This window comes from Gossypium hirsutum, chromosome A05 (assembly GCF_007990345.1).
Source record: "Gossypium hirsutum isolate 1008001.06 chromosome A05, Gossypium_hirsutum_v2.1, whole genome shotgun sequence".
NCBI classification, from domain to species: Eukaryota; Viridiplantae; Streptophyta; class Magnoliopsida; order Malvales; family Malvaceae; genus Gossypium; species Gossypium hirsutum.
Window position 1 is genome coordinate 72,652,581 of NC_053428.1, and position 72,089 is coordinate 72,724,669.

A 72,089-nucleotide genomic window follows, 5' to 3' on the forward strand; every position below is an offset into this window, starting at 1 on the left:
TCACTGTTTGACTATTCTGACCACTCTTCACTACGAATCCAATTTCTCACTTTACAGAATTCCAAATGTGTTGTATTTAATCTCATTTGAAACTAGACTCATTAAGGAGTCTAAGCATATAAATTTTATCTTATAATCATTTTTGTACAATTTATAATGATTTTCTAAAAACAGAACAGGGAATCCAGCAGTCATTTTGACTCAGCCCCACAATACTTCAAATATCTCAAGATCGGTAACTCTTTTGTTTTTATAGTTTCTTTTGTAAGAAAATAGACTCTTCAAGATTTAATGACATAATTCACTCAGCTTCTAACTCAACTCCCACAATTTATAGTGATTTTTCCAAAATCACTTTACTGCTGCTGTCCTAAAGAGATTATTGGCAATTCACTCTTTCACACATTCTTTGTATACATATTATTTAATTATTTATCACCCTAGATATTATTAGCTAAATAGATCAATTGTACATATATACCGCCAAGACCGTACGTAATAATCTTACTTATACATAACACTACTCAAATTCTTCGAAAGCATACTAACAAAAATATCATGTACTATGCCGAACCTTTAGGAAATCAAGCACCTAATTTATCCATTTCAAAACACCCAATCGGCATTTGCTCAAGACATTAAGCAAAGTCTAGGTTCGGCTATTACACATATGAGTATTAGAAATTATAGTTTTTAACAAGATCAACTTCTTTCATCAACAATTTCTTCATCAAAACTTAAAGATAAAAATCAAATTCCTTCCTTATCTACCATAACCGAATGTTCAATTCAACCATCCAAATTCAAAGTTTTGGCATGGGCTGAGTAAGTAGCATGATGAGTAACCTAAAACAAACTAGAATTTAAAAAAAAATCTAACTTGATTTACTAACCTCCCTTAGGTTTCAATGGCCGAATGTTTGCTCCCCTTTCTCTCCCTTTTGGTTCGGCTAAGAAGAACAAAGTTAAGACTTTGTTTTCTTCCCATTCTTCCTATTATTCATTATGTCTCCAATAACCCAATTTCCTATTATAATATCTAATTCAACAAATAAATTGCCCATCATCAATCCATCTTGGCCGGCCACTATAAGGGAATTGGGCAAATTTGACATGCAAGTCCACCTTTGTGTTGACATGCACTAATAAGCCCTTTAAAATTAGCCTATCACATTTCACCATGTCTCATGTTGATCCCTATTTAATAATTCCTCATACAATTGGCAAAATTAGGGAATGAAATTTCCACATATGCATGTACACACATAATAAGCATAGAATATAACAATTAATTATTTTCATAACTCGGTTTTGTGGTCCCGAAACCACTTCCCGACTAGGGTCAATTTAGGGCTGTCACAATAATATTTCACTGAACTGATATTGTATGAACTGTTACTATGAGATAGCATGACATAATTGTATGTTGCATTGCATCGGGTTAGGGTTTGATATTGTTCGGAGGAAGTGTACTGAAAGGCTTCGAGCCTAACTTACTGGCAGCTCAGCTGCAAATCACTTACCAGTGCCGCATTCGGTACTATTTGGAGTGTAGGGATAGCTGGGTTGATTATATCCCCATATAGAGTGTAGGGTTAGACGGAGATGAAGTGTAGAGGCTGGTTGGGTAGGATTTTGTAATTGCATATCTGTTACTGTGATGGGCTAAGGCCAAACTGATACTGATACTGATATTGAAAAGGGCTTACGCCTAGACTATGATTATCTATTTACTGTCTGTTTACTTAATTGGGTTATTATTTATTTTTATGGATTTATAACTGCTAAGACGTTTAAAAACTCGGTTTTTAAAAAGGCAAGTTTTCTCTAAACACGCGATTTACTAAAAATGACTTTTAAAAGCTTCCGCAACGAAATATGTAAAAACGATTGACTAGATTAGTTACGAATTTAGGGTCAACAAGAGTTAACCAATGGAAATTAATTTATCGTAGCAACTTAGTTTCAAATGCTATCATGTGACATCACCAGATTCGACCATAATGTCTGGGCTGGGTTTGGGGTGTTACAAAAATAATATTTTAACCTTGAATTTGTGGTCCCGAAACCACTGTTCCGATTTACTCAAAAACGGGCTATTACATTAGATCTTAGTAATTTCATATTATTCTTACATACACTTGTGAGCTTTAACTATATTCTTTTTCTCAAGTGTATTTTAGTATATTTGAGCTTCATTTTGCAAAGAACTTAATCTTGTAAGGATTATTTCTTTGTTTGCTTATTTGTATCTCTTTAAGACGGATTGTAACTTAAGACTTGGGGTAGAAATCTTAAGGAGTTGTAAGGTTAAACCTTGTCCTCAAAGGTTAAACAAATTCTTGAATTTGGTAAAATCCTTAGTGGTGAAAAGCTAAGGTAGGAGAGTAGGCAATTGGGGCCGAACCACTCTAAATTCTTTTTGTTCATTGTTTCATTTTTGTCTTTATTTTCACCAAAAATTTTAAAAGCTAATTCGCCCCCTCTAAGCATTTTTTGTTTGTCCCATCGAGCTAACAATTAGTATCAGAGCTAGAACTCTATAGACGATTTTACTACCAGGAAAAAAGATCCTCAAGATATTCAAGATGGAAGTCACAAATCAAGAAATTTGTTTCATGGCATTGGAGCAAAATTCCACCATATTGGGCGAAGGGCACTCCGCCATGAGGCCTCCTTTATTCAATGGCACCAACTACTCATATTGGAGAACAAGAATAAAGCTATTCATCCAAGCTAACGACTATGAAGTTTGGAGGATAATTACTAATGGGTCATCCATTCCAATAAAAAGGGACTTTAAAGGAGGTGGTTGATTATGGTGGAGGGTGTCCCTGGAGTTCTGATTCGACCAGATCTGATATATACCTGGCAATCTTTGTTGTGGCTTCACCAGGGATCGATGATCGTTGACAGTTTCTGACGATGTTTTGGCCTTACCGGACATGCGTGCGCAGCTGGGGTTGTTGAATGTTTCAGCTGCTTGGCTTCTACTTTTCTTTTTCTTTTCTTTTTCTTTAGTTTTTGGCTTTTGTTTTATTTTTCTATCTGTTGGTTTATTCGCTTTGTGGGATGTGTAACCGCATTTATGAGTGGAGAACACTATGTTTGTTTACTTTAAAGTCATTTCAATAAATGCATGATCGGTTATTATTCAAAAAAAGTTATTTTAATATTACACATTTTTAATATATTTTTGTCAATTATGTTATTTTAAGTTAATATGAATTAATTTAATGTGTTTTAATTATTCAATACAATAAATTTGAGCATCTCACTGGAATGAATCTAGTTTGAATATATAAAAAAATTAAAATATAAAAATATCATAAAACTAAAAAATATATATTTTTAACAATATCCAAATTAGGCCTTGTTGATAGTTATATTGAAAATTAATATTTTCAATGATTTAATTTTTTATACATGTTCGATAATTTAAAATAAAAATAATTTGATAGATTTTTTTTTATAAAAAAATGTGAAAAATAATAAATAAGATTGCTTATCACTTAATGGAAAATATTTTCAATTAATTCTATTTTATTTTATTTATTTTAATAACATATTATCCTATAAAAATTTTATGTGTAAAATTTGATTTTTGTTTAGAATAAGGTGAAATGTTTAAAAAATAAGGTTAAAATATTGAAAATGTTATAAAATAAAAAGATAGAAAGTAAAGAACAAAGAAAATAGGAGAGTAAAAGAGAGCGTATTTTATTGATCAATAGGATAATTACAATACTTCTTTAGAGTTTTTATTTATAGGCAAAAGAAGTAGAAATAAAGTAAAAATCTAATTCTAATGATTATTAGGATTTAAAATAAATCAAAACTTATCTTGATCTTGATGGACATCCACTTAATAAGATATTCATAATACTCCCCATTGGATGTCCATTGGTAGATAATGTGCCTCGTTAAAACCTTACTAAGATAAAAACCCTGTGAGAAAAAAAAATTCCAATTGAAGGAAAAAGAGTATACATATCTTTAATACGCATAATATGCTGCCTCATTAAAAACCTTATAAGGAAAACCCAATGGGACAAAACCTCAGTTAAGGGAAAATGAGTACATCGCGTATTTACTCCCCTATGAAAATATCACATGCTTTCTCATACTCTACGTATTTAATCTTGAATACTAGTCTTTCAAATGACTATTTGAATGTATTGCTAAGTAGGGGTGTGCAAAATTCGGGTAAAACCAAAAAAATTCGGTTAGCCGACCAAATTCGGTTAATCGGTCAGTTAACCAAATTAATTCGGTTGGGAGTCGGTTAATATTCTTTTGAGTTTTCGGTTAACGATTAATTCGGTTCGAAACCAGTCAATTAACCGAATTTTTTTGGTTTAACTGAAAAAATAATAAATAAAATTATAATATATAAATAGCCCACTATTCACTCAAACCCAGTCTAACATAAACCCAAATACCTAATCTAATATATATTAACCCAAGTACCCAACTCAATCATAAAAATTACAAATAATTTAATAAATAAAAATAAAAATCTAAAAATAAAAATAAAAATAAAAAGCATATAATTTTATACAAATAATTCGGTTAATTCGGGTAATTCGTTTAATTCGATTAATTCGGTTAATTTTGTACTTATTTTAACCAAAAATAAAAATATATATAATTTTCGGTTAATTCAGTTAACCGGCCAAATTAATTGAAAAATTTTTGGTTCGGTTAATTTTTTTTTGAAGAAAATTCGGTTCGGTTAACTGTTAAAAACTTTGAAGGGTCGATTAATTCGGTTAATGTTATTTCGGGTCAGTTAACCGACTGAACACCCTTATTGCTAAGCATTTATATCACCATTCTTTTGAAAGTCATGAGTGAGGGAAAATTTTAGGAAAAATATATTTTGATCTTTTCAAGAATTTCAATTACAATCATAGCAAACTTTAATCATGATTCTTCTATAAAGATATAAATAGGTATTTTGGATCATCTTATAATCCTTCTTCAACTACTATTCACTCTGTCAAATTTACCACATATGTTCAAATTATTTCAATTCATATAAATGAACAATTTCTCAAGAAATTCAATATGCTTCTAGCATCCTAAATCCTTTAGGATATTAATATGAACATTACTATATTGTGGTTCATAAAAGGTTGTAACAATAACCATTAGACACAAGTTAAATCTTTTATGAATCATCAAAATAACATATATAAAAGTTATTGCATCCACCACAAAAGATATTTAGACTACTGGTCCAAAAACTCCACAAATTTAATTGTACTTGAGTTGTGTCTTCCTATTTTGATCAATTTATTTCATATCTATATTTCTCAATAGATTTATTCAAGATCCTCCTTTTATTTCATTATTTCAATAATAATATTGCATGCAAAATAATTGTCGACCACTTTTATTATTCGATCCCACATTTTTTCAAATTGATATAACTTATCGAGATATCTTATTTTCATTATTTTAATCTTCAATTTTAGGTGCTTGAATCTCTTCTAGAGTTTTACTTATTAGTTATGTCTTAGGTCTCTTTTGAAGCACGCACTTCCACTATATGACTATCTTGAAAAAAAATCATTTTTGGAACCGATCAATATATTATTTATTCTAACTAATTGTTCTACTGGAACTTTAATTCAAATTAAAATATTAGATGGTATATAACACTTGGTTATTTACATTAAGTTTGTAAATACATTTGATAGTTAATTTGTAATGAGTTATCCTTGTTGAAATTTTGGTTCAAATTATTCTCCCCCTAACTCATTACAAGTTATTATTTCTCTCCCCCTAATGTTAGGAAAACTATCGAATCAAAATTGTAATAGCAAATCATGTCATAATTGAATCTCCAATACATTCAAAACATCTAATGGTACAAAGAAACTTGTAACTAATATATATTCTCAACTTTCTTTGAGGATTCACTCATCTTTGTGCGTTGTGGTGGAGCAATTGGAACATATATGCACATACAAAAATTCAAAGATGAGAAATATTTAGCTCTTGATCAAAAATCAATTGTATTAGGGAGTATTTAAAACTTATTGGCTTGATGCATACAACACGTAAATCAACATAATCTCACATTGAAATAGGAAGTTTAGTTATTATAAGTAATGGTTTAAACATTAATCAGAGGCATTCAATCAATAATTTCTCTAAACCATTATGCGCATAAATAACAAACTTTTACAAAAGTTTTTCAAACTCAATCAATAAAAGGCTGAGATATAAACTTATCAGTATTAGCAAGATGAATTGTCTTTATTGCATGATCTGAAATTAATTATTTAAACAAGTAGTCTTACAAGCGACAGGTTGCAAGTTAATAACACATAAGTGATTATTTTGTAGATGCATCTACCAAAATCATATAATATCAAAACCATCCACATGGTAGATGAATGGACCCATATTCATTTCAAAAATGCAAAATATTAAATCAACTTTAGCTAGTGAGTTTCTAATAAGCAAATTTCATTGATAACAAGCAACAAATGAGAATTCTTTAAATTAAAGAATTTTCTGGTTCTTTAATGAATGTCCATATGAATTGTCAATTAATTTTCACATTATATATGATCCAAAATGGTTTAACTGGTCACGAAAAGTAGTAAATGTATTTGCACTAGCAAACTTCTAGTTTACTTAACATGCATTTCAATTGTACTAATAATATCAATATAAGTTGTGGCACATTGATACTTCTACTATCATTCATTTTACTTTGTATCCACATATAAGTACTACTGTGACATTTACTAATGGAAATGTCTAAATCAATGTGAAGTTTATAATACCACTAAGTGAGCAAAATATAATTTCCAAACAATTAAATGCAATATTTGCTTCACGGATTATGCTAAAATATTCAAATATCCAAAAAATTATTAATAGCAAACTTTGAGAGTGCATCTTATTTTTCAGGTGTACAATAGGTACATAACCAATGACTTTTCATATATAAATTTTATCTCTTGCAAGTTCTCATCAGCAATATTTTTCCATGTAATTGTAATTGAGAACTTATTTTGAATACTGTAGAGTTGTACTCACAACTTATAAAAAAAAACTTGCAACTTCATGTGCATCCAACCATAACGAGCTTTAGATAGAATTACCATATTCTATCATAAGTAGATCTTTCACAGTCAAATATTTTGCTTTCAACACCTTAATGGGGATGGTGACAAAATATCACAAAGATAGTCACAATCAATTCAATTTAATAACAATAGTAATCAATAACTTAATCCTCCCTTTTTTTCATCCTTTCAAAATAGATATTTATAACAATGGTGATTCATACGAAATATAATCTTTTACTCATTCACAATTTCAATATGATATACATTATAATGACTATATTTTAAAACTAATGCATTAACAATCACAAATTTTGTGCTTTTTAGATATTGACATATTAGTTCTTCTAGAGCTTTCAACTAATTTTGTACTATCAAATATTGGAAAAATATTTGTTTGTTTCAGTACCAAATAAAATAAATATTTTCTATCTATAATGGTAGAATTCATTACTACATTCTCATATCCTTCCTCAAAGAATATTAATAGAAACAAAATATTTGGGAATATGCCACATCTGTGGCCAATTATCTTTCATATCACATTGATAACATAATTTTTTACCCTTTGCAGACTTATCTTGAGAATTCTCATTGTTCTCTTATTTATTACTATGTTCCAATTTTTAGTGGTCTATGATTTTATCTTCTATTTTCTTTATGTTTGCGTTCACTTTGGGGAATGCAATAAATCTGTTAGGATAAACTTCTAAACGCTTCAATTGATTTTTTGTTTCATAATCACCATCGCAAACATACGTGGATTTCAAATCAGAATCTATCTACTCATGTTGTCATTATTAGTCTCCAATTATAATAAACATGATATAATAAATAAATTATAGTAAAATATACCTGAAGATCTTTAACCTTATCATCATCACCTTGGTTATTATCAAGAGCATTGAGTGGTTAAAGGCTTTAATGATTACCCATAGTGCACAGGTCTCAATTGAAATAGTAGTAGCTCTAGAAGGTAATCGACAACAATAAATTTTGGGATATTTTTGTGACTTATGGAGAAAAACAATTAAAAGAGAATCATGCTGATAACATGTTATAAAATAAAAAGATAGAAAGTAAAGAACAAAGAAATTAGAAAAGTAAAAAAGAGAGTATATTTTATTGATCAACGGGATAATTACAATGCTTCTTCGAAATCTCTATTTATAAAGTCTCTATTTATAAGCATAAGAAGTATAAATGAAGTACAGATCTAATTCTAATGACTATTAGAATTTAAAATAAATCAAAATTTTATCTTGACCTTGATGGACATCCACTTAATAAGATATTCATAACATAAAATATTTTTTTATAATATAAAATATATATTTACCAAACAAGTTACTTATATTCTGTAATTAATTTTAAGTAATATATCAAAAAAATTATAATTTAAATTCAATACTTAAATTTTCAATACTTAATTTTTCAACATTTCTTTTTTCAGCATTTAATTTTTCAGTTTATCAAACAACACTTAATATAAAAATAATTAATTTAAAGGGATAAATACCAAACTAAACATGAACTTTTATCCAATGTGTAATGCCATACATGATCTTTGATTTTGTACAATTTTATATATGAAATTTTGATTTGATTCATAAATTATAATTTTCAATAAATTATCAAACATCCTAACTATGGTTTTTGAAACCGAACCAAACTAACTGATACACTAATTCAAAGTAAGGTGTAAAGCTAGTTAACTCATGAATCAGAACAGCTGCAACTTGCCAACTGGTTCAACTGGCTTTTCTTTAGGCCAAATTTTTAGTTTTTACTTTTTCATATTGTTTGTTTCCTTTCTTTGTTGTTGCCACCATGTGCTTCCAATTCAGCTCTTTTACTTTGACTGTTTAACTAATTGTTGCTTTCCAATTTCCTTTGCTTCTTCCTATTACTGGTAAGATTGACATTGTGGAAGTGTCGGTTTCTAATTTTGTTGTTTCATTATCATTATTCTTTTGATGAGGAAATATTGAAGAAAAAGGGAGAGAATTTGTGACATTTTGGTTAAAGAAGCTGTAAATAATAATGACAATGTAACACCCCATACCCAGCCTAGACGTTATGGCCAGATCTGGAGATGTTACTGCAATTTCTTTCGAAAACCCAGAATTCGTTTATTTTAAAAATACGTCGTAAGCTTCTATTACAAAAAAAAAATCAGATTTATTTGAAAGCATATATTACATAACTAATTTATTGAAAACGTTGTTAGTTTACACTTTCCAAAATATATAGGTTTGCAACAGAAATTTTTGAAACATACAATTTTGAAAACACAGTTGTTGTTTGAAAATCCTTTTGTTTTGCAGGAAAACAACGTCGTTACAAAAAAAACATTTAACCAATTTCATGTGGAAAAATAAAAATAAAAATCCAAAAACCAAAATAACCTTAATGTCCAAACAATCCAAAATTTACAAAACATGTAAAACCCAAATTAAAATAAGTCAAATGAACTAGAGTATTATAACCAAGCTTTCATAGCACCGGCTCACTTAAGTCTGAAGATTATTTGAAAGTGACAGTCAAACAGAGAGTGAGTTTTTGAAACTCGGTGTATAACATATCGTATTAAAAATCAATCAAATATATATAAATATCAAAAACAGAGCTTATTAGAACATAACAAACGCAGATATACAATCTTACCCTTATCCGCTACACACCATCTCCGACCATCCCAACACACCATATCGGGTATTATATACCCATCCAACCCTACACACCTCTTAGTGTTGACACTTCTCAGAATATTTGCAGTTGAGCTACCAACTTATTCTGCAATTTATCACCATTTACATAAATATAAGTGCCTGAGCCACCAAATACAGCAGGTTATTAAATTGCCCACACTTCTTCCATATAACAAATCCTAGCCTAAATGCAAATGTAGAACTAAAAAATATCATATATGTTAACAATATATGTTATAATGATAGATAAAGAACATAGATTACACATAGCATATTTCAAATTTTACTTATCTTATATCATTTCAAACATGCGTATTTAAATAAAATTTTACGGTAACAAATGGTTAGAATTCATTTTTTTATAGCTTAATTAATAACATACCGACCCTAAAGAAGGCCTACAATTGATCCAAACGATGTTTACAGCCCTAGGGAAAAACTTAGAATTTTGGATCCACAAGCCCGTATGGCCCACACGATCTAAATGGCCAGCTCGAGTAGCCCACACGGCCCAAATAGCCCAGACTGTGTGTCTCACATGGTCCAACACACAGTAATGTGTCACGCATGGCCTACCACACGACTTGGAACACAGCCGTGTGGCATCGATAGTGCAGTTTTTCAGTTGTTTACTATTTTTTGGGTTTCTTGTTACACACATTAACTGTTTCTGATGTGAATGCACCCACGAAGCATCCAGATCCTAAAAATGTCAGTTAACTCACCATATTAACAACGATTCATGAAACTTAAATTAAGAATTGATCATAAACGTCCTCACTTGACCTAAAAAAATTCAAACACATACTGATAAAACAAACAGCAATTAAGCGATGCTTAGGTCGCTGGAGAAACGCCAAACGTCGCTTGATCCTCTCCTAGAAACACATAATGCCAATTAACCAAACACCCAAAGAAGAAATCAACCCGTTACGATTTAAACTCAATATCCAAACAGAAACAAAAATACTATACTAGCGAAAACAAGAATTATACATTTACCCAACTGAATCAAAAATACCCAAAAGGATATCGAACAAAGGATTAACACCACACCTACATCAAGAATTGAATAAAGAAAGAAATACAAGCCCCACACAAAACAATCTTGACGAAAGATAGAAAAAAAGAAGAAAAAAACCAATTTGGGAAGAAAAAGGCAAAAATGGAACAAAGAAATAAACAAATTGAAAAACCCCACTTGACAGAAACTTGAAATGTGGAATAGGGATTTTAGAAGAAAAAGAAAATATTATTATTTCCAAAATAAAACAAAATCCTAATCACTAACTTCCTAATAACCCACCATTTCTTTTAAGAGTTTTAATCAAATTCCAACACCACCAACTTGGACAACACATACCGACAACACTACCAACACAGGGATCTAAATTCAAGACCTCAAACACACATGCCCTAAACCACTAAAATAGATACTTATTTACAACATAATTTAACAAATCAAGAATTTAAAATTTTGAGGCGTTAAAAACCATTCCAACATTCTTTTGCTTGTAACTTTTATGGAAAAAAATAGATCTTTTGGACGATCCTGAATGGGTATAGAAAGAAGAAAAGCCCAATGAAAATGAAACGGAAGACAGGATATTAATGTAATTGCACATTTTGATGCTTTCATAGGAGATTCTCTAGAAGAAATACGGGGTTCTGCTTTTGGCGGCAACATGCTATGGGGTGGTGGTCCCGCTTATGGGTCAAATCAATACATTCTAAGAAGAAATATTTGAATATCAATCTCTGACAATATTAATTATATTTAATAATGGTATCCAACCAGATTTAAAAATACTATTCCAAAATGTCAAAAGTAATTTTTTTGGTGAAAAAGAAATTACAAATTACATCAACTCAATTGTCTAAAAGCACCACTCGCTTGATCTTGTTGTAAGACTTCAAGGATCCCAATTGAGGCCATATTAAAGACTTGTAAGCTCAACTTCCTCATTTGGCCAAGTTTGGCTAGCCGGCCCATAACAATATTGTGTTCTCTAGGCACAGATCTAATTTGCTATTACCCTTCAGTTATCATGATTCGATGAAGCCTTCTGATTAGAGTAATACTCGAATCCTCTAACCCAATATCATTTAAGGTCTGGATCACATCAAGATTATTGGTCTGAATCGTCGCCCATCTATATCCCTTATTAAGCAGTACAAGGAGTCCATCCAAAATACCTTATACTTCATCCTCAAAAGGTGAACATTTTCTCAAGTATCAATTAAATACCAGGACCCAATTTCCAAATTGATCTCGTAATATCCTCTAGTAGAAACATTTCATGTATCTCTTGCAATTGTGCCATCCGTGAATAAATGAACCCACGAACTGTTGTCTCAAGTATTAAATTTTGGGTTCAGAGTATTGACTTTGTAATCACTTTGATGGAGTTCGAACTACCGAGCCCAACTAATGGAAACTTTAACAACTTTGATACCTGACCATGTGACATTCTGGAATATGAAGAGATTTTTATTCTTCCAGATACGCCATGCGATTAATCCAAAAAGGCACGACCAAGTGACACTATGATCTTGCAATCTCAAATGGTAATACAAGTTAGAAAATAACCAAACTTGAAAATTATAAGAAAAGAACATGTGATGTTGTTCTGTTGGGATCACATGTAGCCACACTTTCTTAGATGCCAAACAATCCTGAAGTACATGAATAATATCCTCAAATCCATGTCTATATATAGGATAACAACTGATGTATCCAATCCCTCGCCGTGTACGCTCTAAATTCGTAAATAACCTCTGCTTAGATGCCAACCAAAGAAAACTATTACTCTTTGTGGTTATTGATACTTCTATGTATGCTTCCAAAATTCCTCTCTAAGGTTTCAGGTTCCTTCTTTTAAAAATCAGTAAGCACTACGCAAAGAGAAGCTTGAGGCTGAATAAGGTCAAAATACTTTATCCGAACCTGAATCAAGATGAGGAGGAGGAATAATAACAATGTGATTAATCATTTCATGGGAAACCATATACGAAACAAATCTAAAATCCATATGCCATCAAACGTGACCAAATCATTTAGAGTGCAATCCATGTTAAGATTAGCATAGGTAGGAATATGCATGTTTAAAGGACTAATACCTGGGCTACTGATACTGTGATGGGCTAAGGCCCTACTGCATATTTGATACTGTACTGAGATGGGCTAGGCCCAAACTGTTACGGGTACCGAAAGGGCCTTAGGCCCACAAATGTATTTTACTGTGCACTGTGTTTACTATTGTTTGTTTTCTATGGGATTACATACTGAGTTTACATAAACTCACCCTTCCCTGTTTAATGTACATAGGTAATCCCCAGACTTGACGAATCGGTGCAGTAGAAGACTCGGTGGTGGCCACACGTATTATTAAATCGTTTTACTTTCAGTTTTGGTATTTATTTCTTAATTATTTTTTGGGTTATTTTTTATGTAAAATGGACTTTGGGGATTGTTTGCTTTTATTTCAGATTTTAGACTATTTTTGTAGATTTAATAACTGCACAAACTCAACAAACAAGCAGTTTTCTCTAAACCAAAGGGGTTTTTCTAAGATGGACAGATTTACTTAATTAATTCATATTTTTATAAATTAAATGATTTCTAAAGATTCTGCGATGAATTGTGTTTTAAACAATTGATTAAATAAGAAAGCAATTTTAGAATCAACAATAATAAACAAATGAAAATAGTTTTATCGTATCAACTTAGTTTCAACACGTTATCATATGGCATCATTAGATCCGGCCATAACATTTAGGCCGAGTTTGGGGTGTTACATTTACTGATATCAGAGCCAGGTTACAAAACTCGGCTATGGATTATGGGTTTTAAAATTTGGTTTTGAAAAATTGATTATAAAATGATTTCAAATGTTTTACTTAGTAAGTGGTATATCGAGTCTCCGGCACCGATCCTGAAAGTATTCTAAACTGTGAATTGTTTTAAAATCGAAACTGTTATTGATAGTATATTCTGAAACTACTATAGGTAGTATACTATACTGAAAACACTTTAGTTAGTGTATACTGAAAACTATAGTAAAATTGTGATATACGAAAACAAACTCTGAATTACCGATAATGTTTTACATAAAACATCTGTTAATAAATATTGAACTGTAAATGATTCATAAAATTTTTAAATACAGATAATTCAATTAGATATGAGCACACGAGGTATCCACGGATGGGGTCCTAAAGGCCGTGGTAGAGGCCGTAGAGGGGCTTGAGCTAGGTTCTTACCTTTTAGCAACCTGCCTAATTTGGATATGAGTGAGACACCAGTGTCACTTGCTATTGAGATTAAGTCTCAAGATCGCATGGCTGGGGATGACGCATTGTCCCAGGCTATGCTAAGGATATTGGAGATGATCGTTGGGCCTAATACTGGATCTGGGGGCCGAGGGTTGGTTACGAAACGACTTTGGTCCAACGGGGCTGAGTTATTTAGGGGGTCACTAGGGTTTCCCCTAATATGGTCGAGTACTGAATTGAGGCCACAGAGAGGATCATGGACGATCTAGATTGCACCCCAGAGTAGAAATTAAAGGGTGCAGTATTACTGCTGCGTGATGAGGCATATCAGTGGTGGCTTACTATTAAAGAGGGGACTCAACCCGAACGATTGACCTGGGAGTTCTTTAAGACTGCCTTCTGGGGAAAATATGTAGGAGCCAGTTACGTAGATGCTCGTAGGAGGAGTTTTTGAATTTAACTCAGGGAGATCGATCAGTGGTCAAGTATGAGGTCGAATTCCTGAGACTAAGCCGCTATGCGCGAGGTATGGTGGCGTCTGAGTACGAGCGATGTGTCTGCTTTGAGAATGGCCTCAGAGATAACTTGCGGGTTTTGATAGCTTCGCAAAAGGAATGGGATTTTTCTGCCTTGGTTGAGAAGGCCAAGATCGTCGAGGAGGTTAAGCGCGCTGAGCACCAAAATCAGGATAGAGAGAGAGGAAGGAATAAAAGGGATTCGGAGCCCTTAGGTATGGTGCAGAGGCCTAGGAAAAAGGCCAGAGTTGATGGGACAGTCAGAGTTGGGCCCTTAGTTGCTGCTACTAGACTGTACCCATGTACTGATTGTGGTAGGTGCCACCAGGGCAGGTGTTGGAAAAGGATTGGGGCATGCTTGAGATGTGGGTCGTTGGAACATCGCATTAGAGAATGTCCGCTGAGGGCTGATCAGAGGCAAGCTCCGGGTACGGGTATTGTACAGCCGCCAAGGGTAGTTCAGCAGCCACCAAGGGGCTATGCACAGGCCAGAGGTGGTAATAGTATGGGCCGTAGACAGAGAGCACCGGGCAAAGGTGCTGGACAGACTGAGGCGAGGCAGCCAGTTCTAGTTTATGCTACTCGTCACCGAGAGGATGGAGATGCTCCGGACATCATCACGGGTACGTTTCTTATTTTTGATGTACCTATATTGCATTGATAGATATAGGATCCACTCATTCCTATATAGCCTGTACTGTGTCTGGAAATTTAGGGATCTTGGTTTAGAGCTCTATGAGTGAGGTTACTGTACTGAGTCCGTTAGGGTCATCTATAAGGGTTAACAAGCTATTTAGATATGTTCCTTTAGAGGTTCAAGGAGAAATCTTTTTGGCTGATCTGATGGAACTTCCCTTTCAGGAGTTCAATTTAATTCTGGGATGGACTGGTTGGTCGAGCATCGTGTTAGGTCGGACTACTCGACTAAGAGGGTCGTATTGAGGACTGAAGAGGATAATGAGGTAGTCTTGGTTGGAGAACAATGAAATTATTTAACTAATGTGATTTCTGTACTGGTGGCAGAAAAGTTGATACGTAAGGGATGTGAGGCGTTCTAGGCTTACGTAAGTGTTTTGGGTTCTGAGGATTCTTTTGTTAAAGACATCAGAACGGTAGAGAATTTTCTGGACGTCTTTCCTGAGGAGCTACCTAGTTTACCTCCAGATCATGAAATAGAGTTTGGTATTGAGCTCCTACCTGGTACAGCTTCGGTGTCCATCACTCCTTATCAAATAGCACTGAAGGAGCTTGTGGAGCTAAAGGCTCAGATTCAGAAGTTATTGGATTGTGGGTTCATCCGCCCTAGTGTGTCTCCATGGAGAGCACTGGTACTGTTTGTGAAAAAGAAAGATAGATCCATGCTGATGTGTATCGACTATCGGCAACTGAACAAGTTAACCATTAAGAACAAGTATCCATTACCGAGGATAGATGACCTCTTTGACCAGTTCTGAATATTTGACTATCAACAACTGTTTGGACTAACTAATGCACTGGAAGCTTTCATAGATTTGATGAATCAAATATTTCAGCCTTATCTGGATCAGTTTGTGGTGGTGCTCATAGATGATATGCTGGTTTACTCGAGAACTGAGGATAAGCATGATGAGCACCTTAGGGTTGTTCTGCAAACTTTGAAGGAAAAACAACTCAATGCTAAGTTTAGCAAGTGCGAGTTTTGGCTACATGAGGTGACATTTCTAGGTCATGTGTTTTCTGCTGAGGGGATTCGAGTTGATCCTCGAAAGATTGAGGATGTGTTGGAGTGGAAGCAGCCAAGGAACGTATTTGAGATTTACAGTCTCCTGGGATTGGCGGGATAGTATCGATGATTAGTAGAGGGCTTCTCATTGATTGCAGTAGCCTTAACTAAGTTGCTTGTAAGGGTGTGCCGTTTAACTGGACTGAAGCGTAGCAAGAAAGCTTTGAGAAGCTTAAGATTGTACTGACTAAGGCCCCTGTTCTAATACAGCTGGAGTCTGGAAATAAGTTCAACGTTTATAGTAATGAGTCATACGTTGGTTTAGGATGTGCGTTGATGCAAGATGGTAAGGTGGTTACATATGCGTCTCGTCAGCTTAAGATTCATGAAGTGAATTATCCGACTCATGACTTGGAGTTGGCCGCGGTAGTTTTCACACTGAAAATCTAGAGGCATTATTTTTATGGTGAGAAGTATATCATCTACACTAATCACAAAAGCCTCAAGTATCTCCTTACTCAGAAGGAGCTGAATCTTAGGCAACATAAATGGATCGAGCTGCTTAAGGACTACGATTGCACCATTGAGTACCATCCTGGCAAGGCCAATGTGGTGGTCGATGCACTGAGTTGTGAGCTATGACCTATTTAAGGGTGATGTTTGCTCACCTCAGTTTATTTGATGATGGTAGCCTGTTGGCTGAGCTTCAGGTTAAACCAATTTGGATAGATCAGATTAAGGGTAAACAATTGCAGGACGAGTCTTTAGGTTACCGGTTCCGACAGATTGAGAGTAGTAGCACTACAAATTTTAGGTTGAACTCTGAGGGTGTGTTATGTTTCTGTGGACAGATTTGTGTACCAAATGACACCTGTTTAAGGCACTCCATATTGAGGGAGGCACATAGTAGCCCTATGCTATGCATCCTGATGGGACTAAGATGTACCGAGACCTTTACGAGTTGTACTAGTAGCCAAGACTGAAACGGGAAATTATCAATTTTGTCACTAAATGTTTGACGTGCCAGCAAGTTAAGGCTGAGCATTAGTTACCTTTGGGTTTGCTACAGCTGATTAAGATTCCTCTTTGGAAGTGGGAGCGTGTAACTATAGACTTCATAAATGGGTTACCCCTCACACCCATTAAGAGGGATTCAGTATGGGTCATCGTGGATCGATTGACCAAGTCCGCTCACTTCATACTGGTTTGTACTGATTATTCTCTGTAGAAGCTAGCGAAGCTTTATATTTCTGATATAGTGAAACTACATGGGGTACCGATTTTGATCATCTCTGATAGGGATCCTTGTTTTATGTCTCAGTTTTGGAAAAAAGTTGCATGAGGCTCTGGGTTCAAGGTTGGACTTTAGTACTGCATTCCATCCTCAAACCGATGGTTAGTCAGAGAGGGTGATTCAAATACTGGAAGACATGTTGAAGAGTTGTGTTATTGATTTTTGAGGCAGTTGGGAGGATTATCTACTACTAGCAGAGTTTACTTATAATAATAGATTTTAATCTAGCATTCAAATGGCACTTTACGAGGCTCTATATGGTCGTAAGTGTCACATTCCCTTTTGTTGGACTAAGTTGGGTGAACGATGTGTTCTAGGTCCTAAATTGGTTTCCGAGACAGAAGATAAGGTTAAATTGATTCGGGATCATTTAAAAATAGCTTCGATAGGCAGAAGTCTTATGCAGACCTGAAGAGATATGAGATTAGGTATTCTGTGGGGGACTTTATGTTTCTCAAGGTCTCGCCGTGGAAGAAAGTACTGAGGTTTGGTCGTAAGGGAAAATTAAGCCCTAGGTTTATTGGACCTTACCGTATTCTGAATCGAGTGAGACCAGTTGCTTATCAGTTAGAGCTACTTCCAGAGCTTGACCGTATTCACAATGTGCTCCATATCTCGATGTTAAGGTGCTATCGCTCTGATCCTTCGCATATTGTCCTTATTGAGGAGATTGAAGTTAGGCCAGACTTAACCTTCAAGGAGGAACCGGTTCAAGTTCTGGATCTTGACGTTAAGGTTCGAAGAAAGAAATCCATTGCACTGGTAAAGGTTCTGTGGCAAAATCATAGCTCTGAGGAGGCCACGTGGTAACCTGAGGATTTGATGCGTCAGCAGTATCCTCATCTATTCTGACCAGGTAAATTTTGAGGGCGAAATTTTCTTTTAGGGGGTAGAGTTGAAACGCCCCAATTTTTTTTAATTTTGGCATTGATGAATTTTGACAATTGTGTATCTGCTTCAATGGTTAAGTATTCTGGGTATGTGGGAGAGGCCCCAAGTTCAAGCCATGCTTTGGGCAATTTTTGGTATTTTTTTGAATTAAGCCTGACCCTTGGTGGGTAGGCTTATATTTAATTATTGGTAGCATGATAACAGAATGGGCCTACTGGTCTGGTGGTTAAGCTATGTGTTAGTATGTTGGAGATCTGGAGTTCGAATCCCTGTAGGAGCATGGGTTTTATTTTTGCTCGGTGATGGGCAAGAATTTTGGTAGAGTAGGGACTCTAGAGTGGCTGTAGTTTAGTGGATTTGTAGGACGAAAATAAAGGGTGGTTATCTCATGTTTTAATTTTCTTTTCCATTTTTACCTCTTCATTTCCCAAAAATTTTAGTTTTCTCCAAAAGTTTCTAACGTCCCCTCCGTTTCTGCTATTTTCTCTTCTCTACTGTTCTTTTTCTCTTCGCTTAGTACTCTCTTTACATCATTTCAAATTGCGATTTTTCTATCTGTCATTTCTGTGCGATTCGGTAAGTTTGATTAAGTGCGTTTTCATTTTGGTTAACGAATATTCTGTTAATGGGGCTTGTTTTGGTACTTAGGTGAGAGTTAAGAGGCTATGGTCAGCCAATCGATGCTTCAGTATGCAAAATCGCCACTCTTGCTCTAATGTAAGGGCTTCGTTAGACTTTAAGGAGTGTTCCTTCCAATTCTAGTTGATTGAGAAACAAAATAGGTGATTAATTGAGTGGGATTTTGGTCGATTTTTAGGTTCTGGAGGCTTAGGAGTGTTTACGCATCGAAAACAATACAGGTGCGTACTCGATTGCACAGAAAACAAGGTTTTAGCGAAAGGAAAAAACCTCACTGTCGACGCCACATGGGCGTGTGGTCACCGGTGTGGTAGGCTGTGTGGTGGGACACGAGCGTGTGATCGAGGAGGCCAGGCCGTGCGTAAAAGACACGGCCGTGTGATGGCCAGGCAGGCTGTGTGCGACACACAGGCTGGACTAATTTGGGTCGTGTGGGCCCACACAAGCAGGCCACATGGGTGTGTGAACCCATTTTTACGGAAGTGACTGTTAAGGTTGCACGGGTCGCCCAAGTCGGCTGTGAACCTTTCGTAGGGTCAGTAAGCACTACTTAGACCCTTATTTGTGTGAAAGTATCTATGTGAATTGTTAAGGTTGCACGGGTCGCCCAAGTCAACTGTGAACCTTCCGTAGGGTCGACAAGCACTACTTAGACCCTTATTTGTGCGAAAGTATCTATGTGAATTATGTACTGAGCATGTTATATATATAAGCATGTATACTGAACTGTATGTGTATCTGATAGATCTGTGATAGCATAACATTCTATTACATGTTACATTGTATAGGGTTGGGATAATATTATTTGGAGGAAGTGTACTGAAAGGCTCTTAAGCCTAATATACTGGCAACTCAACTGCAAACTACTGTTTGTGCCGCATTCGGTACTACCTTGAGTGCAGGGATGGGTGGGTTGATTTAATTCCCACATGGGGTGTAGGGTTGGACGAAGATGGTGTGTAGAGGCTAGTTAGGTAGGACCTTATTGCCGAATACTGCATGACTGCTACTGATACTATGATAGGCTAAGGCCTACTGCATATTTGATACTGTATTGAGATAGGCTAAGGCCCAAACTATTACTGGTACCGAAATGGGCTTAGGCCCACAACTGTATTTGACTGTGCATTGTGTTTACTGTTGTTTGTTTTCTGTGGGATTACACACTGAGTTTACATAAACTCACCCCTCCTTATTTAATGTGCACAAGTAATCCCCAGACTTGACGGATCAGTGCAGCGGAGGACTCGATGGTGGTTACATGTATTATTTAACGTTTTAATTTCAGTTTTGGTATTTATTTCTTAATTATTTTCTAGGTTATTTTTTATGTAAATTGGACTTTTTAGAATGTTTGCTTTTATTTCGGATTTTAGACTATTTTTGTGGATTTAATAACTGCACAAACTTAACAAACAAGCGATTTTCTCTAAACCAAAAGGGTTTTTCTAAGATGGACGGATTTACCTAATTAATTTGGGTTTTTATAAATTAAATGATTTCTAAAGCTTCTGTAACGAATTGTGTTTTAAACAATTGATTAAATAAGTAAGCGATTTTGGAATCAACAATGATAAACAAATGAAAATAATTTTATCGTATCAACTTAGTTTCAACACACTATCATGTGACATCGCCAGATTCGGCCATAACGTCTAGGTCGGCTTTGGGGTGTTACACTTATACAAGATAGAGCAAAGACTAATGGTTTAAAATTGGCTGAAGTTCTCACGACAATCTTTTTTTAGAATTAAAAAAAACAGAGTATTATTTAAATATGAATAACTGGATTTGCCTATAAAAATTCCTTATACCTACTCGCAAATTGCACTACCAACGATATCCCACTGGTTTTGGACACCCAATTAAAGGCTTATCGGACTTTGGAAATTCTGACCCAGCTCAAGAATTGGGTCAGCAAAAATGAACAACCTGCTAATGAGATATGAGCCCAAATCATCCACTAAGAAGGAGAAGGCCCAACCATCCATAGAGGTGCCGAAATTAGCTACCCAAGACTTGGTAAAACATTGAAAATCAGCCACAAAATTCCTACATGTGACTGTCCAACTCTCTTCCTCTTTTTAAGCTTTTCTCACATGAATCACGCAAGAATCAAGTAAAAATTTCAAAATCATCCACTTACTTTCCTTAAAAGCAAGGGCTGGCCACATGAGAAGAGATTTTCAAGGCTCTAATTTGCTAAAAATAGTCTACCTCTACAAGTATAAATAGGGGCTAGCTATTCATTCATTTCATTCATCCTTCATTCATCATTTCTTCTCCCATTCTTCATCCTTTCACTTCCCATTTGGGAGAGCAACACAAGAGTTTGAGAGGAGCATTTCAGAAGTTTTTCTGAGTAGTAAAATTCGGAATTCTTGAAAGCTATTGTGCAAAGGAGCAAAGCAGAAAAAAGTAGGAAAAGGAATACAAGTTGAGCTAACGAAAAACACCAATTTGTCTTCTATTTTCTTTCCCTTTTAACTTTTTATTTTTCTTTGAACTGATGAACATGATTGCTAAATATTTTTCTACTTTTAATTTAATTAAAATGACTTAATTTTGTTGCTGTTAGATTGATTACATTCTTTTAGCTTAAAATGTTTTTAATTATGTCAATGATTGTATGCGCTTTGTTTGTTTATGCATTCAAATAGAAACATGAACATGCTACTCGTGCATTATGAATGTAGGGAAGTAATTGAATTAATTATTTAATCTGAATAAGACCGTAATTAATTGACATAATATTTGAATTGTAACAGCCTGTTTTCAGTTAAATCGAAACAGTGGTTTCGGGACCACAAATCGGAGTCCGTAAGAAAAATTATTTTAAATTTATTTTATGGTCTACCATGATAGGAATATCGTATAAAAATTTTATTAAGAAAATTTTACCGATTACATGTTGAATTGATAAAATGACCAAATTGCATGAAATGCAAAAGTTGAGTTCTAGTAGCTATAAGTATCAAATAGCTATGGAATTCAAAATTTGAGGTCCTTATATGGAAAATAGACCATTAAGTGGAGTTATTAGATTAACATGATTAGTAATCATGGGAAAATTTAATAAAGAAAAGACTAAATTGGAAAGTGTAACAGCTCGATTTTGGGGGCTAGTTGGAATAGTGGTCTCGGGACCACAAATCCAAAGTTATAGAAATTATTTTATTATTAAAATAGAGTCATAGCATGTTTATAATAGTGCATGAAAAATTTGGTGAGCTAATTTTTAACATTTGAGCCCAATTGCGAAAAAGGACTAAATCGCATAAAGTGCAAAAGTCCTAATTTGATAGCTAAAGGTGTTATTTTATTAGCGAATCGAAATTGGGGGATTTTAAAGGGCAATTAGACCCTTAAAAGAAAGAATAACCGACCATAGAGTCAAAGAGGAGACAAAATTTTCAAATTTGGTGAGTTAGGTGGCTTATTTTTGACTAAAATAGAAATAAATAAAGGAAGGATGATATCATCCATTTTCCATCTTCTTTCTCTACCAAAAATCAGCCATTAAAGGGGGTTTGAAAGCTTAAAATTTTCAGCAACTTGAAGCACTCACAAGTAAGTGATTCCCATGTCCTTTGTTGATGATTTTTGTACTTTTCATACCCTTCAAGCAGGAGCTTTCAAATTAGGGGTCTATTTTTCAAAATGGTTAAAAGTCTAGGGTTTTTCCATGAGAGCATCTAGGATGTTTTGTAAAATTTTATGGAAGAATATGAGTCTTGGGTGTGACATAAATAACTTTTGTGAAATGTGCTAGCATGAAAACACCTAAAGGGACCATTTTGCATAAGTTGTAAAATAGATAAAAAAATGTATGAAATAGTGGGTATTTGGAGTTGCTATAAGAATCAAAGAGGTTTTCGGCTAGTCTTGAAAAATAAAGAAATCTATAAAAATTGATTTTCGGGTCGAGGGGTAAAATGGTCATTTAGCACAATTGTGAATTGTTGAGTGCTTAGGTTGATAAAGTGACTTAATAAGTACATTTTGTTATTATAGATCAAGAAATACCGAGTCCGAACCTAGACCGGGGGAAAGCCAAGCAAACCGACTAAATCTACTGGTCGCCACATTTTGTAATCCGAGGTAAGTTGTATGTAAATAATACAACTACATTGTTAATTATATGTGCTTGAATTATTACATCATAAATTGCTTGATTGTGAAATCGAGAATGTATAATGATAAATGAGATAGTAGAATTTCCATTGGAACCTTAGGAAGTAAATCGGATATTCATGTTATGACATTTGGGTCATTTGTGTGTGAGCTGGTGTAAGACATGTCTGGGACATGCATCAGCCACATTATGAGAGCCAGTGTAAGACCATGTCTGGGGCATGGCATCTGCATTGAGACGAGGGCTAGTGTAAGACATGTCTGGGACATGCATCGACCTCGAGACGTAAGCTAATGTAAGACATGTCTGAGACATGCATCGGCTACGATATGATAATCAGTGTAAGACCATATTTGGGACATGGCATCGACTTGAGATATGAGCCAATGTAAGACCGTGTCTAGGACATGGCATCGGCACCTTACCCTATTCTTGAGGCTTATGTAATATCCACTAGAATTATGAATGGTTCAACGGTAAAAGTTATGTTCTTAAGCTAATGAGAAAAGTATAACCGTGTTGCGAGTGGTACAGGTACCTAATTGGTACGTATGAGATATGAGCTCAATATATAATATGTGACTTGTATGGATGGTAATGAGTAAGTTATGCTTATGCCTACCTTGGTGTTATGAGCATGTTGATTATTGATAAATTGTTGTTGTATACTTACTTATATGCAACTTACTAAGCTGTTATGCTTACTCCCTTCCCTTTTCATTTTCTTACAGTGCCGCCTAATTAGCTCAAGGATCATCAGAAGTCAAAGATATCGATCACACTATCAGCCGAAGCATTCGGTATAATTGGATTTATATTTTTGAATATGGCATGTATATGAGTTAAACTTTATTATTTTGTGTCATTGAGGTTTGGCCATATGTATTGGCTTGGGTTGGAAACCCTTCAATTTGTATTAAGCCTTGAATGATGGCTAACATTCATTTTGAATTTATAAAAGATGCATTATCATGGTTGAATGAATGTCTATTATGGCTGATTTGGTTATAAGAATTATGCTTGTTTTGGTATTGGTTGGTATTTGTATAGAACTACATATGTAAGGGTGGCAATGAGGCATGGTAAATAGCCTTATATTGTCTACACGGGTAGGCACACGGACGTGTGTCTAGGCTGTGTGTGACACACGGTCTACCCCATGGGTGCGTGGCCCAACAATGTGTCCCCTGCACGTAAAAATTTTAAGTTAGTATGCATGATAATAAACACACGGACAGAGACACGACCATGTGTCTCAGCCGTGTGAAGGGCACGGCCTAGCATACGGGCGTGTGCCTTGGCCGTGTGACATTTTGGGGTTGCTGACGTCAGAAATAGAATGTCCATGTTTTTGTACATGGGCTAGTACATGGGCGTGTCATAGCCGTGTGAAGGACACGGGCCAGGTACACGAGCGTGTGCCAGGCCGTGTGAAAACCCCTGTAGGTGTGCATTTAAAATAAATTCCACACGAGTGGAAGACACGGGCATGTCCCTATATTGCTTAGGCCGTGTGAGCCACACGGGCCATCAACACGACCATGTTGAATTGGCCATTCTGGCGTGTGTCCCTATGTCAAGTGACATTTTTCTATAGTTGGCAAAAGTATCCGAGTTGGTTTCGAGTGATTTACGATGTGTGTTTTGGGTCTCGAAGGCCCATATTATGGATATGTTGATAAGTTTAGGAGAGTTTCAAATTTGTCCAAGTCTTGGAGACCTGAAAATGGATGTAAGCACGAGTTTAAGTGAGGTAACGCCTCGTATTCCATCACGGTGTAGGATATGGGTATGAAGTGTTACAAAAAGTGGAAATAATAGAAGATGATAAATGATTAAATAACAAAATATCATCTTTTCATCATCTTTCCCAAATTATTTTACATAGAAACCTAGTTAGAAGAGCTTGAAGGTAGCAAGCTTATTTGGCTAAATTAGGTGAGTATTCAAGTCCCATTTGTAGTAATTTTTATATTTTTAAGATCGTAATAGCTTATCTAGCTATGTCGGGGATAATTTGCAAAGTTATCAAAGTACTAGGGTTTTGACATGGATGAATATAGTTAAATTATGAACTTTTATGGTAGAAAATGAAAGTTTGTTGATAGATAAACAACTTTTGTTAAGGAAATTTTGATGAAATCATGATTTTGGGACTAAATAGAAAAGATGTAAAATTCATGAAAAAATTTTGATTTTTATGAAATACATGGGCTAAAAATGTTATATTTAAAAATCAGCTGGGCTTAGAATAAGGATTACATTGCATGAATTTCATTTTCCGAGCCTAAGGACGAAATTGTAATTAAATAAAAGTATAGGGAAAAAATGGTAATTTTGCCTAAGATGTGAATTGGATTGAATTGAACATGAATTATATTAAATTGAGCTAAATTTACTCGTATAGATCCAGATAGACCAAATATGGAGTTAGAACGTAGAAAAGAAAAAGTGTCAGATTAATAGATTTTGCGTACACGAACAATTATTGAGGTAAGTTCGTGTAACTAAATTGTATATTTATATGTTTTAAATTGAATGTTGTGTATGTGTATTATATAATTGACATGTATGAAAATCGGTCACATATCCGATAATGCTCGATAACCATTAAGTCCAAACTGAGTAAATGAAATTCGATGGATACAGGGTTCTCGAATTGGTTGTGGTCCTGCATATGAGCTTCCTGAATATGGCTCTTATGAGATTCCCGTTATACAACCCAGATAAGCTTCCCGTTACATGGCTCACAGAGCTTTCTGTTATATGGCTCAAGAGAGAGTTTCTCGTTAAACGGCTCAAGAGAGAGTTTCTCGTTATATGGCTCGAGAGAGAGCTTCCCGTTTATGTGCTCGTATGAGCATTCCCGAATATGAATTGATGGTTTATAGTTTTGTACACTACATGTGTACTACCCTAGTATCCATCGATATTTTAAATGATTCAACTGGTGAAGTTCTGATATGAGATGATATGAATTCAAGATGAATTACTATGAGAAATACTTGAAATACAAAGATATGATATGTACATGTTTATGGACAATTGAAGTGATAAATACATGTATGTGGAAATTGAATATTGATGAGCTCATTCATGTTTCTTGGTATTAATGTGAATTACATGACTAACATGCTTGATGAGGATATGTGTTTAGGCAAATGGCCAAATTGACTTGAGCATGTTTATTTTCTTACCTTAAATGTAAATTAAATGGTAAGTTAATTTCCTGTTATACGAAATTACTAAACATTAAAAGCTTACTCTGTTTTATTTCTTTTGTTTTACAGTACTTCGGAAGCTTGTTGAGCTGGAAGCTTGGCGGAGATATCATCACATCATCCATCGGCTCATCTTGGTATATTTAGTAATTCAACTTTGGTTATAATCGCATGTATAGGTTAACTTAGCCAATGTTGGCATATAAAGGTTTCGGTTGTAACTAGTCGTTGGAATGGCTTGTGATGGACATGTTTTGATGTGAATATAAAATGCTATATCATGTATAGGACTTGATTTTGAATGGATTAGAATGTCTTGTATTGGCTTAAGAATATGTTTAAGTGTTTATGCAGGTGGAAGGCAAATTTGGGTGAGAAATATGGCTTAGAAATGGCCTTATTTTGTCCATACAGGTAGAGACACGGGTGTGTGTGGCGCACGGCTTAGCATATGGGCATGTGACTTGGCCGTATGCCCCTACATCTTTAAAATTTCAAAATAGAATGCACAAAATTAATCACATGGCTTGGCATATGGGCGTGTGGCTTGGCCGTGTGACCCCTGCACCTATTTAATGCAAAATATTATGTTCACAAGGCCTAGCACACGAGCGTCTGACTTGGCCGTGTGACTCAAGTTAGAAAGTTACACGGGTACTAACACGGGCTGAGGCACGGCCGTGTGCCTTATTTCGAATGCCCACATGGCCTAAGACACGGGCGAGTCACTTGGCTGTGTGAGCCACATGGCTTGACAACACTGGCGTGTGTCCCTTGCACCTAGGAAAAATTTTGAAGTTTCATGAAAAATTCTTTGAGTACTCAGTTTAGTCCTGACTTGATTCTAATTCGTGTTTTGAGTCTCGAGGGCTCACATAAGGGACGATATGATTGATTATTACATATTTATGATATGAATGTGAAATGATATATATTTTTTTGTATTTGATCTATAAATCCCGGTAATGCTTCGTAACCCTGTTCCGGCGACGGATTAGAGTTAGGAGTGTTACATGAATGGTGCATATTTGATCTATTTATGATAAATTAGGTCAAAGTAGTAATAAGATTGAAAGAAATTTATTACCTTGCATAACCTTAGATTAATGTGATTAAATTGTTTTAGTTAGATATATCACTGTTACTTCATATAATATGATTTCTACTTATGAGATTCTCAAGTTGATTAAACGTAGAAATATGCTAGAAAAACTTAATAATTAAATAAGTAGGACTTCATAGGTTAATAAATAGCCGAATTGCCATGATTTATTTTCATAACATCATTAACATTATTTTAATAATTCTAAGTTAAAAAAGACAATTAATTTAATTCTTTCATGTCATCGTAATTAAAACATATGAATTTCTCCTTATTATTTTTTTTTACCTTTCATTTATTTTTAGCATACTTAGTTAAATTTAGTTAAATTAATTAGTTAATTCAATCTACTCCCAATTATGCCCATCACCAATTTGCTAAGTTTTCGTTTTCACAATATTTGCCTATATAGTCTCTCGCACTTAAAGTGTTATGTACGTCTTCATGATCCAATCTTTGATTTTGGTTATGTAAACATAAAAAAATTAGAAAATCAAAAAAGCGACAATTTAATAATTAAATTAATTAAAATTAAAAATTTTAATAATATTTTCTTATCATTTGCAATTCAACGTCGTAAATGTGTCTATCATCCAAATGAATATGTGACATTGACATTTTTAAAATTATAAAAAACAAATAAAATTAAATAATTTATGGAATATAAAATTAAAACAAAAAGAATTTCAAAGAAATTGAATGAAAAATTGGGAACTAAATAGTTAAGAGAATAAATAATTTAAGAGAATTGAGAGAATAAGATTTAAATGCAAAAGAAAAAAAATGAGCTGGGTTTAGTAAATAAACTAGCTGTTGAATTTTTTGACTGATGAAAAAATTTATTGTTGGACGAAAACATATCTAGTAAGATATGTTTTATGTTTTTCTTTAAAATCAACCTATTTTTCTTGAAAAAAATAACTTTACTAAATAATTTTGAAAATTGATATTTTCTCCTCATTTTCCCAATGAGGAAATGCTTTTTCACCTAAGCCCAAATCCATATTTACATTAACTAATTAAAAAGTATTTATAAATTTAGATTAATTTATATTTTTGTATTATTATATTAAATTATTTAAATATAATTTATTATCAAGTTAAATTATTTAAATGTTATTCACAAATATCATTTTATTAAAATTTTCAATATAATTTATCATTATATTTAAAATTTTAAAATATTTTATATATCATTAATTTTTCAAATAAATTATATTAATTATTTAAATGATATTTAAAATTTATATTTTATATATTATATTAAAATATTATATAAATTAATTAAATTTTACTTTCAAACATATGTCTGAAAACAACATTTTAATTTATCACTATAATTTTTTACAACAATAACAGGCATTTGAAATGATCAAATCACACTTTTTTCACAGTATTTTTTCCGCCAGTACTTTCTAAATGTATTTTTAAAACAACAATGGATAAATAAGTCATACTGGATTTAGAATTTAAAATTTTAAAAATTATGATTTTATAGAAATGACTACATTATGATTTAAGGTTGGGTAAGATTTAAAATTTAAGGTTTGAAGTTTATGATTATAATTGTTCATGGGTCGGGTCAAATTGGATAATAAAATTTTAAGCTTGATTAATAGTTTCAAGCTTGGATAGACTTGAAAAATGGGTCTAAATTTTTGCTAAAATTCGATTCAGATAAAAATATTAAAGCTTAGGTCCAACTTTACCCACCCATATTAAAATTTGCTTATTTTATTTTTATATAAAAATTTAAAAAATATTATACATCAAAAACACTACAAACATTAAAATAAATGTTTTCCAATAAATTAAAAATAAATTAATAACATAATAGTGAAATGAGAGCAAAACAGTGAGAAAACTGTAGCAAAACAATAGTTTTTTCTTTTTGAAAATTCGGGTCAAGCTGTGCCTGAGTCAAAAACCCTTATCTAAGGTCTGATCTATTTTTTAAACGGGCTTTATTTTTTTGTCCAATCTCATTATTCAAGCCTATATTTTTACTCAAATCATTCTACTTTTCGAACTAATTTTTAAAGCTCGACCCATGGACAAATTTATTTATAATATAAGATTTATTATTTAAGGTTTTAAAATATAAAATTTTAAGGTCTAGTTTTATAGTTTTTAATATATATTAATTTTATTAAAACTCAATCCCAAATTTAAGTTTGAAAAGAAAAATATCATAAACAAAGGAAATTTGGTATTTGTTAGCGTTGGAAAAGTAGTAATTACTGTTAATTTGGTGTCTTATGATGTATTTTATTATTATTATATTTTAAAAAAATTAATAATAATTTTAATTTGAGCGGAATAATAGTTAAAATTTTTATTAAATATTATAAAAATAAAAATTAATATTTTAGAATATAATATTATTAAATACTTAAAAATGACTTTTTAAGGTAAACTCTTAGTAAATAAAAAAATAAAAAAATCCGAAGTTAAACTGTTGATATTTCTATTTTATTTTCTCATCGTTTATCTATTTTATTATTATTTTGTTGTAACTATTACTATTACTTGAACCAGTGGTTTACCCAAAAAAGCCTACATCAAAATCATTCACTTTCCTTTTCTTTTCCAAAAATCTCTTATCCCGCCGCCCACTACCACTACCACCACCACCACCAGCGCCACCACCTCCCAGTGGTGCTCTTCCAAACAGCGATCAGCCACCACCACAGTCAACCGCAAAAACCCCTCAAATGGCGACCGCTGCAGCAACAACAACAGTTGCCTCCGACACAATAACCACCACTTCCTCCGACGGTCCAGTCCTTAGCCTCATCAACAAACGCATCCGTGCCTTACGCAAGAAATACAACCGCATCCTCCAGATGGAAGAATCCGTCTCCCAGGGCAAACCCTTAAACAAAGAACAAGAAGAAGTCCTACGTTCAAAACCCTCCGTCTCCGCCCTCATCGACGAACTCGAGAAGCTTCGCCACCCTCTCTCCTCCGCCGTCTCTGAAGAAATCTCACTCGCTTTACAGCGTCAAACCATTTCCGCGGAAGAAACTACCTCGGAAGCCCAACAACAGCAGCAGCCGCCCAATGAGCCCGATCATGCTGTTGAAGATCTCCTCAACCTGCTCTATTTCGGGTCGTTGTTCGATGTAAAGTCTCAGAATGATTTCACTTCGATGATGTTGACTCGGACGCACGAGAGGGGCTGTTGCCTGACTTACGATTATGTCACCGACGACGCTACCGATCTGCTTAGCGAGAAAGATTTGGATTCCATTTCGACGCTGAGTGCACTATTGACTTCACGCTCTGCTGATTCCAGTTTGTCTCACAAGAACGCTTTGCACCGTTGCCTCCACCATGCTAAGCTTTGGCTTTCCAACTCTGACCGGCCCATTGACCCCAATGCCGACGTCTCCTGTAATAAAGCACTCCATTTGTTTTTTTTTTGGGGGGGGGGGCTTTCTATTTTTAAGTTTCTAGGTTTTCTAACTTGGGCAGTTCTTTTTGTTTCAGATGCTGGGTTGAGAGAGAGGCTTAACAAGATTATGGCTTTGGATTACTTTACGACGACGCCGGAGATGAAGGCTCCAGTTGAAGTGGTTGCAGCTGCTGCTGCTGGGACTTATACCACTTTCCAGGTTCCAGTGCAGAGTGTGCCCATTTCTGTGCCTCTTCAGGTGGAAGATTCTGTCGGGCAGTATCAGCAAAAGGTATTAACTTTGTTCTAGCTTAAGAAGAGTAAAGAGTTTGGTTATTGGATTTAACTTTGCATTTTATTTCTGATAAATGTTGTAGTATAAAATTCTTGACTTCCCTTTTATTTCTATACTTTCAGCTTTGTTGAAATGACTGTTAATTTCTAATAGTAAGTGTCGACATGAGAGAACTTAAGGGCATTGCATTCAAACTATTGTCATAGCTATTTTTTGTATCTGTATGCTTAAAAGGTTGAAGTGGAATCGTACTGGCTATCTATATTTCAGTATGCATAAAAAATGTTAGAACTCCATATATTTTTTACCTGACTTAACCAGTATGTTAGGTTGCAAGATCCTTTGGACATCAACATTTCAAAATCTATGAAGTCTTCTTTATTTTCTTAACCATTATGTTAGGTTGCGAGATCCTTTGTACATCAACATTTTGAACTCTATCAAGTCTCTTTTATTTATCTATTGTTTTATATATGCATATCATCGGAATAGAAATGAGAATTTAAATCCACCTATGCATTGTTCTCCTTTTGCTAAGGTGGGAGGGGGTTGTTAAAGTAACATTTTTGGTATTGTTAGTGATAAAACTTGATGGAACACAGCTGAATAGGAAGGCTTTAGATCTGAGGTTAGGGTTAACTAGAATAAAAGAAACTAGGAAAGAAGCTGAGAAGGATTTTTAAAGGGTTGATAGTTTGTACCAATGACTGGAAGAATTATTTGAATTTCTTGTTAGTTGTTTCTACTTGGTGGCTAGTATATTGTATAAAACTTTTAGAACCAACGAATATGATGATCTGTAGTTTGGATTTTTTTGTCAAGTTGTTTGTACTCAACAAATATGGCGATAAGAATTGAGAAATTTTTACTCGTGGATTTTTTAAAACTGATTAATTCTCTGGGCTTTGGCTACATGCAAATGGCTTTGAGAACCAGTATCCTGCCTTTTTTCCTTTGACTTCTTTATACCACCTGTGTAGATGCCCTATTTGGATGTTGACAGAGGTTACTCTGAACTCCCTTTATTTGTTATTTATGCACCATGTATGTGTTGCATTCTGAACGTTGATTCTCTACCATAAAGCTTTAGGACTTTCTTGGCCACTATTAATTGTATTATACTTCGGGATTGGTAGTAGCAATTAAATATTGTTGGTGATGGGTTTACTAAGTTATTGGTGGCCGTGACTATGTCCAAGTCAGCTAAAAGTTGGGTTCTAAAAAATTTGTCCGATTTGAATAATGTTTCAAATTCTAAATCTTTGTCACAATAAGTATTCTTGCTCATTCATGTCATCTCATTATCTTTGCTAGTATCCCTCTACTAATATATAGCTTAAAGGGGGATGGAATGATCAGTAGTCTTTTCTATTTATTCATTTTAGCAGTGGATTGTTGTAACTATCAGCATGTTTGATTGAATTCATTCATATGATTTTCCCTGCAATTCAGATTCTTTCAATTTCTTTGCTTTGTGATCACCCCTAGAACAGTCTCAAGCGGCATGCTGTAGTTTTGTTAGTTTTAGGTGAAATTTGAGAAGGATTTGGAAAAAGACAAGGTTATTTAGATTTTATTTTAGAAAAGAATCTTGGTATTTAAGTTGCAAATTTAGAAGTTGGCTCAGAAATAATACATGGCCAATTTCTTTGGTGAAGCACTTTTAGCAGGAAGGAATAAAAACATGTTTTTCATTTGGAGAAACTGAAAGATCTTAATTAGAAGGTTGGTTTGTGTAGTATGGATTCATGTATTGGCTAATGGAACACAAAACTGAAACTTGAATGGCCTAAAGCAGTCAAGTTTTTGAGAGGGGATGCTGAAGAAACACAGAGGGTTGCCTTAAGTTTCTGCTTTCAGTTTGTCACGGAAAGCTTCGAGATACTAGGAATAGGGTGTAAACTGTTTTGGATTAATCTGTATGGGGGTATTTAAATGATTCTTAAGATTCAGACCCATATAGTATATTGGTCTTCAGAATAAAATATCTTTTGGTAGGTGGTTCTCTCTGTCATTGTATAACTAGGCGATGCTTGCAGATTTTTATGTGGCGGTGAGGTAGGAATGAGTCAATAGGCAGGATTAGCGTTACCCTGGATGTAATGCTTCTTAGTTTCATATTCCTTAGCCTGACGTTGGACTTGATGTTTATTTTTTGTGACTGTATTCCTTTTTCAGGCCTCATTTCTGATCAATACATGTTATTTGTTTTGCATTAACATGTTTAAATTTCATTCGGAGCTGTCTTCCCTCTGTTAGTTTTATGAATTCAAATGAGGTTATGTTTTTAAGTTATTTTCTTATTTGATGTAGGAAGAAGATGCATTTAATTATCAAGAACCTGAGATACTTGAGACAAGTGACAATCAATTTAGTGTTGCAGAAGAACATCAGAAGGTGACTTCAGTTAGCTGTACCATTAGATATGTTCTTTTATGATTTCATTTATTTGGTTTAATATAATAAGCTTGTTCTCTTCAGGATGATGTGGAGATGGAAAATCCTGTAGAGGATATTGCAGTTCAACAAGGCGGGAAATTATCTGTGGATACAGACGACAACCAGAGAGATGTAGAACCCAAGGAGCAACAGTATGTTCCTCGAAGACCCTATCACAACCAAAGAGGGAGTCGGGGTACTGGGGGTGGTCGTAGGGGTTACTCCAATGGCCGTGGAGGTCGAGGCAGTGGAAGGGGTGGCGGAGCCTACCAAAATGGTCGTAGCCAATATTATGATCAGCCGGGCAACAATTACTATTCGAGGAGCTATTATAATAACCGGGGAAGGGGTGGAAGAGGCGGTGGCCATGCTTACAACAATCATGGGTCGGCAGTTCAGGGTGGTCACGCCTCTGCTGATGTAGGTGTTGCCTCATAACAGCTTTATGTGGAGTATCCAGAGGTGGGTGGTGAAGATGTACTCTTTTTCTTTTTTTGTCTTTTTGGTTTGCATGAAAAGCATGTTTTGAATGTGGGTTCATGTTTATATGGTACCGTCCGTTTACTCCTTTTGTAGTTGGGTTAATTAATGACTTTGGAAATCATTTAAAAACTGAAGACTTCTGGCAATTATCCTTTTTGCTTTAACTTGCAATTTGTGTTATGGACTGGCATTTCGACCCATCCATCTTCGCAAATTTATTCACTGAAAACTAGGTTGGGCTGGGTTCAGGTCAGGTCTTTTTTTGATACCACAACATATATATTCGCTCAAGCCCGAAACTGTTTCTGGGAAATGATTAACATAATAATGTTTGGGTACGTTAATATTATCTAAAAACATCTTTGGTTTTGTCAAAAATATTTACTAATTTTATACTTTTATTAAAAGTTTAAATATAAATTATTTATCTTTATATTTTAATCATTGACGTTCTAATATTATATATTTAATTTTTATTATAAAAAAATAGTAATATACGGTAAAATTGCAAAACAGGTTGTGCCAAATTCGATTTATTCTTTTTGGAAGTATTAAAGTATGGTACAATCAATAAATAATTCAAGTAAAAAGTACGTAATCATAAATAATTTTGCCAAAGTTGTGATTCTTATAAATTAATTGGATGTAATTTTAGGTTTTAACAAATTTTGAGATATGTAATTAGATTGTGGACTATCATCTCCACACATATTTTATTTCAAATTTATGTAACCTATTTTGCGGCAAATCTTGGAGAGTTGAGATGCATCCAAAATTGATCAAGACGACACGAACCCAACTTTTCCAATTGGCAAAAGATCGATAATGGGTCGAGCAACGAAAGTTGACAATGGCCAATGGTGGTCGGTGGTGGTCGACCGAAGATGGCCTAATGGTGGCGACGACGGTGGCAATGACGACGTCGACTATGGCTGGAACGAATGCCCCTGGTGGTGACAACAGTTCGATGATAGATCCCTTCGATGATTTTTCAAGTGTTTATTTTAGGTTTCGGAACTTGGGTATTTGGCTTTGCTTTGCGGGTAATAATTGTAATTTTTTATTATCCATTTTTCTAGGATGGAATCATGGAAACTTTGACTAGTCAGAGTCATTTAATTTTATGCTTTTCTATGATAGCATGATGATATTTAAGTTGACTGAAAAACCATGTTCATGCATATCTATGATAAGCATGCCATGTAGTTTAGGAGAAGAATGCCACATGTACTTGTCATGACATTTTAATCACCCATGATTGAAACTGAAAATAAAAAACCTTGCATGTTTTCTAAAAGATTGAGTGGAAGGTCTCTGAACAAGACTTGTGACCTCCACCAGTGGTCTCTTGTGATGACATGATAATTTGCCAACGCTAAGGTAGGTATTGTGATAGTCGTTCAAGAATACTGTCTTGACATCCATTTTCAAGATCTTGAAATTGAAATCATCCACAATGGATAATAACATGAGGATCGACTTGAGTAGGGCAACTGAAGAAAAGGTTTCTTCATAATCAATACCTTTTTTTTTAGTATAACATTTTGCTACAAGTTTAGCCTTGTAAGTTTCCACTTTTCCATTCATATTTCTTATCTCCTTATAGATCCACTATAACACCCCTAACCCATATCCATTATCGGACTAGGGTTATGAGGCTTACTAAACACATTAGAACATTTCGTAATCACTTTACAATCAAAAGTCAAACATCGTCATATTAATAATCAAAAAAAAATTAAGTCCCTTTCTTAGGTCAATGAGACCATAAACATGCATTGGTAATAGTTTGGGACTAAACCGAACACATTTAGAGGTTTCATCACTTAGAAAATTTTTCCATTCTGTTGAGGTCACAAGCCTGTGTAACCAGGCCGTGCTAAAATAGAGTTTACATACTGACTTTTCCCCACGGCCAACAGACACGCCCGTGTGCTATGGCTGTGTGGTTCTTAGCTAGCTACTGACTTAAGCCCACGGCCAACAGAGAGGCCTGTGGCACAATGCAGGCTTGGTTTAAGCCAAATTGCCACTCCTTTTTTAGTCAACCTACAAGCATAGAAACAAGCATATATGTATAATCCAATCAACCAATTTTTCATGCTAAAACACATACATCATTCATGCCATAATATTATCAACCATTTACATACTAATAAACCTTACCTATTCATACTAAAACATAATATAAGATTATATCAAAAACATCATTCATTTTTAAACCATGAACTCACCAAACTTACCTTCTCCTTTATCCAGTTAAAACATGCCACAGTTGGAAATTAACATCACATATCATAAGCCTTTCTCAACCATAAGTTCAAACACAAATTAGCCAAATCACATGGCTAAATATATACATCCCAAAACATACTCCATAACTACTAGCCTATACATGCCATCCTTCAAAAATATATATATACATTTCCAAAGTACCAAAATGAGGTTCGATAGTGTGGCGACAATCCATGACGATCCCCAATCTTGATAGCTTCGATATCTACAAAACAATTCAAACACACACATAAAGTAAGCTTTTAAAAGCTTTGTAAGCTCGTACTCAAATCATCAATAGTATATGAACATAGAATAACAACATATGAGTATTTGCACAATTTCCATCCATAAAACCATATCAACTCAATGAAATTCACATACATAACATCATCTACCACTTAGGTATTATACATACCTGAATCTTTCCGTACTTATTCACCTTCGTACTTACCTCTTGTTGAATGTTAAAAGACTTTCCATAAATTGTTCGTAATTTAGATATTCGCACACTTAGTGCTATAATGTTAGCAGAAGCTAAATATTTTCGCACACTTAGTGCTATCTCAAATAACTGAGACTAAGTCAGAATCGCACACTTAGTGCCTCAAGTAGCCGAAGCTAGTTTAAAGCACACACTTAGTGCCTCAAGTAGCCGAAGCTAATTTAAATCGCACACTTAGTGCCAAAACTTCCGATTCATCATCATATTATGCAATTCAATTATATACAACTCATATATAATAAAGGCATCAAAGCTTACTTAACATTATATTTTAAGTACAAACTTACCTCGTACTTGAAGGTGTCGACTCGAACGTTTATTCTATAATCTTCTATTTTCCTCGATCTAAATCCGAACTCCTCTTTTATTGATCTATAAGTATTCAAAATTAATCATTTTATTCACCAAATAATTCAATTCAATCCATAAACACATATTTAGGGCAATTTGCAAACTAGCCCTCATATTTTCACATTTTGATACTTTAGTCCCTATTTCACGAAATCAAAAAATTCACATAATTTTCATATACACAAGCTTAGCCGAATTCTCCTAGTACTCATACTAGTTCACACATTTCATTTATTTCACATTTTAACCCCTCAAAATAACATTTTTACAAATTAGCCCAATTTACTCAATTTCATCAAAAATTCAAAGACAACATATGTCAACCCAAAACATACCTTCCATAATTCACCATTTAACAACACAAAACTCATGAATTCATCCATGGCATATTTCAAAATCATCACCAAAATCAGAAATTGAAGCATGGGCTTTGTAGTATACTAAACAACTATCACAAAAACATAGAAATTATCAAAAACCGAACAAAACTCATACCTCAATCAAGGAATACAATGGCCGAACCCTAGGTGTTCTTCTTATTTTATTTTCTTTGCTATTTTCAGCTATGAAACATGAATAATGACTTTATTTTATGCATTGTTTTATTTAACTAATACTTATTAAACAAATATCCATTTACCCTTTATTTAAACATATAAAAATAATTTGAAATAAGGCCATATATGTCCATTAGCTAAATAAATGGAATAATAACCACATAAGGACCTTTCAATTATAAATCCAAGTCAAATAAGCACTTTTAATATCTAGCACATAGCTTTTACCTTTTACACGATTAGGTCCTTTTTGCAAATTAAGCACACAAACAGTTAAATTTTCACACGAGATTTTCACACATGTCAATTCACTTATAATAGGCATGAAAAAAATATTAAAATATTTTTCTAACTCAGACATGTGGTCCCGAAACTACTATTTTGACTAGGGTCAAAATCGGACTGTTATATCCACTTACAACCTATGAGTTTTATCTCTTCTGGTAAGTCTACGATTTCCCACATTGAGTTGGAATCTATATAATCCATCTCAACTTTCATATCTATTTCTTTGAGCTTGGAATCAACACTCGACATCGCGTCATCATATGTGAGTGGGTCGTCATCTTCCTGTTTAGTTGACTTAGTGCTTAAAACATTTCAACCAGATTGGAAGAACTCAGGCTTGCGAGACCCTTATTGCGATGAAACACTCTTTACTACTGATCATTTGCATGTATACTATTAGGAGTTGGTTCTGGAACCGTTTCTATAGGGCTTTTTGTATTTCCCGAAATTCCACGAGTACTTCTTTACTCCAAGGTTTGAAGTTATTCATGTAACTTTCCTCAAGGAAAGTAACATGACTTAACACTATTATTGCTTGCTCTTTTGGGTTATAAAATAAACCACCCTTCGTTCTTTTTGAAAATTTCTCCTATAAATCCAACTTCCTTGCATATTTATCCAATATGTAGGCCAAGCATCCCCAAATCCTTAAATGATTTAGATTTGGCTTCCTGCCGTGCCACAATTTCTATGGATTTTTAGATGTAGCCTTAGTTGGTACACCATTCAGAATATAGTAATTCGTTTTCAATGTAAATACCTAAAAGGAGATTGGCAGCTTCGAATAACTTAACATTGAACAAACCATGTCTAACAACATTTGATTTCTTCTCTCTTCCATGTCATTCTATTGTGGAGTGCCCGACACTGTTAACTAAGACAGAATCTCATTCTCTATGAGATACCCTAAGCATTCATCTAATAAATATTCCCCACTTGATTAGATCGAAGTGTTTTTATGGGTAAACCTAGTTGTTTCTCCACTTTCGCATGAAACTCTTTGAATTTATCAAAGTTTCACTCTTGCGATGCATTAGGTACACTTACCCATATATGAAATAATTATAAAAAAAGGTTATATAATACTCACAACTAGCTCTTGCACTAATGTTCAAGGGGCCACACATGTTAGTGTGCACAAGCTCTAAGGGTTTCACGACTCTCGTTTCTTTTGCATTAAAAGATCACTTAATCATCTTACCTTCTAATCAAGTTCCACATTGTGGAAGTTAAACTTCTTTAAGCAAACTTAAAGTGTCATATTTCACAAGTCTGGTGTTTCTTTCTTGGTTAATATGACCAAGTCTCAAATGCCAAAGGCACGACTCATTAGAATAAGAAATTTTAAGTCTTTTATTCGAAATTTCAGTTTCAAGTAGTATTTTTATCCTTGGTTTGATAAAATAGAGATTATTTGACATCCATTCATTACAAATAAGTTTATGATTTCTAAATATTGCAATATTATTATTAAAAGTCACGATCAAGCTGTCTTTATATAAACTTGCAACAAAAATCAATTTTCTTTTGAAACTTGGTACATAGAAAATGTCTTTCAAAATAATCTTCCTAAAATTATCAAAGCAAAGATATACATCTCCCACTACTTTAGTTGCCACAGTTGTCTCATTTCCACTCTACACCGATAGAATCTTATCTATAATATCTTCCATTTCCACGAGCCCCTGTAAAGAAGCGCACACATGATTAGTGGCTCTTGAATTAATGACCCAGTGGTCGATTGAATCTTCCACTAAGCAAGCTTATACCATAAAGAGTTTCATACCTTTGCCTTTAGTGACCAGGTAGTCCTTCTACTCTTTATAGTTTGCCTTGAAGTGTCATTTCTTGCCGCAGAAGAAACATTTAGACTTATATAAGTCATTACACTTCTTGGTTCTCATCTTTTCCACTTTAGGTGGCCTAGAGAACTTAGCCTTGTTTCTCTTAGCGTACTTTCCCTTCCCTTTAAAGGAAGAAGCAACAACTAAGTTTGCTTCTGCTTTTCAGACCGGCTGATTGCCATTCAACATCAACTCATAGGATTGTAATTCCTTCAGGAGTTATGTAAGCATCAGATTCTTGTTCCCAAGGTTATAAGCGGCTCAAAAGCCTGCAAAATCCTTAGACAAGCTTTTAAACACCATCTCAATTTGTGTGTTCAAATTTAGATTAGCTTTATTATCCTCAGCCTTGAAAAAATATCCCATAAGAATAATTATATGGCCTTTGATAGGAATGTCAGCCTTTTTTTGGACATTCATCACACTAGTAATAGTCGATTGTCGAGCTAAGGCAGTTTGGCCTCCGAAGATGTCTTGTAGTTTGTCTAGAATCTCTTTGGTAGTCTTATAGCTCTTTAGTTACTTATAAAGTGTACTAGTCACGCTTTGCAGCATACAACAATGAGTTATCTCATCAAACTCCTCCCAACGTTTTCTAGCCTCAGCTTGAGTGGTTGGAAGGCATTTATTATCAAGGATTGTCTTTAGTTTCTCACGGCTTAGGACAATCATCAGGTTCCTTTTCCATTCCTTATTTTTATTTCTGTTTAGTTTGTTTTTAGTGAGTAAACCTAGTTGTTCTCCACTTCCACACGAAACTCTTTGAATTTATCAATGGTTTCACTATTACAGTGCATTAGGTACACATACCTATATATGGAATAATCATAAAAAAGGTTATATAATACTCGTACCTTTTTGAATATATATGGAATAATCACCAATCAATAACATCTTCTTCAACAAAAGTAAGAAGCTTTAAATGCAAAAGGGCATATACTTCCTATATAAGCATGACTGCACTGATCACAACACAACCAAAACACACTCAACACCAGTAACTTCTCCTATCTATTCATTCTACTCCCATAATCTATATACTCTACTCCTCCTTTTGTTCAACAAACTTACTAGTTAGAAGGTTGAACAACTAAGTTTGCTCTTACGTTTGCTGCATAACTAAGTTTGCTTCTACTTGCAAACTGCTTGTTCTTATGTTTGCTTGTTCATGAAGAAAACATCTATCGGACCAAATGGCCAACTACTTGTTCTTACATGAGAAGAAAAATCTATGCTTATTCTTCATGAACAAGTAGTATTATCATCCTTATATTTGCTTGATCATGAAGCAAACACCTATGCTTGTTCTATTTAAGATTATGACACTCAAGATCTTCTAGCCTCAACTGATTGTTCTTACATTTGTTGATAACTAAGTTTTCTTCTTTTTTTTGGATCGACTGACCACTATTCAACATCAACTCATAAGATTGTAATTCCTTAATGAGTTGTGTAAGCGCCAAATTCTTGTTCCCAAGGTTATATGCGGCCCGAAAGCTTGCAAAATCCTGAGACAAGCTTTTAAACACCATTTCAATTTGTGTGTTCTAGTCCAGATTGGCTTTATTATCCTCAAACTCGGAAAATTATCCCACAAGAGTATTCATATGGTCTTTGATTGAAATGTTAGGCTTTTGCTGGGCATTCATCACACTAGTAATAGCCAACTGTTGAGCCAAGGCAGCTTGGCCTCCGAACATGTCTTCTAGTTTGTCTAGAATCTCTTTGGCAATCTTACAGCTCTTTAGTTTTTTATAAAGGGTGCTAGTCATGCTTTCCAGCATATAGCAATGAGCAATCTCATCAAACTCCTCCCAACTCTTTCTAGCCTCAGCTTGAGTGGCTGGAAGGCATTTATTATCAAGGACTGTCTTTAGTTTCTCATAGCTTAGGAAAATCATCAGGTTCCTTTTCCATTCCTTATATTCATTTCCGTTTAGTTTTTTTTTCAATGAGTATGTTCAATAAGAGAGTTGGAGTCATTTTTTAACTGAAAATAAAACATTCATATATTAATATCTTTGTATTAAGAAAATGTTCAAAAAATATTTTGCAACATTGTGATATGAATTAAGATAATTCATGAAAAGTTTTATAAGTTATTGCAACGATAATTCCCACACCCGTTGAATCAAGCCACCTTGGTTCTTGGATTTCCACCCAATTAGTACATGAACCTAATTTCTTAGCCATTCACACGTACTAATAATCATTTAATGTTTGGTCATCAATCTAACTTAAGCATAGGTTATTGGGAAGTTACTTAACTAGAAGATCTTGAGTTTATAACCATCAACTCAACACCATTACATCATGTACCGTAAATGAGTCATCTTGGGACAATCTCCCCGAGTAACATATTGTAACTAGTTGCCCTCTTCGAAGAAAAACTTCTTAATATATTACATGATAATACCTATAACAGGGTCAGCCAACTATCATCTAATTATAAGACAATTCTTCTTACTTTTAGGAAATCTCTTTAGTGTTGTCCACATGACAATCCTACCTTGCGGTAGTTAAATTGGCATGCTATCACAAGAGACCATTGATGGAGGCTGTAAGTCTTGTTTAAGGACCTTCTCCCATTCAATCTTTGAAACATGCATGATATTTAATGTCCGATTTAAATCATGAAGGATAAATATACGCATGACAAGTACATCTGACATTATTTTCCTAAACTATATGACATGCTTATCATACATATGCATCAACTATTGGGATACAAGATAGAGTTCGAATCTCATACGAACATAACACAGTGGAAAAAAATTGATATCCCATAAACTACCAAGGATCTCATGCAATATGTACAAATCGAAAAAAGGAATAATGAAAATTACCTTGTTTCATTGAACTTTTAGATACTAGCACTTCATTTGAATCGGATCTCCAAAGGTGTTGCCTTGTTGGAAGACGACCACCCTCTAAAAGTATCCACACTTGAACGAACGACGAACGATCGAATGGGATGCTAGTTCCAACTTTGTTTTCTCAAAACATTTTTGATTTATTCTCTCGAATGGCTGATAGCCAAAAACTTGTGTTACTGAAGAAGTGTACATATATCACATATATATAGGGTTGGGTAAAACTAGATTTGAGATTGTATATATATTTAAAACTCTTTTAAATAATTTAAAATCTCTTTCCTTATTTGATAAGGAATATAAGATTTTATCTTAAATTTTAAAACTTTTTTAAATAAATTAAATTTTAATTATTATTTATCTAAAACTCTTTTAAATAATAATTAAATTCTATTTCCTTATCTGATAAAGAATATATCAAATCCCCTTTTTATCTCGTTTATTATTAGTTCCGGATTTAATAGGAAATAGTAACAAAATTACTATTTGTTATCATTTTGACTACGAATTTAAATTTCCAAAATTAAATTCAAATAAAAATAATATCTGATTATTACTCGTAATTTAAAAGAATCTTATCATTTTAAATTACTTAAAAAGAGCTATAAACTTAACCATTCTTGTTCATTCTTAATGTGCGACCCTATAGGTTCAATTAACGTTGGCAGTAGGCCCAAATCATATTTGGTCCTACAAGCCATAAGTGGCCTCTAGCAAGACATTACGACTACCCAAGTTAAATGAAAGCTCATGAACTGAGACAACCTAAATACAGCTCATGACATAATTCTTTTGTCTCACAATATCTAGATAGAGTATAAGGCACGGATAAAGTCAACCTTATATCATTCTATCTTTAATTTCTCGATACCTGATTAGGCTGAAAAAACGAATGACATTGATCTCCATCAATTCATTCGAGCACGACCATGCATTTTTCAGTCTCAATCGTCGAGGGGCCCAGAGATATCTCTCTTATAATAAGAGGGACAAATTCCATCTTAATCACTCACATCTCACTACATGATTCTAATTATCTTCAAGCATAACTTTTATAGTTGTCTAGTTACAAACAACATTTGATTATGTCAAAACATAAAATTCCTCATGTTGAGAACTATAGTGATTTCAGGTCTAAGGATTTAATGACACAACTGTTTAAAGATTTAATTTACAACTTTGATCCATGTATTAATCTCAAAACGAGTCGATCCAATATTCATTCTCAACAAATAAATATGAATATGATTTGTTTCTCAAACATGTTTTAATCAGATGAATATCTATCATATTCCATTCTAATCTTAATTCATTGTTGTTCCCAAAACAACAACCGATTAGGGACATTTAGAATAAAATTATTGAATGATATTATTATATATTAAACATGCAAATTATAATAATAAATTCATTTAATCAAAATAATGCATCCATACAATAGGCCAAGGGAATTATTACTAACAATCTCTCACTTGCACTAGGCCTAATTATTAATGTATCTCATACCTATGAACCTAGCATGACAATCATGCTTTGCTTGTGGCAATGACTTAGTCAATGGATCAACAACATTTTCATTTGTTGGAACTTTGCATATCTTAACATTACATCTCTCAACGATTTCTCGAATGAGATGATAACGCCTTAGAATGTGTTTGGATCGTGGATAAGATCTAGGTTCCTTAGTTTATGCAATAGCATCATTATTGTCACAATAAACATCAACATGATTTGTGATGCTAGGAACCACTCCAAGGTCACTAATGAACCTTTTTATCCAAACTGCTTCCTTTGCTGCATCTGATGCTGCTATGTATTAAGCTTCAGTTTTAGAATCAGCAACAATGCTTTGCTTTGAACTTTTCCAGTTGACAACACCACCATTTAAATAAAACACATATCCTGGTTGCGATCAGAAATCATCTTTGTCAGTTTGAAAGCTTGCATCTATGTAACCACTTACAACTAGATCATCTACCAAACTGTGTAACACCCTTAACCCGTATCCATCGTCAGGATAGGGTTACAGAGCATTACCGTAAAAATGTAAGTCATAATCATTCATTTAAAAACATTTCATAAATCATAACATAATCCATTCGAACACATGCATATCGTCCCTTATTCGAGCCCTCGAGGCCTTATAGACACTTTAGACTAAATCAGAAACATTTAAAACTTTAAAAAAAAGTTAAAAAAATTCAAACTCCAGGGGTCACACGGCTGAGACACACGCCTGTGTCTCAAGCCGTGTAACATTCTAAATAGGGACACACGGCCGTATCCTAACCTGTGTCCATGCCTGTGTAACTCTCTGACTTGGGTCACACGGCCAATCCACACGCCCGTGTGCCAGGCCGTGTAACTCTCGAAATGGCCTCATACGCTCGTGTGCTAGGCCGTGCAACTTTTGAAAAACAACCATTAATAACCTATAAGGGACACACGGCCGTGCCGCCTGGCCATGTGTCACACACGACGGAGACACATGCTCTTTTCTTAAGCCGTGTAGACAAGAAATAGGCCAAAACCAAGCCTTTTCTTTCACCCAATTTGAACAAGTACCTATAAGCCTAATGAACCTATCATTAAGGCACCAAAACATGCATAATAAGACCATTTCAATATACCATAAATCCATTCAACCAATATGTCATTTAGGCACCTCAATCACAACCAAGCATTCATACTTACAGTTGCATCAAAATGATCATGTTTCATCCAAACAACCTTAACTAAATTCCATATCAACACATAACCTTATTGACCACATTTCAACCATACCAATACATACCACTTTGGCCATTTAAACCATGTATCAATTTGACAATAAAAACACTAACCATCAAGACATCAAATGCCAAAAGCATACCAACCATATTACCATATTTATAAGCCAAACATAACAACTAGTTCATCAAACACAAGTCTACCTATACATGCCATTATAACCTTGATCAAGACATCAAAATCTACCGATATAATTGCTAGATTGTGTGATAGATCTCTGATAAGTTTTGTAACGCCCCAATTTTTGGGACTTCTGTGAATTTTGGTGAATTTTAGAATTTCTGTGTTTTGACTGCTTGGATAGGTCTAAGTATGTTAGTGGGCCTCTAGAAGGCCCAAGTTTAAGATAAAATCTAGAAGTTTTAACTAATTTTAATTCTTAAGGGAAAAGGGGTTCTGGTAAGTTGGGCATTTAAGATTTAATGGGTAAACTAAGCCACAAGAAGGCATGTGGAAAAGTGGCATGTGACACCACTAGGGTGCTAAAATGTGGCATATGGATGGCTAGGGAGAGCTAAGGTTCAAGTCACAAGGTGAGAAAACATTAGTATTAATTTTTATGTACAAAAAGGGGATGTGATGGAACTCAAGTGGAACTCTGTTAGGAAGAGTTTGAGCTGCTCAGGAGATCGAGTAAGGAGGAGATAATGGAGAAGATTTAGGAGATGATTAGGGGGTGTAGTATTGGCCGAATGATGGACTCTTTTGAGGAGCAAGAGTTGGTCGGCTAAGGGTTGCTAGTATAGGGGAAATTCGTCTAGTAAGTGGGGGGAAAATTCTCCATTTGGGTTTTGACTATTCTCTTCTCTTTTTCTTTTCTCCTCTCATCTTCTATTCTCTTTTCTTCTTCTTTGCTTTTTCTTCTATAGCCGAACCCTTCCTACCATTCTACTCTTCCATTCTATTCATTTTTAAGCCTTTGAAGTCGATTGCCATAAAAGCCAAAATCCCGAAAACCTATTTTTGTTGTACCGATTTCTTCTAGCCAAATGCTCTTATTATTCTCCATCTTTTTGGTCGATTCTCCCATCCTCTAAACCCAAATTTCTGTCGAATTCAACTTTGTAAAAACCTCCTTAAAGAAATCATCTTTTAGTTCATAAGTTTCAAAAGCCGGAACACCATAGTCATTGGGGCATAGCCGAATCTTTAAGACCTTTAAAGATTTGATTCCTACTAACGTTTGAAGGGGGTAGATCTGCATCAGAATCGAATAAAAACTAAATTGGAATCATTGACTGAAGAAACCGGTAGTAAGTTTTTGAATCTATTTCTTTATCTCGGGAATTAAGAAAAGCCGAAACCCTTAAGGGTGGCTAGCATTTGGAGTAAGGGTTTTGTGCCTCTGTCTGTTTGGTTGTGTAAGTATTAGCGTGGATAAGGGGACGTACAGCAATGGGCTTAAAGACTAATTCGGTTGGCTCTCCAGATCTAACCCATATTTCGGCAAAAGGTAAGAACTCTAGGGTCTGAGGCTTTGTTGGCCGAATATGGTAGGGGGATAAGTCCGTAGTTGTTTTATATATTTAGATTGATGTGTTAGTAATCCAATTGTAGGTAGCTCGTGTGTGGAACTCGCCATCGAACCCTACAAATCAGATGTGTAACTGACACCCTTTCATAGACTAGATCGGCAAAAGTAAAAAAGTCGAAATGCCGAAAAACCAGTATTTTGTGGGCTTGCTAGTGTGAGAATGCTCGTGAGGTAGATCGATTAACATATTTGGTAAACTACAGTGTTTAGACTGCAGAGTGCATGATTTTGTGCCTTTCGATATTTTGGGCTTAATTGGCCAAATTTGGGATAATGGGCCAACGGGCCCATTTCGGTAAGAACACTCGGTAAGTGTTTCTGTTAGTACGTGAATGGTGGAAATATGCATGAAAACCCTAAAATAGAAAAGTTACTAGAATACCCCTAAGTATGGAAAATTACCATTATACCCCTAGGTGTAAAATGACCATTATACCCCTGGGGTTAATTTGACTGAAAAGCATGATGATCTGATTCTGTATGATGTATGCCATGATTTGCATATCTGTTTCATGAGGATATGGGTTATATTTTATGGAGGAAGCGTCCTGGTGGCTATGCCACAATATCTGTTCTGGTGGCTCTACCACAAATATCTGTTTTGGTGGCTCTGCCACAAATATCTGTATGTGGTGACTATGTCACATTATCTGTTCTGGCAGCCATGCTGCAAATTCTATGGCGTGTAGCAGATGGGTGGGTCGAGTAGTCTCCCCACATGGCGTAAGGCTGGTACGGGGGTGTATATGGTTGGATATGGGTTGGGTTTCTGCATAAACATGTAATATATGTTCTGTTCTGTTATGGGCCTATGGGCTTCATTCTGAAATCTGTTCTGGGCTAAGGCCAATTTGATCTGTTTCTGTGGTTTGAACTGGTTTAGACTATTGTTGGGTTATTTTACACACTGAGTTTCCCAAACTCACCCCTTATTTTCATCCACGCTGGTAATCCTTAACCATAGTGGGCTTGGAGTTGTAAGGGGTTCGGAGTGGCCACTCGTTCTGTAAATTTGGTTTTCTTCTGGTGAATTGGAGATCTTTTTATTTACTTTTATGATTTGGGTTTTAAGTTGTAATAAGGCCGCTTTAATGATTTTTAATTACTTTTAATATGTTTTACTAGAACAGGTATGATATTATATTAATCGCTGAAACTGATTAGTTTTAGGGCACGTTTTCAATAATAGTAATTGATTTCAAAATATCATGATAACAAAGCAAAACTTCCGCAACAAAAACATTTTCCAAAAGTAATCACTTTTTCCCTAAGCTGGACTTAATTAAATTGGTTTCCTAAGAACATACACTAAGTTAAGGTGTGGCAATGGTGGTGTGCATGTCTAGGATTGGATCTGAAGGGAGCTTGGTACTTAAGCAGTCCGATGGACTCACCTCCTCTTTCCCGGTTTCCTACCTGGTGCACAGCTTCCATTCACTTTAACCTATAATGGAATCATTCTTTGAACACTAAGTACGATTTTCTGGACTAAAAATAGAAAATGTTTTTAACGTTTCGATGTGGCACATCGGATCCGGTCATAACATCTAGGCCAAGTTTGGAGTGTTAGTTTAGTGGTATCAGAGCCCGATTGCAACGACTCGACTGTGGAATGGGTCTATAAAAACAAAAATTTTCGAAAATAAAATTTTTACAAAAGTTACGAAACTCGGTTTTTCAATTTTGGATCCTTAAAAAGATGGCACCCAAATCTCTGGCCCAAGTTTGTAAGTATTATTCTAAACTTTTCTGAGATTTTTTTCTGAATTATCTATCTGTATTAAAACCCTATTATGATAATCTAGTGGGATGGTACTGAAACTATAGGAAATTTTGGTAATAGACTCAGACTGTAGCCAGATTTCGATTCTACGAAAAACAAACTCTAAATTACTGTCTGTTCATAAAACATCTGTAATAAACACTGGAATATTTAACTGATGCATAAAATTTGTAATTAGATAATACGATATAAGTATGAGAGCAGCTCGTGGAAGAGGCCGTAGACGTGGCCGAGGTAGTGCTCGAGCAAGAACTTCGTCTTCAGGGCACATGCCGATGATAGAGCACCGATACCACCGGCAACAGAAGTGGAGTCTCATGATTGTGGTGCCGGGGATGATGCCCTGTCCTAAACAATGCTTCGTGTTCTAGAAAGGGTTGCCGGGGCAAGTTCGGGTAACGAAATTCGAGGATCTATTTCTGAGTGACTCCGGGCTAACGGAGTGGAGATCTTTAGGGGTGTATCTGATGTAGCCCCGAATGTGGCGGAATATTGGTTGGAGGCCACGGAACGGATTATGGATGACTTGGACTGCTCTGTGGAGCAGAAGCTGAAGGGAGCCGTATCGTTGCTACGAGACGAGGCTTATAACTGGTGGCTCACTGTGAGAGATGGGACCCCAGCTGACAGGGTAACTTGGGAGCTGTTTAAGGCAGTCGTCAAAGGGAAATATGTTGGGGCTAGTTATGTGGACGCCCGTAGGAAGGAATTCTTGAATCTGGTGCAAGGAGGTAAAACAATTACTGAATACGAGGTTGAGTTTTTGAGGTTGAGTCGGTATGCCGTGGGAATAGTTACTACGGAATATGAGCGTAGTGTACGCTTTGAGGATGGTCTTAGAGATGAACTCAGGGTGTTGATTGCTCCGCAGAGGGAGCGTGACTTTGTGATGTTAGTGGACAAAGTTAAGATAGCTGAGGAAGTGAAGCGTGCTGAAAAGTAGAATCGTGAGAAGGATCGAAACCATTTTCGGAAGGATTCAGGACCTTCGGGTGGTGCAAATAGGAATGTCAAGAGAGCAAGAGTGGAGGAGCCAATTCGAGCAGTTCCGATGAATGTGGTTAGACCACCAATCTGTGAAGACTGTGGTAAGGTACATCTGGGCGAGTGTAGGAAACGTTCCGGTGCCTGTTTCCGATGCGGATCTATGAAGCATAGAGTCAAAGACTATCCTCAGAAAACAGATCAAGTTCAAGTTGCTGAGCAGAGGGTTGCTCAACCAGTGAGAGGTGGACCACAACCACCGAGAGGACGTGGACAAGGTAGGGGAAAAAATGGTAATGGTCGAGGTCGAGGAGCACCTAGCAAGGGTGCCAAAAATGCTGAGGCTCGACAGCCAGCGTTGGTGTATGCAGCTTGATGTCGAGAGGAGGGCGATGCACCTGACGTCATAACTGGTACGTTCTTGGTTTCTAGCTTACCGTATAATGCTTTGGTGGATATTGGATCTACTCATTCCTATGTTACATGTGCCATATCTGGGTCATTGGGTGTGCACCCTGAGGGGATAGTGAGTAGGGTAACTGTACTAAGTCCTTTGGGTCACTCGATTAAGGTAGACAAACTGTATAGGGGTGTGCCTTTAGAAACGCAAGGTAATATCTTCTCTAGAGACTTGATGGAGTTACCGTTCGAGAATTTGACCTCATTCTGAGAATGGACTGGCTTGTTAAGCATAGGACGACTCTGGATTGTGCTGCTAAACGAATGGTGCTAAGGACCACGGAGGGAGAAGAGGTTATGGTGATAGGTGAGCGAAGGGATTATTTGTCCAATGCGGTGTCGGCATTAAGAGCCGAAAAATGGATTCGTAAAGGTTGTGAGACCTATTTGGCATTTGTAAGTCAGTCGGAAGCTGAGGGACTGGCAGTGGATAAGGTTAGAACCGTTAAGGAGTTCCAAAATGTTTTTCCGGAGGATCTTTCGGGACTGCCTCCGAACCGAGAAGTCGAGTTTGAAATCGACTTGCTGCCTGGAACGGCACCAGTGTCTATCGCACCGTATAGGATGGCACCGAGGGAGTTGGTGGAGTTAAAAGCACAAATTCAAGAGTTGTTGGATAAAGGTTTTATCAGGCCAAGTATGTCTCCGTGGGGAGCACCAGTGCTATTCGTGAAAAAGAAGGATGGGACGATGCGGATGTGTATTGATTATCGACAGTTGAACAAACTGACGATTAAGAATAAGTACCCACTGCCAAGGATTGACGATCTGTTCGACCAACTTAGAGGAGCTTCTGTATTTTCCAAGATCGACCTTTGATCTGGATATCATCAGTTAAAGGTCAAAGAGGCAGATATCCATAAGACGGCATTCAAAACTCGGTATGGTCATTACGAGTTTCTGGTTATGCCATTTGGACTGATGAATGCACTTGGAGCGTTTATGGATCTGATGAATCATGTATTCCAACCATTTTTGGATTGGTTTGTAGTCGTCTTTATTGACGATATTCTAGTATATTCTGAAACTGAAGCGAAACATGATGAGCATATACGCATTGTGCTGCAAGGGTTAAGGGAGAAGGAACTTTATGCGAAATTTAGCGAATGTGAATTTTGGTTGAAGGAGGTAACCTTCTTAGGGCATGTTGTCTCTGCTGAGTGGATTAAGGTGGATCCTCGAAAGATTGAAGCAATTCTGGAGTAGAAGCCACCTAGGTCGGTGTCAGAAATTTAGAGTTTCCTAGGGTTGGCAGGATACTACAGGAGGTTTGTGGAAGGTTTCTCTGTGATGGCAGCGCCTTTGACGAAACTCATAAGGAAAGGAGTACTGTTTGTTTGGACAAAGAAGCAGCAGGAAGCTTTTGAGAAGTTGAAGGAAGTTCTGACTGAAGCACCTGTGTTGATTCAGCTGGAGCCTGGGAAGGATTTTACTGTGTACAGTGACGCATCACATGTGGGTTTGGGCTGCGTGTTGATGCAAGAGGGTAAGGTGGTTGCTTATGCATCACGATAGCTTAAGCCTCGCGAAGAAAACTATCCTACTCATGATTTGGAATTGACAGCAGTAATCTTTGCACTTAAGATTTAGAGACACTACTTGTACAGAGAGAGGTGTATTATATACACCGACCATAAGAGTCTCAAGTACTTGCTGACTCAGAAGGAGCTGAACCTTAGGCAAAAAAGATGGATAGAGTTGCTTAAAGATTATGATTGTATGATTGAGTACCACCTAGGCAAGCTAACGTGGTAGCCGATGCTCTAAGTCGAAGAGCTGTATCTGATCCGAGAGCAATGTTTGCTCGTCTGAGTCTGTATGATGATGGTAGTCTGTTGGCTGAGTTGCAAGTAAGGCCAACCTGGGTGGATCAGATTAAGGAGAAGCAGTTGAGAGATGAATCTTTGGTTGCTCATTTCCAGCAGGTTAAGGAAGGGGAAACTTCTGAGTTTGGGTTGAATAATGAAGGAGTTTTGTGTTTCAGAGGGAGAATTTGTGTTCCAAAGGACTCTGACTTGAGGCAGCCAATATTGAAGGAAGCTCATGGGGGACTTTATTCCATGCATCCTAGAGGGAATAAGTTGTATCACGATTTGCGAAAATTGTATTGGTGGCCTGGGCTTAAGCGGGAAGTAACGGAGGTTTTGGGGAAATGTTTGACATGCTAGCAAGTGAAAGCTGAGCATCAACTACCTTCTGGGCTTTTGCAGCCAGTGAAGATACCACTTTGGAAGTGGGAGAGGGTAACCATGGACTTTGTGAGTGGGTTACCCTTGACTCCAACAAGAAAAGACTCGGTTTGGGTGATCGTGGATAGGTTAACCAAATCAGCTCATTTCATACCTGTCCGTATCAACTTTTCACTTCAAAAGTTAGCCAAGTTGTATGTGGAGGAGATCGTGCGACTTTATGGTGTCCCAGTTTCAATTATTTATGATCGGGATCCCAGATTTACATCTCGGTGAGGCGTTGGGGACGCGATTGAATTTTAGTACGGCTTTCCATCCCCAGACTGATGGTCAGCTGGAAAGGGTTATTTAGATTTTGGAGGACATGTTAAGGGGATGCGTTATTGACTTCTGAGGTAGTTAGGTGGATTACTTGCCGTTGGCGGAGTTTTCGTACAACAACAGTTATCAGGCGAGTATTCGAATGGCACCATATGAAATGCTGTATGGACGAAGGTGTTGTACCCCTAGTTGTTGGACCGAATTGGGAGAGCGGCAGGTTCTTGGACCCGAGTTGGTAGCTGACACTGAGGATAAGGTCAGAGTAACCAGAGATAGGTTAAAAGAAGCTGCTGATAGGCAAAAGTCGTATGCAGATTTGATGCGTAAAGAGATTGAGTACTCAGTAGGTGATATGGTCTTCTTGAAGGTTTCGCCTTGGAAGAAGATATTAAGGTTTGGTAAGAAGGGCAAGTTGACTCCGCGGTTCATTGGGCCTTATCGGGTTTTGAAGCGAGTATGACCAGTGGCATATCAATTGGAATTACCTCCAGAGTTAGACAGAATTCACGATGTTTTTCACGTCTCCATGTTTAGGCGTTATCGTTCTGACCCTACTCATGTCGTGCCAGTTGCAAAGATCGAGGTGCAATCTAATTTGACTTTCAAGGAAGAGCCTGTGCAGATATTGGATGGAGACGTCAAGGTGTTAAAAAGGAAATCTGTTCCTTTAGTGAAAGTACTTTGGCCTAATCACGGCAAGGAGGAAGCTACTTGGGAGACAGAAGAGGCGATGCGACAACAATACCCTCATCTGTTTGGATTAGGTAAATTTCGAGGACGAAATTTCTTTAAGGATGGTAGAGTTGTAACGCCCCAATTTTTGGGACTTCTATGAATTTTGGTGAATTTTAAAATTTCTGTGTTTTGACTGCTTGGCGCAGGTATAAGTATGTTATTGAGCCTCTAGAAGGCCCAAGTTTAAGATAAAATCCGGAAGTTTTAACTAATTTTAATTCTTAGGGGAAAAGGAGTTCTGGTAAGTTGGGCTTTTAAGATTTAATGGGTAAACTAAGCCACAAGAAGGCATGTGGCAAAGTGGCATGTGACGTCACTAGGGTGCTAAAAAGTGGCATGTGGATGGCTAGGGAGAGCTAAGGTTCAAGTCACAAGGTGAGCAAACATTAGTATTAATTTTTATGTACAGAAAGGGGATGTGATGGAACTCAAGTGGAACTCTGTCAGGAAGAGTTTGAGCTGGTCAAGAGATCGAGTAAGGAGGGGATAATGGAGAAGATTTAGGAGCTGATTAGGGGGTGTAGTATTGGCCGAATGATGGACTCTTGAGGTGCAAGAGCTGGCCGGCCAAGGGTTGCTAGTATAGGGGAAATTCGTCTAGTAAGTGGGGGAAAAATTCGGCATTTGGGTTCTGACAATTCTCTTCTCTTTTTCTTTTCTCCTCTCATCTCCTATTCTCTTTTATTCTTCTTTGCTTTTTCTTCTATAGCCGAACCCTTCCTACCATTCTACTCTTCTATTTCATTCGTTTTTAAGCCTTTGAAGCTGATTGCCATAAAAGCCAAAATCCCGAAAACCTGTTTCTGTTGTGCCGATTTCTTCTAGCCAAACCCTCTTCTTATTCTCCATCTTTTTGGTCGATTCTCCCATCCTCTAAACCCAAATTTTTGTCGACTTCAACTTTGTAAAAACCTCCTTAAAGAAATCATCTTTTAGTTCACAAGTTTCAAAAGCCGAAACACCATAGTCATTGGGGCATAGCTGAATCTTTAAGACCTTTAAAGATTTGATTCCTTCTAACGTTTGAAGAGGGTAGATCTGCCTCAGAATCGAATAGAAACTAAAGTGGAATCGTTGATCGGTATTATCTCGGGAATTAAGAAAAGCCAAAACCCTTAAGGGTGGCTAGCGTTTGGACTAAGGGTTTTGTGCCTCTTTCTGTTTGGTTGTGTAAGCATTAGCCTGGGCAAGGGGACGTACAGCAAAGGGCTTGAAGACTAATTCAGTTGGCTCTCCAGATCTAACCCATATTTCGGCAAAAGGTAAAACTCTAGGGTCTGAGGCTTTGTTGGCCGAATATGGTAGGGGGATAAGTTCGTAGTTGTTTTCGATATTTAGATTGACGTGTTAGTAATCCAATTGTAGGCAGTTCGTGTGTGGAACTCACCATCGAACCACTACAAATCAGTTATGTAACTGGCACCCTTTCATAGACTAGATCGGCAAAAGCCGAAAAGCCGAAATACCAAAAAATTGGTATTTTGTGGACTTGCGAGTGTGCAAATGCTCGTGAGGTAGATCGATTAATGTATTTGGTAAACTACAGTGTTTAGACTGCAGAGTGCATGATTTTGTGCCTTTCGATATTTTGGGCTTAATGGGCCAAAATTGGGATAATGGGCCAACGAGCCCATTTCGGTAAGAACACTTGTTAAGTGTTTCTGTTAGTACGTGGATGGTGGAAATATGCTTGAAAACCCTAAAATAGATAAGTTACTAGAATACCCTTAAGTATGGAAAATTACCATTATACCTTAGGTGTAAAATGACCATTATACCCCTAGGGTTAATTTGACTGAAAAGCATGATGATTTGATTCTGTATGATGAATGCCATGATTTGCATATCTGTTGCACGGGGACATGGGTTATATTTTATGGAGGAAGCGTCCTGGTGGCTATGCCACAATTATCTGTTATGGTGGCTCTACCACAAATATCTATTTTGGTGACTCTGCCACAAATATCTGTATCTGGTGACTATGTCACATTATTTGTTCTGGCAGCCATGCTGCAAATTCTGTGGCGTGTAGTGGATGGGTGGGTCGAGTAGTCTCCCCACATGGCGTAAGGCCGGTACCGGGGTGCATAGGTTGGATATGGGTTGGGTTTCTGCATAAACATGTAATATCTGTTCTGTTCTGTTATGGGCCTATGGGCTTCATTCTGAAATCTGTTCTGGGCTAAGGCCAATTTGATCTGTTTCTATGGTTTGAACTGGTTTAGACTATGGTTGGGTTATTTTACACACTGAGTTTCCCAAACTCACCCCTTATTTTCATCCACGCAGGTAATCCCTAACCATAGTGGGCTTGGAGCTGTGAGGGGTTCGGAGTGGCCACTCGTTTTGCAAATTTGGTTTTCTTCTGGTGAATTGGAGATCTTTTTATTTACTTTTATGATTTGGGTTTTAAGTTGTAATAAGGCCGCTTTAATGATTTTTAATTACTTTTAATATGTTTTACTAGAACTGGTATAATATTATCTTAATCGCTGAAATTGATTAGTTTTAGGGCGCGTTTTCAATAATAGTAATTGATTTCAAAATATCACAATAACAAAGAAAAACTTCCGCAACGAAAACTTTTTCCAAAATTAATCACTTTTTCCCTAAGTTGGACTTAATTAAATTGGTTTCCTAAGAACATACACTAAGTTAAGGTGTGGCAATGGTGGTGTGCATGTCTAGGATTGGATCTGAAGGGAGCTTGGTACTTAAGCAGTCCGATGGACTCACCTCTTCTTTCCCGGTTTCCTACCTGGTGCACAGCTTCCATTCACTTTAACCTATAATGGAATCATTCTTTGAACACTAAGTATGATTTTCTAGACTAAAAATAGAAAATGTTTTTAACGTTTCGATGTGGCACGTCGGATCCGGTCATAACGTCTAGGCCGGGTTTGGGGTGTTACAAGCTTCCAACCAGATCGAGCTTTCATAATATATAAAGTAAGAGAAAGATGACTACGTAAGCATTGAATGCTTAGTAAGCTCTTTTGAACTTTTAATCATAACATTCCATTTCAATAATAAATTTTATAAGGTAAATATAAACCTATACCCAAGTCACAAGATTTATCAAACCATTAAAATTATCTCACAAATGAGTAAGTCCATCAACACCACATGTATTTACCATTCCTAGCATAGTAGAATTTTATACGACATATTACAAAATCATTAACCCTTTTCATAAGGCTTTGGAACCTTTCATTTACTTATTTTCCATTCCATTTACTTACTTTAGCCTAAATAATATTATCAACTCACAAATTAGTGTATTTATGCACGATCTAGATAAATATATCCATAGCTCAAGTAAATTTCTCACATATAGGTAAGCCCTTTAACTCATCAATACATTTACATTATCACTTTATATCCCAATTAAGAACTTACTGTTTCATTCTATTTCCTTACCTGTATCATTTGTATAATACAAGACGTAAGTATAAACATAAACCAATTGCACAAGCTTGACACAAGACTATATATGTAACACCCCTCACTCATATTCAATGCCAAAATAGGATTACGGAGCATTACCAGACTTATAACATATATAATCGTACTTTAAATTTAATATCTCCACATTTATCTATTATAATAAATACTATCTAAATTTCATCCATAACATAATTAGATACATATTTAAGTTCAATTATACGAACTTACCTCGTATGCAAAAATAACAAAATAGATTGACTATTCAATTACTTTGCCTTTTCCCCGATCTAAGTCTGAATTCCTCTTTTCTTGATCTATAAATAATCAAAATTAACTTATTTAATCAATTATTCATTCAATTTAGTCCAAAACATACTTTAAGGCATTTTTACACTTTTGCCCCACATATTTCACATTTTTCACAATTTAGTCCTTATTTCATAAAATCACAAATTAATGAAAATTCACAATAGGCCCATGCTAGCTGAATTACCATAATTCCCCTAGCAACCTATAATTTTCATTTATTTCACATTTTAACCACTAACTTTACACTTTTCTCAATTTAATCCCTATTTTTCATTTTTACTAAAAATCACTTAACAAAACTTATTTATCTAACATCAAATATTCATAATCTATCATCAAACATCAAAATACTCATGCATTCATCAATGGAATCATTCAAAATCTTGAAGATTTTTGCAAATTAGTCCCTAGGCTAGTTAGTACTAGTTGCAACGATCTCAAAAATATAGAAATAATTAAAAACGGGACAAAAATCATACCTTAATGAGCAAAAATACCCTAGCCAAATGGTAGCCCTAAAATGGTGTTTATTCTCTTCCAAAAATTTATGGAGAAGATGATATCCACCATTAATTTGGTTTTATTTTATTTATTATTATGATAATAACCAAATTACCAAATTGACCTTACTAATAAACCATTTAAACACCTAATAATGTGTCCATATAAGTCCACTCATACTAATCTTAGTCTAATTACAACATAAGGACGTTAAATTTAATAAACCATAGCTAATAGACACTTTTAGCTAATAGAACAACATTTTTGCAATTTATGCGATTTAGTCCTTTTTCTCAAATTGAGCAATTAAACGATAAAATTTCTTAACAAAATTTTCACACCAACATGATAGCATACTGTAAACATTAAAATAATAATAAAATAATTATTTTGACCTTGGATTTGTGGTCCTGAAACCACTGTTTTAATTTGACTAAAAACAGGCTGTTACAACTCTCCCCCCTTAGGGATTTTCGTCCCCGAAAATCTTACCAGTGGGTATTGTTTTCTCATAGGATCCTCATGTTCCCATGTAGCTTTTTCAACCCTGTGTCGATGCCACAATACTTTCACTAATGCGATTCTCTTATTTCTTAGCTCTTTGATCTCACGAGCTAAAATTCGAATCGGTTTTTCAGCATATGACATATTAGACTGAATTTCAACCTCGGTCGGGGAAATGTCATGTGAAGGGTCGGACCGATATCGTCGAAGCATCGACACGTGAAACACATTATGTATTTTCTCTAACTCAGACAGTAAAGATAGTCAATATGCCACTAGCCCAACTCGCTCAATAATCTCATATGGTCCGATGAATCGCTGGCCCAATTTCCCTTTTCGACCAAACTGCAATATCTTTTTCCACGGTGAAACTTTCAAAAACACTTTATCCTGGATCTAGAACTCAATATCTTTCCATTTCAAGTATGCAAATGATTTTTGTCGATTCGATGCTACTTTCAAACTATTACGAATTACTTTCACTTTTTCTTCAGTCTCTCTGATCAGATAAATTCGGTGAATCTTATTTTTCACTTTTTCTTCAGTCACTCAAGTACTACCGTATAGAACTTCATTCGGTGCCATCTTTATACTCGATTGGAAGCAATTATTATAAGCAAATTCAATCAGTGGTACATATTTCTCCTAACTACCTTCAAACTCAAGAATATAACAACGCAACATATCCTCAAGTACCTGAATAACTCTCTCAGATTGACCATTCATTTGCGGGTGAAATGTGGTGCTGAAATGTAGCTTCGTACCTAAAGCTTCTTGCAATTTCTTCCAAAATCGCGAAGTGAATCTCGGATTTCTATCCGAAACAATAGATAGGGGAACACCATGTAATCTCACAATTTCAAAAATATACAACTCAACTAATTTATCAAGCGAGAAATCTATACGTACCGAAATAAAATGAGCTGACTTCGTTAATCTATCAACAACAACCCAGATCACATCTTTCTTTTTCGGAGATAAGGGCAAACCCGATACGAAATCTATTGTAACTTTATCCTACTTCCACCCAGGAATCATAATAGGCTGTAATAAACCTGACGGTACTTGATGCTCAGCTTTGACTTGTTGACAAATCAAACATTTTGAAACAAATTCTAAGATATCTCGTTTCATGCCGTGCCACCAATAAAGCTGTTTCAATTCGTTATACATTTTTGTACTTCCTGGATGTACTGATAAATAACTACTATGTGTTTCATTTAGAATCTTAAAAATGAGTTTAGAATTTCTTGGTACACATATTCTATCACGAAACATCAAACAGTCATCAAGCCCTATTCGAAACTTTGAATTAGAAGTTGACTCATAATGAGCTCGTTTTGCTTGCAATTCATTATCAAATTTTTTAGCCTCACAAATCTGTTGTAAAAATAATAGTCTCGCTTTCAACTCGTCTACTAGATAACCGTCATCAAACAAAGCTAATTGTGTGTTCAAAACACGTAAAACAAATAAGGACTTTTGACTCAAAGCATCAGCAACTACATTTGCTTTCCCCGGATGATAGTCAATCACTAATTCATAGTCTTTTAGCAATTCTAACTATCTCCGCTGTCGTAAATTCAAATCTTTCTGAGTCATCAGATATTTCAAGCTTTTGTGGTCGGTATAAATATGGCATTTCTCACCAGATAAGTAATGATGCCAAATTTTAAATGTGAACACTATCCTTGCTAACTCTAGATCATGCGTAAGATAATTCTTTTCATGCGGCTTCAACTGTCTCAAGGCATAAGCTACAACTTTTCCTTCCTGCACCAAAACACAACCCAAGCCATTTAACGATGGATCATTGAAAACTACAAATTTTTTACCCGACTCAGGCAAAACTAACACTGGTTCCTTTGTCAATAATGTTTTGAACTGTTCGAAGCTCTGCTGACACTTTTCTAACCACTCAAATTTAACATCTTTTTGAAGCAATCGTGTCATCGGAGTCGCAATCATCGAGAAGCCTTTTACAAATCATTTATAATAGCCGGCCAGTCCCACAAAACTACAAACTTTGGATACATTTCTCGGAGGCTTCCAATTTATAATCGCAAAAATTTTGCTCGAGCCAGCTCGGAGACCCTCGGCTTAAACTATATGTTCCAAAAAACTAACCTCTCGTAGACAAAACTCACATTTGCTGAACTTTGCAAACAATTGCTTATCTCTCAAATGCTCAACATGCTCAGATTCATCACGACAGTAAATCAAAATATCATCAATAAATACAACTACGAATTTTTCTAAATATGGTCTGAAAATCTGGTTCATTAAATCTATAAAAATGGTAGGAGAATTAGTCAATCCAAAAGGCATAACAAAGAATTCAAAATGTCTGTACCTCGTTCTAAAAGCTTTCTTTGGCACATCTGAGTCTTTAACTCACAACTGATAATAACCAGATCTCAAATCAATCTTTGAAAACACTGTTGTACCTTTCAACTGATCAAATAAATTGTCAATTCTCGATAGAGGATATTTATTCTTGATTGTCACTTTGTTGAGTTTTCGATAGTCTATACACTTTCTCATAGAACTATCCTTTTTAATTCACAAACAACACTGGTGCACCTCAAGACGAGAAACTTGGTCTTGAGAATCCTTTATCAGTTAATTCTTGCAACTGAGCTTTCAACTCTTTTAACTCTATTGGAGCCATTCTGTATGGAGCTATCGATATTGGTGAAGTTTACGATACTAAACCAATAGAAAATTCAACCTGTCTGATCTGTGGCAAACCTAGTAGCTCTTCTAGAAACACATCTGGATACTCGCAAACAACTGGCACTGGTTCAATCTTTGTTTCTGGCACTTTTGTATCAAGTACATATGCAAGATATGCATTGCATCCCTTTTTCACATATTTCTGAGCTAGCATCGAAGAGATTATAGCTAGTAAACCCTTCATATCATTTGATTCGATTCAGAGAGTCTAATTATTTTGACATTTCAACTCAATTGTCTTTCGCCTACAATTTACTACTGTATCACGCAACGTCAACCAGTCCATACCCAAAATAACATCAAACTCTTCAAATGGTAACAACATCAAATCAGCCATAAAACAGTATTCCTAAGTCATTAACGAACAATTCTTTTAAACTTTGTCAACCGGGACATGTTTTCCTAGAGGTTCGAAACTTTTATAACATACTCAATAGAATCAATAAGTAAATTCTTACTAGACACTAAGTTCACACATATATATGAATGAGTTGATCCGGGATCTATCAATGCAATTACATCAGTGTCATAAAGTGAGAATGTACCAGTAATAACATCTGGAGATGACGCTTCTTTGCGAGCGCAAATAGCATAAGTTTTGGCAGGTGCTCTAACCTCTGATCTCTTAACAGCATCTCGTGTTGCACCTCTATCACCACTCACATTTCCAGCGTTACGGAATGGTCTTCTTCTCACAGTCGTGTTGCTTTGTCTTAAACTCTAATATTTATTTTTCTCATCTAACTCAGGACAATCTCGAATAAAGTGTTCTACTAACCACATCTAAAATAGGATTTATCATTCAGTCTACACTCTCCAAAATGTTGTTTTCCATATCGTCCACATTCAGGTTTATTCGTTCTAACATTACCTACACTTGCCATAGATACAGCTGGATTTTTGAACCCATAAATTTTTTCCCACTATCTCTATTAGAGTACTCCACTGACGCATTTGATCGACTATATGAATCTCGAAATTTCTTTGATAAAGAGTGATAGGGTTTATTCATCGATCTCTTTCTCGAATCTTTAGCTTCAGAATCAGCCTTTCTGTTTTCTTTGCCCAATTCTTCAGCTTTACAAGCACACTCAACTAATACCACAAATTCTTTTAAATCCTATATTCTGATCAGAAGTTTAATATCTTCATTCAGCCCGTCAGCAAACCGCTTGCACATTATCTCTTCAGTTGAAATGTACTCTCGAGCATATTTACTTAATCGTACAAATTCTCTCTCGAACTCGGTTACGGTCATGCGACTTTGTTGCAGTTCTAAAAACTCTTTATGCTTTTGGTCTAGAAACCGTTGACTGATGTATTTTTTCCAGAACTTAATCTGAAAGAACTCCCAGGTGACTCTCTCTCTCGGCACCACAAATATTAATGTATTCCACCACTGGTATGCAGTGTCTCTCAAAAGAGATATAGCACACTTTAAACATCCAGCCAGTGTGCAGGAAAGTTCATCAAACACTCAGATCATTTTTTCAAGCCAAAACTCAGCTCTCTTAGGATCATCATCAACATTAGCCCTGAACTCTTCAGCCTTATGCTTACGAATTTTATCGACCGGTGGCTTATTCAATTGTATTAGATCAATAACTTGAAGAACTACAGGGATTGATTGAGGATTTGGCGAGGGTAGAGGTTGTTGAGTAGCCGGATTTGCCCGGAATATTAAGTGAACCACTCATTCATCATCTGAAAAAAGGCTTATTTAGCCTCATCTCCGTGACTACTCGACACAGGTCTAGATTCAGAAGGCACTATCCCTTGAGCGGAAGCTGGCGCATTACTCTCAACCTCATCGGCTATAGCTCGATTGAGATCTATTACTATATGAAAACAAAGTTTAAAACATCAGGAGTCATCACACTATCTCAGTTTATATATATGGCATGTATAACTAGACTCACATACGCTATGTTAGTCCTAGAATCGACTAAACCGTAGCTCTGATACCAATAAATGTAACACCTATCACCCATATTCAATGTCGAAATAGGATACGGAGCATTACCAGACTTATAACACATATAACCGTACTTTAAATTTAATATCTTTACATTTATCTATTATAATAAATACTATCTCAATTTCATTAATCACATAAATAGATACACATTTAAGTTCAATTATATGAACTTACCTCGTATACGAAAATAACAGAACGGACCGACTATTCAATTACTTTGCTTTTTCCCTGATCTAAGTCTGAATTCCTCTTTTCTTGATCTATAAATAGTCAAAATTAACTTATTTAATCAATTATTCATTCAATTTAGTCCAAAACATACTTTAAGGCATTTTTACACTTTTGCCCCACATATTTCACATTTTTCACAATTTAGTCCTTATTTCATAAAATCACAAATTAATGAAAATTCACAATAGACCCATGCTAGCTGAATTACCATAATAACCCTAAAAACCTATAATTTTCATTTATTTCACATTTTAACCACTAACTTTACACTTTTCTCAATTTAATCTTGATTTTGTGTTTTTACTAAAAATCACTTAACAAAACTTGTTTATCTAACATCAAATATTCATAATCTATCATAAAACATCAAACTACTCATGTATTCATCAATGGTATCATTCAAAATCTTTAAAAATTTTGCAAATTAGTCCCTAGGCTAGTAGACACTTTTACCTAATAGAACAACACTTTTTCAATTTACACAATTTAGTCCTTTTGTAATAGCCCAAAATTGGGTCTAGTTGGAACAGAGGTTTCGGGACCACAAAATCTGAGATATAAATAATTATTTTATGATTATTTTGAGGTCTATGATATGATTTCATGATTGAGTGAAAATTTCGTGAAGAAATTCTATGCATAAAGTGCTTAATTCGAAGTTAGGGACTAAATTGAATAAGTTGCAAAACTTGCATTCTAGAAGTTTCTAGTATGAAATTGATTTGAAATATTAATTAGGAGGTCTTAAATAGCAATTTGACCAATTTCTAAGTTATGGACAAAAATTGGACATGGATGGAATTTTTGGAAAGTTTAGTAGTAAGGGTATTTTGGTCATTTAGGGGTAAAATGAATTAAAATACAAAATTAAAAGCAAATGTTGCTCATCTTCTTCACCATGGACGTTTATACCAAGGGAGACTCCATGGCTAGGGTTTTCAAGCTTCCCAAGCTCAATTGTAAGTCCGTTCTAACCCCGTTTTTTAAGTTCTTTACGTTTTTTGAGTCTTGGTAACTTGATTTAGCTTATGCTAGCAATAATTCAACCTAAGGTTCATATTTGGAAAAATACCCATAGGTAAAATTTGTGTATTCTGGTGTTTTATGATACAATATGAGGTTTTAAATTATGTTAGACAACTTGTGCTACTCGGTTTTAAGTGAAAACGAGCAAAAGGGCTTAATCGGTAAAAATACCTAATAGTCATAAGTATATGTTAGAGTGAGAATTTGATGTTGCCATAAAAGGGAAAAGTGATCATCATGTCATAAAACATAAGAATAAGGGATGAAGTTTAATTCCTGAGCCTAGGGGCAAAAGTGTAAATATGCAAAAGTTTAGGGGCAAAATTGTAATTTTTCCAAAGTTTGAGTTAAGGACTGTTTTGAATAGTACATTAATTAAATAAGGTAAATATGATGTTTTAGATCTCGGAAAATGAGATTTGAACTTAGAATGAGAGAAAAATCGAAAATTGGGAAAGTTAGTAAAATGACCGTTTTAATATCAAGGTAAGTTCATATGTATAATAAGCATTAATTTATGCATGTTTCAATGTAAAATTGATATATTTACTATGATTTCCGAGGTGTTGAAAGTATGTAAGTTGGTATGATAATAATACAACAATAATGCTGTAATTTATATTTGAAAGTTAAATTTAGTAAATTAATTGAATTATGTTAAATTAAATGATTATGATGCCAAGTTTATGAATTGATTTAAAAATATGTCTATGGTACATGAAGTGCATTGAATTATCATACATAAATGTGATTTCTATGATTATGGATATTATGGGAAATTGTAAGTTCATATGATTTTTAATAAGACAATGTGTAATTTAATGTTATTTTGGTGAAATTGTTGGAAAAGAGAGAAATCCCGGTTGAACCTTCGGAAAGATTGGATGATACAGATGGTATGTAGCTAGGTCACATGTATAGTGCTGAGTGCACATCATGTGTACAAGAGAACTACAAGACATTATGATGTAGCTAGGTCGCATGGGTGATACTATGTGTACACCATGTAGACAAGAGAGCTACGGGATATATGTAGCTAGGTCGCATGCGTGGTTCCAAGTGAAGGACACCATGTAGACAAGAAAGCTACGAGATAAACTGGCTAGGTCACATGGGTGGTACTAAGTGTTCACCATGTGTACAAGAGAGCCGAACTATATGATGGGTGGAGCTATGTGCTGAAACCACCAAGTATCGAGGATTGATCCGAAGTGTTCAACGGGAGATTCTCTATGTATTGCTTTGTGAGTTTTGTGATGAATAAGTGCAGGAACTTGGTTATGTGAATTATGTGTTCATTAAGTGACCAGGATGTGGTAAGGTTATAAACAAGTTATACATGAGGATGATTTTATGGTGACCTTGTGATCATGGGCCTATACTTGTGATGTATGAAATGTGGTGAAAATGATTTGTGATATGTATGTTAAAATGAGGTTAATACAAAGAAAGTGTGAATGAGTGAATTAGCAATAAAACTGTTTTGGACAGTAGCAATGATGTGATTTTGAAAAATCACCAAAAATAATAGAAATTGAATCAGAGACTGAATGAGATATCAAATTAAAGCTTAATGAGTATATTTTCATATAAAAGAAAAATATAAAGCAAAGGAGTTCTATATTTTGAGATATTTATGTTTTTGTGAGACTGATTCAGAATGATTGCGTGATCCCCTGTTCTGATGTTGGAAAATCACAAAAATTTGGATAAAAAATAATTATAGGCTCAAAATTATATTTTTAAAATACATAATGAGTCTATTTTCAAGATAAATCAACAAGAACATTATCCGAGTTCTGTACTACGAGATAATTATTTTTTAGTGAAGAGAGGTCAGAACTGTCAGAGAATGAAACAGGGGAAATTTTAATGAATAAACTGTACTAATTGGCTAAACCAAAAATTATGAAAATTTTATGGTGGAAAGATATGTGAGTCTATTTTCAGAGGAAATTTACGGATCTTAATTTTGGAGTTCTGTAGCTCGAATTATAAATAATTAAGTGACTATGACTCGTGTGGACAGTTTGATGTGAACATTTATTAGTAAATTTTGAAATCGTACTTACAAGAATGCTATATACATTAAGGATGTGGAATGGAGAGGAGGAGGAGGAAAATAAATATATGTGGAATACATGGAAACTATGGTATATGAAATATTGATATAATGAAATAAATGATATGTGTTTATAAGAAAAAAAAAAGAGAATGTTATGTATCATGACATGTATGTATATATATATATGACTAGTCTCAATGTAATGCTTGTTCGGTATGGAATTGAATTGAAATGTTTCAGGTAAACATGTTATTCTGCGCATCTGAATCGTGGTATTTTATAAAGATATGATCTAGCTTTAAATATGAATGCTTGATGATTAAGCTGAAGATATTTGGTAAGATGATAATCTTGGTATAAATGTATAAGTGGTACTATAATAAACAAGGTAAAATGAGTATGAGAGACACATGTATGATGACATACAAATGATACGTTTGTGGTTTAATTGAGGATGTTTAATCATTAAATGAATACCATGTTATATGCTTTTGATTTTGTATAAGTGTGTAAGAGATCAAGGTTGACCAAAGCTTGGAAAATAGCCTAGGTATATTCCACACAGGCAGAGACACGACCATGTGTCTCAGCCGTGTATGGAACATGACTTTGGGACACGGGCGTGTGGAGCCTTAAAGCATGAAATTTCCAAGATTTTCATAAGTTCTCGGTTTAGTCCCGAACCCTTTCTAAAGTATGTTTTGGGCTCCGTAGACTCAAATAAGGGACTATGTGTAAGAGAATGAACGCTTTGAAATATGAATAAAATTTTATGGCTCGTATTTTAGTTTAATGTTTGTATGTTTGTCTGGTAACGCCTCGTACCTTAGCCCGACCTCAAATACGGGTAAGGGGTGTTACACCTTTTTTTCAAATTGAGCAGTTAAACAATAAAATTTCTTAATGAATTTTTTACACCAACATGATATCATATTGTAAACATTAAAATAATAATAAAATAATTATTTTGACCTCGAATTTGTGGTCTCAAAACTATTGTTCTGATTTGACTAAAAACAGACTGTTACAATATATATCACCATCAATATAAAAGTTAGTGCATCAACTCATAAATCCCTTGAAATAACATAAGGTAAGTCATATACATGAATAACATCATCTGAAATCATCAATTTCATGAACATAAATATACTTTCATCGAACATTACCTTTTCATTCCTTTTCTTACTTATCTCATTTGTATAGTACAAAGTATAAACATAAAATTAACCATATGTGTTCCTGTCATCCACAATCTCATCCGGTGAGTTGTAACATTCAATTCAAACTCAAATATATGACAATTCCATCAAAATCCCTAAACAAGTTACCTTACCAAGATTTACAATCTGATGAATGACTTACGGATATGAGTACATCGATAATCCAATCATAACACGCCAAATGCTCATACAACCCAATCCCTCCAAAACACACCAAGTACTCACAAAAGTTAGTCCAACAAAAACACGTAAATGCTCAAAAGATCTAATCTAACCAAAACACGCCAATGCTCAAAAAAGCTAATCCAACCGAAACACGCCAAACAGAGAGTATAACACAAGAGTTTGCAACAAATGCTGAACCTCGGTTTACTCGAGAAAACATATATATATCACTCCCTAACAATATCCACTCCAAATCCCTCGCAACATACCAAATCTCAATTATACTCTATCCCGAATTCAATTCAAATTAAACATCAACATTCAATCGCATTTCCTAAATTTCTTTCATCAACAACAATTAAACATATCATTTGCATCATCTAAATTATCCAAAAATTCATAAAAAATTTAAATTTCAAACCGTACGAACTTACCTAGCTAAATCGTAGAAATGTCAAAGTACAGGAGCTTTTTGGTAATTTTCTATTCTAAAAAATTTTCCACTTGATCTTGATCTAAATTAATAATTTCATTCAATTTATTAATTTAGATAGTAAAAGAATTTATTTTATGCAATTTAGTCATTTTTAACATTTTACAAAGTCACCCCTAACATTTTACTTTTATTCAATTTAGTCCTTGAGCCTAAAACATGCAAATTAACCATTTTTATTTCAAATTCATAACAACCGAATATTTTTAGCTTCCATTTCAGCCTATTTTGCAATAATTTCACATCAAGTCCTTGTACTTTTATCATGTCAACAATTTAGTCCATAATCGATAAATTCATCAAAAATCACTTAACAAAATACTTATAAATAACAAATATTACCTCAAATTCATCATTTAGCATATAAAATCACAAGATTCATCAATGGATAAATTCAAAATCTTTAACAGTTTCAAAAACGAAGGAACGGGCTAGCTGGACCTAGTTGTAAAGATCTCAAAAACATAAAAATTACTAAAAATAAGATCGATTATACTCACATGCAAAGGAATAAAGCCAAAACCGAAACCTCCTCCCTAGCTATGGTTTTCGGTCAAGTGAAGAAGAAGAATTTAAGTGAAAATGTTTTAATTTCACTTTAATTTATTTTAATTTCCATTTAATTATAAAATTGCCATTGAATTTATATTATTTAATTCATTTTCAACCATTATGCTGTTCCACCATCTTTAGAATGATTAATTTACCATATTAATCCTTCCACTATATTCATTAAGCCATTTAATCATTCAAATCTAATGGTGATCAAGTTTTACATCCTTTACAATTTAGTCCTTTTTAACGAATTAACAATCAAAACATCAAAATTTCTTAACGAAACTTTAATACAACCTTAATTACACTCTGTAAATATTTAAAAAATATTTACATCCCGGTTTATAGAAACGAGGTCCCGATACCTCATTTTCTAAAACCACTTGACTTTAAGATCTTACCATTTGAACTTAATTAATTATTTATATAACATAAATTACCATATCAAAATCTTTTTAAAACCATATTTGACTCGTAAATATTAAAGAATAATATCTACGAACTTACTCGTTAGATTTGTGGTCTCGAAACCACTGTTTCTGACACCACTGAAAAATGGGATGTTATAAACCGCCATATGTTTCTGACACCACTGAAAAATGGGATGTTATAAACCGCCATACACCAAGAACATATCCTTGGATCTTCTTAAGTACTTAAGTGTGTTCTTTACAGTTGTCCAATGACTCTCACTGGGATCTAATTTGTATCTACTCGTTATGCTTAAAGCATAAAAGACATCTGGTCTAATGCATAACATAGGCAAGAATCCTCTTTTGGAATCTTGCATTCTGAACCTTTTCCGTACTTTGTCTATGTAAGCACTTTGACTTAGACCAATCAACCTTTTAGATTTATCTCTATGGATCTTTATCCCAAGGATGTAGGCTACTTCTCCTAATTCTTTCATTGAGAAACATTTCCCTAACCAAGACATGATTTTTATCAAGGTAGGAATGTCATTCCCAATGAGTAAAATGTCATCGACATATAAGGCCAGAAATGCAACTATGCTCCCACTAATTTTCTTGTAAACACAAGGTTCATCTTCATTTTTGATAAATCAAAAATCTTTGACTGATTCATCAAAACAAAGATTCTAACTCCGTGAAGCCTGCTTCAAACCATAAATGGATTTTTGAAGCTTGCATACTTTACCAAAATTCTCTGGTTGTACAAAACCCTCAGGTTGTGTCATGTACACATCCTCAAGTAAGTTTCCATTAAGAAATGCAGTTTTGACGTCCATTTGCCAAATCTCATAGTCATAATATGTAGCAATGGCAATGAGGATTCTAATGGACTTAAGCATGGCTAGAGGTTTAAAAATTTCAACATAGTCAATACAATGAGTTTTTTTGAAACCTTTTGCAACTAACCCTGCTTTGTAAATATGCACTTTGTGTAACACCCCTAACCTGTATCCGTTGCCGGAGTAGGGTTACGAGGTATTACCAATCAATTCACAATATATAGCATACATTTTTCAAACATAAAGCATTCATTCTCATAAATCTTTCAACACAATCACATTGTCCTTTATAAGGGCCTACAAGGCCTTAAACATGCTTTAGAAGTGGTTCGGGACTAAACCGATAACATATGAAAATTTTGGAAACTTAGAAAAATTTCAACCATATAGGGGTCACACACCCATGTGAACAGGCCGCTTGTCTCACACGGCTGCAGACACTCCTGTGTCAGAGGCCATGTGAAAATAGGGCATACATACTGAATTGAGTCAAACAGCCAACAACATGCCCGTGTGTCCTTTGAAGTGGCCACACACGCCCATGTGCCAGGCTGTGCAAAAATTGTAGGGTATACTGACTTATTCAACACGACCAAGTCACACGCCCGTGTGCTAGGCCGTGTGCCAATTAGGGAGTATACTGAATTGTACCACACCACCAGTCAGATGCCCGTGTGTGAAACCGTGTAGAGCATATTGACTTTATTTCAATTTCATCACCAGGGGACACATGACCGTGTAACATGACCGCGTGTCACACATGGCTGAGACATATGCCCGTGTTTCTACCCGTGTGGACAAAAATAGGCCATTTGTAAGGCCAATTTTCCACCCATATTCATGCTCACCTAAACAACCAAAATGGTACCATTTCATCATACAATTAGGCAGCCAAAATCATCAACCAAATGCACAATTCATGCCTTTATAATTTCATGTATTCCAAATCTCAAATCACAACCATTTACTTAACCCAATACATACCAAAACAATATCAATCTATATAGTTCATTTACCATAATTCACACTCACATAACTTCCTTATAAATAACCACACAACATCTAAAATCATACCTCATCAAGGCATTTCTCAAACATTTTATACTCCACAAATCAATTAACCATTTGAAAAACTATAAAACCATAACCACATTCATACCAAACATACCAAAACAAGCCATCCCTCATGGTTATATATACAGACCAAAACATATACAATTTACAAGCCAAATCATGGATGTAATCACAATCAAAATACCACAACTAGCCTATACATGCCATATGCCAAATATGTATAATCCAAAAGTACCAACTTAGATGTTTGATAGTGTGATGATGTTCCCAATGACTCCCGAATCCGAGCTAGCCTTGATTCACTATAAAACATAGAAAAATAACACAAAGTAAGCTTAATAGCTTAGTAAGCTCGTATGATATAAACTTAACTAATTACAAATACAATATTCATTAATCTAAACATGCTATCATGTACTTTGATTACTAACAAACCTTTCAACTACTTATTCATAAGCTTATATACAAACTTTGTAACTTCTTCGGTTTTAAGCTCATAATATACATTTACATACCTGTGCCAATCCATAACAAGTTCATACATACTTAGAATGTCGTTGAAAACTCAATGTCTCGCACACTAAGTTCCTTACTCAATAGCTCTCACACTAAGTGTCGTACATAGCCAAAACTATCTCAAATCGCACACGAAGTGCCATATATAGCCGAAACTATGTCGAATCGCACACTAAGTGCCATATATTGCCAAAGCTATATCGTATCGCACACTAAGTGCCACAAATAATCGATTTGTCGTCGAATACATACGAACTTACCTAAGCTCTATAGTCCTGTATATACAATTTATGCAATATCAAAGCACTATAAGCATAATTATTACAATGCTTAATACATA

General features: G+C 35.1%; 2 protein-coding genes across 2 annotated transcripts; one reads left to right on the forward strand and one right to left on the reverse strand.

Moving 5' to 3' along the window:
- The first annotated feature begins 30,067 nt into the window (after window positions 1-30,067).
- Window positions 30,068-34,333, forward strand: LOC107959957 (uncharacterized). Its single transcript, XM_016896136.2, has 4 exons — window positions 30,068-30,969; window positions 31,066-31,262; window positions 33,579-33,662; window positions 33,747-34,333. The coding sequence occupies exons 1-4, from the start codon at window positions 30,288-30,290 to the stop codon at window positions 34,140-34,142; spliced, it is 1,359 nt and encodes a 452-aa protein (XP_016751625.1). The 5' UTR covers window positions 30,068-30,287; the 3' UTR covers window positions 34,143-34,333.
- Window positions 34,334-41,592: 7,259 nt separating this feature from the next.
- On the reverse strand, window positions 41,593-41,907 carry LOC107961004 (uncharacterized). The gene has a single exon (XM_016897248.1). It carries the CDS (start codon window positions 41,905-41,907, stop codon window positions 41,593-41,595), a length of 315 nt encoding a protein of 104 aa, XP_016752737.1.
- Window positions 41,908-72,089: the final 30,182 nt, after the last annotated feature.

Coding starts and splice junctions, on each gene's coding strand:
- LOC107959957 (XM_016896136.2), top strand. CDS start 30,288: ATGGCGACCGCTGCAGCAACAACAACAGTTGCCTCCGACACAATAACC. Junction 31,263..33,578: donor TCGGGCAGTATCAGCAAAAG/GTATTAACTTTG, acceptor TATTTGATGTAG/GAAGAAGATGCATTTAATTA. Junction 33,663..33,746: donor TTGCAGAAGAACATCAGAAG/GTGACTTCAGTT, acceptor TGTTCTCTTCAG/GATGATGTGGAGATGGAAAA.
- LOC107961004 (XM_016897248.1), bottom strand. CDS start 41,907: ATGATTTTCCTAAGCTATGAGAAACTAAAGACAGTCCTTGATAATAAA.